The sequence below is a fragment of the Protomyctophum bolini genome (assembly GCF_963924005.1).
Source record: "Protomyctophum bolini genome assembly, chromosome: 18".
In the NCBI taxonomy this organism is placed as follows: Eukaryota; Metazoa; Chordata; class Actinopteri; order Myctophiformes; family Myctophidae; genus Protomyctophum; species Protomyctophum bolini.
The window spans coordinates 940262-1012350 of record NC_137879.1 but is presented as its reverse complement, the minus strand read 5'-3'; the positions used below and the strand labels follow the sequence as shown (position 1 = coordinate 1012350).

At 45.7% G+C, this 72089-nt stretch overlaps 3 protein-coding genes across 3 annotated transcripts in view; all 3 read left to right on the top strand.

Moving 5' to 3' along the window:
• The window catches only part of afap1l2 (actin filament associated protein 1-like 2), a 39252-nt gene extending 22501 nt beyond the window's left edge, over positions 1–16751 (top strand). The window contains exons 7-19 of the mRNA XM_080789276.1: positions 3684–3866; positions 4885–4968; positions 5478–5550; positions 6661–6753; positions 7684–7901; positions 7997–8142; positions 8827–8941; positions 10588–11146; positions 12557–12805; positions 13092–13265; positions 13732–13922; positions 15388–15549; positions 16414–16751. Of these exons, the coding sequence (XP_080645402.1) occupies positions 3684–3866; positions 4885–4968; positions 5478–5550; positions 6661–6753; positions 7684–7901; positions 7997–8142; positions 8827–8941; positions 10588–11146; positions 12557–12805; positions 13092–13265; positions 13732–13922; positions 15388–15549; positions 16414–16440 (2274 nt within the window). The 3' untranslated portion in view covers positions 16441–16751. The remainder of the gene's footprint in view (positions 1–3683; positions 3867–4884; positions 4969–5477; positions 5551–6660; positions 6754–7683; positions 7902–7996; positions 8143–8826; positions 8942–10587; positions 11147–12556; positions 12806–13091; positions 13266–13731; positions 13923–15387; positions 15550–16413) is intronic.
• Positions 16752–27268: 10517 nt separating this feature from the next.
• LOC308333080 (uncharacterized protein) lies at positions 27269–63062 on the top strand (the record flags this gene model as incomplete). The annotated part of the gene is made up of 22 exons (XM_080789275.1): positions 27269–27336; positions 28253–28323; positions 28506–28619; positions 31238–31960; positions 33692–34360; positions 35898–36016; positions 38175–39054; positions 39758–40192; positions 42203–42690; positions 43944–43986; positions 46447–46476; positions 46664–46713; positions 49612–49837; positions 52947–53203; positions 54180–54305; positions 55436–55571; positions 56425–56496; positions 57064–57182; positions 57989–58067; positions 58552–58593; positions 59555–59809; positions 63010–63062. The coding sequence occupies 22 exons, from the start codon at positions 27269–27271 to the stop codon at positions 63027–63029; spliced, it is 5022 nt and encodes a 1673-aa protein (XP_080645401.1). The 3' UTR covers positions 63030–63062.
• Positions 63063–66917: 3855 nt separating this feature from the next.
• Positions 66918–72089, top strand: part of noc3l (NOC3-like DNA replication regulator) — a 33374-nt gene continuing 28202 nt past the window's right edge. The window contains exons 1-2 of the mRNA XM_080789030.1: positions 66918–67058; positions 70610–70811. Of these exons, the coding sequence (XP_080645156.1) occupies positions 67050–67058; positions 70610–70811 (211 nt within the window). The 5' untranslated portion in view covers positions 66918–67049. The remainder of the gene's footprint in view (positions 67059–70609; positions 70812–72089) is intronic.

Genomic DNA, 72089 nt, shown 5'->3' with positions numbered 1-72089 from the left:
GTACACCACTTCTGCTCGTCTGCGACTGGGACTGCTTGTCTAATTAATTGCCAAAAACAGGAAATGGAAATAACTTAAGTCCATGTTTGTGATGTCCAGAAATCCATCCGTTACCATTGTGAGGTCATACAACCTTTCCGAATTAGCATAATTAGCATACGTTATGCAAAAACGAGGTGCAAATCTGCAAATTGCTGCATTTTTTTTTTAACGTTTAGTGAACTTTGAGTGTATGTTTACAACTCCAGGGATTATCATCATCCTATGAATAAATAACACAACCCCAGGGCTTAAAGACGGATTTCCGTCCTGAGGATTTCATAGCGGTCTTTTATGAGATCAGCGCAGATTCGCAATATATCTTTTTTTAGCGGGCGTATGTGTATAGTGAGAAAATGCTATTTGTCTAGGGGAGAGAGAGAGAGAGAGAGAGAGAGAGAGAGAGAGAGAGAGAGAGAGAGAGAGAGAGAGAGAGAGAGAGAGAGACTAAATACGTTCATATTTCCCTCTACCCAGAACAGTCACTGCAGTCAGAGGGTTTCTTTTAAATCGGCTTAGAGCAGTGATACTGTGGACGATTCAGTTACACTTCATACCAATTATACTGTGTGGGGCTGACCTGAGATCAGATTCATACGAGGTTTCCACTGGACGCACACTGGTTCTGATTAACACCATTCTGACCTGAGATCAGATTCTAAAAATGTCAGTCGTTCTTCGATTTTTCAAAAATAGCAGACCTATAAGCTCGTAGCGCGCCACTCGGTGGCGCGCTATGAGCTTGTAGATCTGCTATTTTTCAATAGCTAAAGCATAACATGATGCTAACACCAGAATGGGTTCCCGTTCAGAATGGGTTAAGTGATAACCACTTTCAACATGCCATTATAGGCAAAAGCTCTCTAAATCTTTCACATTTTCCAAACATCTACAAGCTTGTAGGTCAACTATTTTCGCTATTTGTTGCACAACAAAGTATATATATAGTGCTTAAGTGGCATTCTGGACTAGACCTGTCTGTCTGGCCTGACCTTCTGACCTTTCAGCTACAGGACTGTGTCACAGTCATTACCAGGTGATTGAGAGATTATTTATTCTTTACTTACTCTGTAGAAACATACTATTTTAACTACTGATGCACCCAATATTAGGCCGCGGAAAATGTTTGGCAGAAAATGGCTAAAAATGCATTTTCTGCCTATTCGGTTTCGGCTCTAAATATATCAGATATATCACCGAATACTAGTGTATGCAATTAATGCATCCAAAAGGGCTGAATAAATGTTTTATGGACCCATAATAGTGATTATTATTTAAGTTAAGTTTTGCCATAACCATTTATTTTGCCATAAATCAGGTAGCTTTAAGGTACGGCCATGACAGCAATGGTAGGAAAAAAAGATGTATAATATTAATCCTATTCGGATATTCGGTTTTCGGCCAAACGTTTCCTATATTGGGTTTGGGCCAAGAATGTCCCGTTCGGCGCGTCCCTAGTTGAAACCATTACGTTTCCACTGTCAGCGGACCAACTCCATGCAGATACCACGGCCTAATTCAGCCCTGTGTTCTGTCATGTCCAGAGTCTCAACTCTCTCTCTCTCCCTAACCCTAACCCATGTCCAGAGTCTCAACTCTCTCTCTGTGTCTCTCTCCCTAACCCTAAACCATGTCCAGAGTCTCAACTCTCTCTCTCTCCCTAACCCTAACCCATGTCCAGAGTCTCAACTCTCTCTCTGTGTCTCTCTCCCTAACCCTAACCCATGTCCAGAGTCTCAACTCTCTCTCTGTGTCTCTCTCCCTAACCCTAAACCATGTCCAGAGTCTCAACTCTCTCTCTGTGTCTCTCTCCCTAACCCTAAACCATGTCCAGAGTCTCAACTCTCTCTCTCTCCCTAACCCTAACCCATGTCCAGAGTCTCAACTCTCTCTCTGTGTCTCTCTCCCTAACCCTAACCCATGTCCAGAGTCTCAACTCTCTCTCTGTGTCTCTCTCCCTAACCCTAACCCATGTCCAGAGTCTCAACTCTCTCTCTGTGTCTCTCTCCCTAACCCTAAACCATGTCCAGAGTCTCAACTCTCTCTCTCTCCCTAACCCTAAACCATGTCCAGAGTCTCAACTCTCTCTCTCTCCCTAACCCTAACCCATGTCCAGAGTCTCAACTCTCTCTCTCTCCCTAACCCTAAACCATGTCCAGAGTCTCAACTCTCTCTCTCTCCCTAACCCTAAACCATGTCCAGAGTCTCAACTCTCTCTCTCTCCCTAACCCTAACCCATGTCCAGAGTCTCAACTCTCTCTCTCTCCCTAACCCTAACCCATGTCCAGAGTCTCAACTCTCTCTCTCTCCCTAACCCTAACCCATGTCCAGAGTCTCAACTCTCTCTCTCTGTGTCTCTCTCCCTAACCCTAACCCATGTCCAGAGTCTCAACTCTCTCTCTCTCCCTAACCCTAACCCATGTCCAGAGTCTCAACTCTCTCTCTCTCCCTAACCCTAACCCATGTCCAGAGTCTCAACTCTCTCTCTCTCCCTAACCCTAACCCATGTCCAGAGTCTCAACTCTCTCTCTCTGTGTCTCTCTCCCTAACCCTAACCCATGTCCAGAGTCTCAACTCTCTCTCTCTCCCTAACCCTAACCCATGTCCAGAGTCTCAACTCTCTCTCTCTGTGTCTCTCTCTCTGTGTCTCTCTCTCTAACCCTAACCCATGTCCAGAGTCTCAACTCTCTCTCTCTCTCTAACCCTAACCCATGTCCAGAGTCTCAACTCTCTCTCTCTCCCTAACCCTAACCCATGTCCAGAGTCTCAACTCTCGCTCTCTGTGTCTCTCTCTCTAACCCTAACCCATGTCCAGAGTCTCAACTCTCGCTCTCTGTGTCTCTCTCTCTAACCCTAACCCATGTCCAGAGTCTCAACTCTCTCTCTCTCTCTCTAACCCTAACCCATGTCCAGAGTCTCAACACAACCGTCTATTATGATATTTTATAGGGTAGGGCCTTTCTGTGTGGAGTTTGCATGTTCTCCCCGTGTCCCCTAGGGTAGGTACCCTCACATGTTCTCCCCTGTGTCCCCTAGGGTAGGTACCCTCACATGTTCTCCCCTGTGTCCCCTATAGGGTAGGTACCCTCACAAAAACATGCCGTAATCCTGGTCTCTAAAAAACTACCTCCCCCTGGCCAGCCGGGGCGCCCGATGGAGGGGAAAGGAACTGGTCGGAATAACGTGTCCCTTCCACGCGCTACGTCCGGCCGGGGAAATTCCCCTCTGTCAGGTGAAAAGAAGCAGCTTGGACTCCTCATGCATAGAAGGAGGCATGAGGTCAGTCCGCTGCCCCCCCAGGTTGGCAGAGGAAGTGTAGCGCCCAGGATTACATTAGATAATTGGCACTGGGTGAAAAAAGAAAACTGGGTTACAAAATCGTGGGATAAAATTTAAAATATTATGATATTTTACAGCGCTGTGTGCCTCCGTACATTGATATATGCTTTATATTGATCTATATTTTCGCAGGGACTTATACCCCCCAATCCAAACCCTTGATGCTGAGTGCCTAGCAGGGAGTATAATGACCCGGCCGGGGATCGAACCGCCGACCTCCCAGTCTCAGGGCGGACCCTCTAACCACAAGGCCACTGAGCCACTGAGCTGTCTCATGTGCTAACGCTGTGATGATCTCTCCTCAGTGCTATAAGAGCAGTAAGGAACAGCTCCCCCTGCTGGACGTCAGCCTGCAGGGCTGCAGCGTGGTCTACAAGGACAAACAGCCCACCAGGAGGAAGGAGCACAAGCTGAAGGTCTTCCCTCTGGGAGGAGAGGCCATCGTCCTGGGGCTGCAGAGCAGGGAGCAGGCTGAGGAGTGGCTCAGGGTAAGACCTGGATCTGGACCTGGGGCTGGGGCTGCAGAGCAGGGAGCAGGCTGAGGAGTGGCTCAGGGTAAGACCTGGACATGGACCTGGGGCTGCAGAGCAGGGAGCAGGCCGAGGAGTGGCTCAGGGTAAGACCTGGACCTGGGGCTGCAGAGCAGGGAGCAGGCCGAGGAGTGGCTCAGGGTAAGACCTGGACCTGGACCTGGGGCTGCAGAGCAGGGAGCAGGCTGAGGAGTGGCTCAGGGTAAGACCTGGACCTGGACCTGGACCTGGACCTGGACCTGGACCTGGACCTGGGGCTGCAGAGCAGGGAGCAGGCTGAGGAGTGGCTCAGGGTAAGACCTGGACCTGGACCTAGACCTGGGGCTGCAGAGCAGGGAGCAGGCCAGTGTTGTTTTGGTCGACTACCTTTTTTCACTGACGAAAACTAAACTAAACAGCTAAAAACTATGTGGCTCGCTCTGGTGGCGCAAAGCGTAGCTACTTTTGTGAATTCAATAGTTTTATTAGGTTAATATTGCTATATGTTTGTAGAAACGTTTTAGAAAAGCACTAAGCCACTGGAGGCCCGTCAGCTTACCGGGTATTTTACACTGGCTGGGAGGTAGAAGACCCTCGGCTGTGCCTCGGGTCTGCCTACGCCCCCAGCTGTTGTAAAATACCTAACCTGAGACCTCTCGTGGCTTATTGCTTAATTTTACACCTGGCTGCATGCTGAAAATAGCAGATCTACAAGATCTACGAGCTTCTAACATTTTGAAGGTTGTGTGTCTTTGCACTGCCCCTGGCGATGTTCTTCACAACGTGTGTATGTGTGTGTGGTGCGTGTCTTGTGTGCGTGCACGTGTGCGTGCGTTGCGTGTGCGTGCATGTGTGCGTGCGTGCGTGCGTGCGTGTGTGCGTGCGTGCGTGCGTGTGTGTGTGCGTGTCTTGTGTGTGTGCGTGTCTTGTGTGTGTGTGTGTGTGTGCGTGCGTGCGTGTGTGTGTGTGTGTGTGCGTGCGTGCTCCTCTCCTCCAGGTCATTCAGGACATCAGTCCTCGGCCGGCAGAGAGCGGTGACCCCCACGTGACCTCTGACTCTCCTAGACTCATCTGCACCAAGGTTAGAGATTACTGTAATATTTAACAGATTACTGTAATATAGACTGGTCTGTACCACGGTACATTCACTGTAATATACAGTATATAGCATAGGAAATTGATTGCTAAAACTCCAATTGACTCCCGTTGACTCCCATTGACTCCCGTTGACTCCCATTGACTCCCGTTAACTCCCATTGACTCCCATTGACTCCTATGAATCCCATTGACTCCTGTTGACTCCCATTGACTCCTGTTGACTCCCATTGACTCCCATTGACTCCCGTTGACTCCCATTGACGAGCGGCGAGCCTTTCTTTCCGATCGCTGAACGGGGAAGTGAACGGCAGCGCGCGCGCTCCAACAGCAAGGAGTATACATTTCAGAAGGAGAGGCCAACATCGGAATATATTTTCTCTCGTTTGACATCAATGAAAAAGCGCCAGGACGGAATTAGCTCTGACGTTCCCAGACGTCGTACGGACGGAATGTGTTTGAATAATAACAACAATACACCATTATTGTGTCCAGCAGGGGGAGCTCAGTGCCTCAGAGAGCGGCAGCAGCACAGACAGCCACGCAGACACTCCTGACGCCAAAGATGGTGAGATGACACTTTTTATTTTTATTCATTCATTCATGTGTGTTTTTATCCATTCTGTATCGATTTGAGGGGCTTTGAGGGTCTGTGTAAACACAAACGCTGAAGACAAGATTCAAGATCCAATCATTTATTTGCCATGTCAATTTACAATTTACAATTCATGCATTTATCAGACGCTCTTAATCCAGAGCGATTTACATTAATCCACAGCGAAGAGTATAACCCTCTATAATCCCTCTTTAATCCACAGTGAAGTGTATAACCCTCTATAATCCCTCTTTAATCCACCAGTGAAGAGTATAACCCTCTATAATCCCTCTTTAATCCACCAGTGAAGTGTATAACCCTCTATAATCCCTCTTTAATCCACCAGTGAAGTGTATAACCCTCTATAATCCCTCTTTAATCCACCAGCGAAGTGTATAACCCTCTATAATCCCTCTTTAATCCACCAGCGAAGAGTATAACCCTCTATAATCCCTCTTTAATCCACCAGTGAAGTGTATAACCCTCTATAATCCCTCTTTAATCCACCAGTGAAGTGTATAACCCTCTATAATCCCTCTTTAATCCACCAGTGAAGAGTATAACCCTCTATAATCCCTCTTTAATCCACCAGTGAAGTGTATAACCCTCTATAATCCCTCTTTAATCCACCAGTGAAGTGTATAACCCTCTATAATCCCTCTTTAATCCACCAGTGAAGAGTATAACCCTCTATAATCCCTCTTTAATCCACCAGCGAAGTGTATAACCCTCTATAATCCCTCTTTAATCCACCAGTGAAGTGTATAACCCTCTATAATCCCTCTTTAATCCACAGTGAAGTGTATAACCCTCTATAATCCCTCTTTAATCCACCAGTGAAGTGTATAACCCTCTATAATCCCTCTTTAATCCACCAGTGAAGTGTATAACCCTCTATAATCCCTCTTTAATCCACCAGTGAAGTGTATAACCCTCTATAATCCCTCTTTAATCCACCAGTGAAGAGTATAACCCTCTATAATCCCTCTTTAATCCACCAGTGAAGTGTATAACCCTCTATAATCCCTCTTTAATCCACCAGTGAAGTGTATAACCCTCTATAATCCCTCTTTAATCCACCAGTAAAGAAGAAGTATGGCGCCGGGCTGAAGTTCAGCAACCTGATGAACATTGGCAAGAAGAAACCCTCGTCTATGGAGAGCCCCGAGACCTCAGGTAACCACGGTGTGTGTGCGAGTGTGTGTGTGTGTGTGTGTGTGTATGTCTGGAAGAGGCATTCCTTACCAAGGTGCTTTAAGTACCAGCGTCTTAAGGATGCTATTATACAGCTTGGCTACAGATGTAAACTGCTTGTGTTCATATTTGGAAACCTCGGTAATGTCCACAAATCAGCCGTGAGGGGCCTGCAGATTGACTGTAATGTCCATAAATCAGTGGTGAGGGGCCTGCAGATTGACTGTAATGTCCATAAATCAGTGGTGAGGGGCCTGCAGATTGACTGTAATGTCCATAAATCAGCCGTGAGGGGCCTGCAGATTGACTGTAATGTCCATAAATCAGTGGTGAGGGGCCTGCAGATTGACTGTAATGTCCATAAATCAGTGGTGAGGGGCCTGCAGATTGACTGTAATGTCCATAAATCAGTGGTGAGGGGCCTGCAGATTGACTGTAATGTCCATAAATCAGCCGTGAGGGGCCTGCAGATTGACTGTAATGTCCATAAATCAGTGGTGAGGGGCCTGCAGATTGACTGTAATGTCCATAAATCAGTGGTGAGGGGCCTGCAGCAGATTGCAGGCATGCCCCAATAAGCCGAGAGCTGATCAGGCATCGGCAAAAAATCTGTTCAGTGTCTGCGATAATTGGCAGTCGACATTATATGGAGAAGGCGATGCTTCCTGTACCCGTGATCTGTTTCCTGAAGCACTTCTTGTAGAGTTTTCTCAAGTTTCTTGTAAAATGTGAATACAAATAAAGATGGTGTGTGTGTGTGTGTGTGTGTGTGTGTGTGTGTGTGTGTGTGTGTGTGTGTGTGTGTGTGTGTGTGTGTGTGTGTGTGTGTGTGTGTGTGTGTGTGTGTGTGTGTGTGTGTGTGTGTGTGTGTGTGTGTGTGTGTGTGTGTGCGTGCGTGCGTGCCCCCTGCAGGCTACCTCAGGGTGAGGTCAGAGGTCAAGGGGGCGTGGACGGCGCGCTGGTGTCAGATCAGAGACGGACAGCTGTGGTTCTACCAGGACAAGGGGCGGAGCAAGGTCAGCCAACCGGCCCTCCCATTGGAGGGCTGCAGCGTCCTCCCGGACCCCAGCCCCGAACACCTGTACTCCTTCAGCATCAGCCTCTACGGCACGCAGCTAGCCGCGCTGGAGGTGAGAACTACAGCGCTGTAGTCCTTTAGCATCAGCGGTGCGTTCCTCTCCTCTCCTCTCCTCTCCAGTCTAAGTGAATGCCTCTCCTCCCCCAGGCCAGGTCTTCAGTGGAGCTGGGCCATTGGCTGGGTCTCCTGCTGTCCCAGACAGGGACCAGGACGGACCCCGAGGAGTTAACCTACGACTACGTCAACTCTGAGCGGATCTGCAGCATCGTGACGGCCGCCAAGACCTCCTTATAGTGAGACCACCCCGGGGGGGGGGCGGGGGGGGTTTAATAATAATACAACTTTATTTGTATAGCACCTTTCATGACATGAAATGCAGCTCAAAGTGCTTTACAGATAAATGGAGAATAAAAGAAAAGCAAAGGCAACAACATTAAGAACAAGCAGTAATGCAATACAGTGAAGACATGAATAACAAAAATAAAAAATAAAAGATCAATTAAAAGCAATGTTGTAGAAGTGGGTCTTGAGCTGAGCTTTAAAAATGTCTACAGAGGCTGCCTGACGAAGGTACAGTGGGAGTTTGTTCCATGCCGACGGCCCGTAGAAGCAAAAAGCTGCTTCCCCGTATTTTTTAGTTGTCATTTTTTTTGGCAAAGCGAGCAGGCCAGCAGTGGAAGACCTTAGGGGGCGGTTTGGGACATATTTAGGCAGGCAGTCATGTAGGTAGGAAGGTGCGAGACCATTGAGAGCTTTATAGACAAGTAAAATAATTTTAAAATCAATCCTAACACATTTACACTCTTGTTTATTATTAAAACATTAGTGACACTTCCTCTAGCGCTTGTTTTTGTGTGTGTGTGTGTGTGTGCGCGCGCGCGCGCGCGGTGCGTGCGTGCGTGCGTGCGTGCGTGCGTGCGTGCGTGCGTGTGTGCGTGTGTGCGTGTGTGCGTGTGTGTGTGCGTGTGTGCGTGCAGCCTCATGCAGAGGAGGTTCTCGGAGCCCAACGCCTACATGGACAACCTCCCGTCTCTCCACCAATCAGCTGACGAGCTGTACGACGATGTGGCGTCTATAGCGGCTGACCCTGAGGTACCTCTGACCTCTGACCCTGAGGTTAGATCTTTCAGGAGTTAACAGGCTGGGAGCGTCGCTCCGCAGGCTGGGAGCGTCGCTCCGCAGGCTGGGAGCGTCGCTCCGCAGGCTGGGAGCATCGCTCCACAGGCTGGGAGCATCGCTCCACAGGCTGGGAGCACCGCTCCACAGGCTGGGAGCACCGCTCCACAGGCTGGGAGCATCGCTCCACAGGCTGGGAGCGTCGCTCCGCAGGCTGGGAGCGTCGCTCCGCAGGCTGGGAGCGTCGCTCCACAGGCTGGGAGCGTCGCTCCGCAGGCTGGGAGCGTCGCTCCGCAGGCTGGGAGCATCGCTCCACAGGCTGGGAGCGTCGCTCCACAGGCTGGGAGCATCGCTCCACAGGCTGGGAGCGCACCGCTCCACAGGCTGGGAGCATCGCTCCACAGGCTGGGAGCGTTGCTCCACAGGCTGGGAGCGTCGCTCCACAGGCTGGGAGCACCGCTCCACAGGTTTAGGTGTAGTTTTACTGAGGTTAAGGTTAGGGTTAGGTTTAGGTATAGTTTTACTGAGGTTAGGGTTAGGTTTAGGTGTAGGCTGTCAATCACAGCGACTGGCCAGTCACAGCGCACCATTTGGCTGGGGGGGGGGCGTTTCCAAGAACCCGAATCCGAGGAAGATACCATTTAGCTTATATCATCATAGCACTATCCAAGATGGCGTCTGTGTCACCTTGAAATGGGCTCTGAAGCTGCACATCGCTGGGCGCTCTGATTTAATGGTTCCACATGACAGGGTTTAAAGAGGTCCTGTAAACAAACCGATTGTATTAGACACTTCCAATCTGATCCTGACCCCAAAGAATGGAAATGGAATCGGCCCTGATCAATCATTCTGTATGAAGTGATGCTTCATAAATACAGTGTTGATTGATTCATTGATTGATTGATTGATTGATTGACCCACCCTGCCTGCTCTCTTTTCGCACCCCTGCCCTCAGGTAAGAGACTCCGGTCTCTAAAGTGCAACACCTCCCGCTTCTAGAACAGCACTTACCAGACAGTGGCCTTGTGGTTAGAGTGTCCGCCCTGAGACCGGGAGGTCGGGGTTCGATCCCCGGCCGGGTCATTATACCAAAGACTGTAAAAATGGGACCCAATGCCTCTCCCTGCTTGACACTCAGCATCAAAGGGTTGGATTGGGGGGTCAAATCTACTAATCAAATGATTCCCGAGCGCGGCGCACGGCTGCAGCTCAACCGCTCCAAGAGAGAAGGGTTGAATGCGGAGAACACATTTCATTGAACGGTATAACGTGTGTGACAAATCCTACGACTTTGACTTTGACTTTATCCCGAGGCTGTTCGCCTCTTGAACGCTGGCCCTCTTTTCACTCGCACTTTACAGCGTGAAGCTGCTTCGTAAAACGATGAACTGTGATGAATTTGCTATTTATTTATTCAACATGAATTGTTGAACGTTTTGCATTCTTCTTATTTATTGGTCCCCCTCATATGATGTCTGTACTTTTGTATCGTGTTTCCGTCTGATTATGTGATGTGAATATGTGTATGTATCGTATGTATGTTTTTAGTGCACTGAAACAAATTCCAATCGACTCTGTTGACATGGCAATAAAGTCTTGAATCTTGAATCATGTGGTCCTAGCAGGATCCAGAGGAGGAGGAGTCAGACGGTGAAGACCATGAGCTGGGGGACATCGTCTTGTCCTCTGTGGACATCAAAGAGGACATCGTCTTGTCCTCTGTGGACATCAAAGAGGACATTGTGTCCGCTGTCGACATCAAAGAGGACATTGTGTCCGCTGTCGACATCAAAGAGGACATTGTGTCCTCTGTGGACATCAAAGAGGACATTGTGTCCTCTGTGGACATCAAAGAGGACATCGTCTCCGCTGTGGACATCAAAGAGGACATCGTCTCCACTGTGGACATCAAAGAGAAGTTCGGGGACACTGTGGACACCAAGGGGGAGGTCGGGGACACGTCCTCCTCTGTAGAGGCCAAACAGGAGGTCGGGGACATCATCTGGTCCACCGTGGACACCAGGCAGGACCTCAGGGACAGCAGGCTCTACCTGGAGCTCCTCCCCCTCTCCGTCCCCGTCCCCCTCCCCCTCCCCGTCCCCGTGCGCTCCTTCCTCCACCCGCCCCCCTCCTCCCCCCCCCCCCACAGAGAAGGAGGAGCACCCTGGTCCCATGAGAGAGGTAAGACCCCCCCCCCCTCCTCCTCCCCCTAAGTACCACAAGCTGACTTCAGGTCGGTAAGGCCAGGTAATAATAATAATAATAATAATAATTGAATAAGTGTGGAAAACATCAGTGGTTTGTGATCAGATTGACTGCTTAATGAACAGTAAAGACATCAGGATTTGGTTAACAACACAATCAGTGCCGGAAGTGCATCAAAATAGAAGCTCCACTCTGAAAGCCATGAACCGGAAACACTTTCTTAAAAAAGTTGACTTTACAAAGTGACCTCACAATCCCCGATAATCTTAATTTATTTATATACGCTCCAAATCTAGACTATGAATAGGCCTTAAATCCACAGCATTAGTTTCCATGGTAACTATAGTGTGGCATTGCTTTCATGAAACCGAATCAAGCCTCAACATATCCAGGTTAACTGGCAAGCTTAATCTGGCAAGATTAACCATCTTTCATGAAACCGGTTTAATCGCTGATCCAGAATATATTAACCCATTCTGAACGGGAACCCATTTTGGTGATAGCATCATGGTATGCTTTAGCTATTGAAAAATAGCAGATCTACAAGCTCGTAGCGCGCCACTCGGTGGCGCGCTACGAGCTTGTAGATCTGCTGTTTTTCGAAAAATCGAAGAACGACTGACATTTTTATAGAATCTGATCTCAGGTCAGAATGGGGTTAATCAGACCAGTGTGTGTCCAGTGGAAACCTTGTATGAATCTGATCTCAGGTCAGAATGGGGTTAATCAGACCAGTGTGTGTCCAGTGGAAACCTCGTATGAATCTGATCTCGGGTCAAAATGGGTTAATCTCTAATCCATGTTTTGTGAAACGGGCCCAGATTGCATCATGTTAGAGCAGCACCCGCGGCAGACATGGAACGATGCGGCGTCGTCACACAACCCGACATAAGTTCACAACATCCTGAAAATGCTGGCGTGAATTGTTTATTATATCATCATTTGTCAATAAATGCTAGCGCTGTGAGTGTTCAACATGTGTCAATGCAACCCTCCCCGCTCCACACCAAGCTCTGGGTCTCGGGGGTAAACGGTACAGCCTGAGCTAACGTGTGAAGTTTCTGCTCTATAGGGGTGGGTCGCGGCTGAGATTTTTTGCGCACGCCCTGATTGGATCTCACCGATCTGTCCGTCAGCCCTGGCCACTCCTCTCCCACCTAGTGCAGCGCTACGTCACATCATTTGGAGCGACGCCCACCCGGAAGCGTTGACTCCCACTTCTAGACCAAAGGCAGCCAAATGCGTTCCTCCAGGCTTTCAATTTTTCGCGCAGACAAAATGAAAGCCTGGGTATCGAGGCTATATACATAGTAGTAACTAAATGAACACACGTAATGCTAAATAATAATATATAATACAGTTATAAAACGCTAAAATACATTCCAGGAGAGGAGTTCCTTGCCGTGTTGTTGCGTTCGCGTCGTATAATAATTATCCCGCTCCTCCAGGTGGACTCCATGACGCAGCCATCTGAGACTCCGCCCACTGTGAACGGTACCGCCCCGACTCCTCCCCCTCCCGGCCCGGAGCCCCAGAGGAGGACCACCACCACCACCGCCGGCCCCCCCGGGTCTCCCCGGAACCCCCGGGGGCGGACCACCAGCAGCGGGGACAAGACCAAGGCCCGGTCCCTAGGTGAGATGAAACACAGGCAGAGCACAGCACAGTTGTTACTTTATGTGTGTATGAAGACATGAAACACAGACAGAGCACAGCACAGTTGTTCCTTTATGTGTGTATGAAGCCATGAAACACAGGCAGAGCACAGGACAGTTGTTCTTTATGTGTGTATGAAGACATGAAACACAGGCAGAGCACAGAACAGTTGTTACTTTATGTGTGTATGAAGCCTCAAACAAGATGTCTGTCCCACATTGTGACGACGTTCATCAGTGTTCGTTGCGTGTTCACCTGCCCACAGGCGGTCCCGGGACCAGCGAGGTGAAGCTGGGTCAGAGCCGGACCGAGGCGGACATGAGGCTCTACACGGAGCAGAGACGGCGTCTGGAGGGAGACCGAGAGCAGCTGAGGAGCAGCCTGGCCCTTCTGAAGAGAGAGAGGAGGGAGAGGAGGGAGCAGATACACACCTGTACAGGTGAGGAGGGGAGGGGAGGGGGCAGATACACACCTGTACAGGTGAGGAGGGGAGGGGAGGTACAGGGGAGGGGAGAGGAGGGGAGGGGAGGGGGCAGATACACACCTGTACAGGTGAGGAGGGGAGGGGAGGGGAGGGACAGGTGAGGAGGGGAGGTGAGGTGAGGGGAGGAGAGACACACCTGTACAGGTAATCGAAATACTGGACTGGACTGGACTCGGGGGTCCTCGGGGGGGTCCCTGGAACAGCAACGCGCCCGAAAAATCGTTAAAATGTGCCTCAAATCTTTCCGAAAATTGTCATAATTTAGAAAACTTTTTTTTTTTAATATTATTTCGACGTCAGGCTTGAATGGGTTAATTGTGGCATTAAAATCACTATTATATCAGGGGGCAAAAGAAAAAAGAAAATCAAGATATTTCAGTGAATGAAGTTATTTTTTTGCCCCCCCCCCCCCCCCCGCCAGACCCCGCCCTCCAGGCGTCTCTGGAGGCCGCCCTGAGGCAGAAGGAGGGGGCGTGTCGGGAGGCGGAGCGTCGGCGAGTGGAGGTGGAGCTACAGCTGATGGAGGTGAAGGAGAGCCTGAGGAAGGCGGAGGCGGGACCCTTCACCCTGGGCACCCCATTGGACAGCTCCCTGCTGGACACACCCCCTCAGGTCAGTGAAACACTGGACACAGCATGCGCACCACCTCGGGTCAGTGAAACACTGGACACAGCATGCGCACCACCTCGGGTCAGTGAAACACTGGACACAGGATGCGCACCACCTCGGGTCAGTGAAACACTGGACACAGGATGCGCACCACCTCGGGTCAGTGAAACACTGGACACAGGATGCGCATCAGTGTGAAAAGAGGACTTAAAGGACCACTTTTCAACATATCTTCATTATAATAGGTCCTCACTAATAATCATAAACAAATGGCACGATTTTTTTCTACTCACTCTGTGTCTCATAGGACGGCTGTGGGCAGTTTAGAAACTGTCTTCCAGTGACATCATCATTAGGCAGATTTTTTTTTAAACAAGATTCTTTTTACAAAAATGTTTAGATTTTCATTATCGTGAGAACGATGGCTTCCATTTTCGCATTGCAACTTTTCAGGACTAGAAAGCCTGCTGTTTCTATTAGCTTGTATTCCCCATCGATGATCGATGGAAGACGGTTTCTTGAACTGCCCACAGCCCTCCTATGAGACACAGACCGAGTAGAAATAGATTGCACCATTTTATCATGATTATTAGTGAGGACCTATTATATGAAGATAGGTTGAAAAGTGGTGAAGTGGTCCTTTAACGGGCAATTATGGACACTGTATTTTGCCCGTAAACCTCAGGTTTTGCAGCACGTACAGTCAATGTACGGTAATGTACAGGTGTGACGGTACAACTCGGGAGTTTACCGGAGTTTGTTGGAAAGTTTCCTGGAATAAACACCTCCGTATTCCATGCTTTTTGCACATGATTACTACTGTAGGTTTATACCTGATACCGTGATTACTACTGTAGGTTTATACCTGATACCGTGATTGCTACTGTAGGTTTATACCTGATACCATGATTACTACTGTAGGTTTATACCTGATACCATGATTACTACTGTAGGTTTATACCTGATACCATGATTACTACTGTAGGTTTATACCTGATACCATGAGTACTACTGTAGGTTTATACCTGATACCGTGATTACTACTGTAGGTTTATACCTGATACCGTGATTGCTACTGTAGGTTTATACCTGATACCATGATTACTACTGTAGGTTTATACCTGATACCGTGATTGCTACTGTAGGTTTATACCTGCAGGATAAACCACAGTGTGTTAGACGGTTTTTTGAGTGGTGCAACCACTCCAAAGAACAGCAATGTCCGTCCTAACCTATGTGACTTTGTTTAGAGTACCAGCAGGGGAAAAAGTGGTGCTGTTGTGCCAGAAACAGAGAGAGAGAGAGATCATGTTGCACTGTTGCCTGCTAATTAGAGAGAGAGAGAGAGAGAGAGAGAGAGAGACGACCTGTGAGGTCGTCAAGGCTAGTTTAACCTTTGACCTGTAAGGTGGTCGAGGCCAGTTTATTCATTGATCACCTAATTGGTTTCTTTGTGATTTATCCTCAGTCTAAAGCACCGTGCCTGGCCCCGCCACCTCCATGCCAGCCGTCCAATAGCAGCAGCCCCGGTGGAGACTCCGCCTCTCCGGTCAACTCTGCCTCCGCCCTCAAGAACAGACCCGCCTCCGTCATGAGCTCCAGCACCGGCAACGTGCTGCAGAAAGCTAAGGTCATTAGCATGTCATTAATATAACACGATGAGCTCATTACCATATAATTAGCATCCTAAATATATTCATCCTAAACCTTCATATATATAAATATATTCATATATATATATAAATATATATTATATATATATAAATATATTCATATACATGAATATATTCATCCTAAACCTTTTCTTTATATAAATATATTCCCGAAGGCGGGGTTGGCGAAAGGGCCTTTCTGTGTGGAGTTTGCATGTTCTCCCCTGTGTCCCCTAGGGTAGGTACCCTCACAAAAACATGCAGTAATCCTGGTCTCTAAACTGCCTCCCCCTGGCCAGCCGGGGCGCCTGATGGAGGGGAAAGGAACTGGTTGGAATAACGTGTTCCTTCCACGCGCTACGTCCAACCAGGGAAACTCTCCCCTGTCAGGTGTAAAGGAGCAACTTGGACACTCAGGCATGAAGGGAGCATGAGTTAAGTCCGTTGCTCTCCCCAGGTTGGCGGAGGGTGTGTAGAGCCCAGGATCACAGTAGATGATTGACACAGGGGTGAAAAATGGGTTACAAAATCGTGGGATAAAAAATATTAAAAAAAAATATATATATATTCATATATATATATATATATTCATATACAAATATATTCATATATATATAAATATATTTCATCCTAAACCTTTTCTTTATATAAATATATTCATATATATATATATATATATATATATTCATATACAAATATATTCATATATATATAAATATATTTCATCCTAAACCTTTTCTTTATATAAATATATATATATATATATATATATATATATATATTCATATATAAATATATTCATATATATATAAATATATTTCATCCTAAACCTTTTCTTTCAGGAGTGGGAGAAGAAATCCACCTCCTAGAAGAACACCATGGATTCCTGTTTGACCTTCATGTGACCTCTGAGGTCAAAGTGTTTGACCTTCAGACCTCAGGGGTCAAAGTGTTTGACCTTCATGTGACCTCTGAGGTCAAAGTGTTTTTTTTTCTCTCATCAACTGTGACTTGCTTTGTATACAAGGAGGGGGCGGGGTTTATGAGCAGCCCAACCAATCAGCAGCCTTCCTGAGAATGCCAAGAGCCAATCAGAAAGAGACAGACTGTATGCCAAACTTATTTTTTTATTGTTTTGTTTTTATAATAATTATTTTATTTCAAAGACCTCATATATCTATTGAGAATATGAACGTGTTCCCCCCCCCCCCCCCCCCCCCGGGCCCATGGGGGTCCCTGGATCCCCCCCGGCCCCCCAAGGGCCCATGGGGGTCCCTGATGGCCCCTGGGGGTCCCTGGATCCCCCCCGGCCCCCCCAAGGGCCCCTGGGGGTCCCTGGATCCCCCCCGGCCCCCCAAGGGCCCCTGGGGGTCCCTGGATCCCCCCGGGCCCCCAAGGGCCCATGGGGGTCCCTGGATCCCCCCCGGCCCCCAAGGGCCCCTGGGGGTCCCTGGATCCCCCCGGGCCCCCAAGGGCCCATGGGGGTCCCTGGATCCCCCCCGGCCCCCAAGGGCCCATGGGGGTCCCTGGATCCCCCCCGGCCCCCCAAGGGCCCATGGGGGTCCCTGGATCCCCCCCGGCCCCCAAGGGCCCATGGGGGTCCCTGGATCCCCCCCGGCCCCCCAAGGGCCCATGGGGGTCCCTGGACCACACATTGAGAACCACTGCTGTATGCCACTATATCCCACGATTTCGTAACCCATCTTTCACCCCGATGCCAATTCATTATTTTCTTGCCATCTACGTTTATTTACGTAGCTAGGCTATCGGGACTTATCTATGCTAGCTACGCTTATATACGTAGCTAGGCTATCGGGACCTATCTATGCTAGCTACGCTTATAAGCGTAGACAACCGTTTAATCCATATATGAATGTGCCGTCCGTCTGTTTACCTTTTTAGCATTGCCCCGGCTAGTTAGAGCCCGCCTCCTTCACCAGCAGCGATGCTCCGTTGAGCCTCTGTTATGACCCGAGATTCAAAGGTTAGAGAACTGTCCACGGTGAGCCGCCGCGCACCCGGCCATCCTAAATCATTCGTGAGTTTGTATCGCATCGCTAGCTCCGTAGACCCTGGGGCAGTACCAGCATGCTAACTACATGTGAGGGGAGAACATATGAGGGTACCTACCCTAGGGGGACACGGGGAGAACATGTGAGGGTACCTACCCTAGGGGACACGGGGAGAACATGTGAGGGTACCTGCCCTAGGGGACACGAGGAGAACATGTGAGGGTACCTACCCTATAGGGGACACAGGGAGAACATGTGAGGGTACCTACCCTAGGGGACACGGGGAGAACATGTGAGGGTACCTACCCTAGGGGACACGGGGAGAACATGTGAGGGTACCTACCCTAGGGGGACACGGGTAGAACATGTGAGGGTACCTACCCTAGGGGACACGGGGAGAACATGTGAGAGTACCTACCCTAGGGGACACGGGGAGAACATGTGAGGGTACCTACCCTAGGGGGACACGGGGAGAACATGTGAGGGTACCTACCCTAGGGGACACGGGGAGAACATGTGAGAGTACCTACCCTAGGGGACACGGGGAGAACATGTGAGGGGACCTACCCTAGGGGACACGGGGAGAACATGTGAGGGTACCTACCCTATAGGGGACACGGGGAGAACATGTGAGAGTACCTACCCTAGGGCACACGGGGAGAACATGTGAGGGTACCTACCCTAGGGGACACGGGGAGAACATGTGAGAGTACCTACCCTAGGGGACACGGGGAGAACATGTGAGGGGACCTACCCTAGGGGACACGGGGAGAACATGTGAGGGCCTTAAAGAGCTACTTAGTCGACTGCTATTGTTGTTATCATCATCATTATTATTATTATTATTATTATTATTACAGCACATACATTAACCACTTCAGCCTTTTATACATTTCGGCCGTTTGAAAATAGCAGATCTACAAGCTCACAATGTGTCTCTCACACACACTGTCAGTGTGTAGATCGGCCATTTCCAAAAGATTTGTATACATTTGAATACTTGTAAAAAAAAAGAAATATGTATAAATAAATATGTAATATGTGCCACCCTTTAAAGCAGAGTTTGGGACCAGCGCTGTTCTTAACATAATGTGCTCGTTGTGTGATATTACATTGCAGTGTTCTTACCGTAATGTGCTCGTTGTGTGATATTACATTTGTTATTGTTTTATTGAGACGGTACGGTGAGTTTGATAACTTATTGTTTTATTGAGACGGTATGGTGAGTTTGATAACTTATTGTTTTCTTGAGACGGTACGATGAGTTTGATAACTTATTGTTTTATTGAGACGGTATGATGAGTTTGATAACTTATTGTTTTCTTGAGACGGTACGATGAGTTTGATAACTTATTGTTTTTTTGAGACGGTACGGTGAGTTTGATAACTTACGAGACATGCAAGGTTTTCCACGGCTGGATCACGCAAAAAAAAAAAAAAAAAAAGTCTCGCTTGCCTTTGTCGGTCGCCAAGGACTATTAAATGAGGACAGGAAGCGAACTCCATGTTGTTCCTGGAAGGACAGAAGACCGTACGGTGGACTCCATGTTGCTCCTGGAAGGACAGAAGACCGTACGGTGGACTCCATGTTGCTGAAGGACAGAAGACCGTACGGTGGACTCCATGTTGCTGAAGGACAGAAGACCGTACGGTGGACTCCATGTTGCTGAAGGACAGAAGACCGTATGGTGGACTCCATGTTGCTGAAGGACAGAAGACCGTACGGTGGACTCCATGTTGCTGAAGGACAGAAGACCGTAAGGTGGACTCCATGTTGCTCCTGGAAGGACAGAAGACCGTACGGTGGACTCCATGTTGCTGAAGGACAGAAGACCGTACGGTGGACTCCATGTTGCTGAAGGACAGAAGACCGTACGGTGGACTCCATGTTGCTCCTGGAAGGACAGAAGACCGTACGGTGGACTCCATGTTGCTGAAGGACAGAAGACCGTACGGTGGACTCCATGTTGCTGAAGGACAGAAGACCGTACGGTGGACTCCATGTTGCTGAAGGACAGAAGACCGTACGGTGGACTCCATGTTGCTGAAGGACAGAAGACCGTACGGTGGACTCCATGTTGCTGAAGGACAGAAGACCGTACGGTGGACTCCATGTTGCTGAAGGACAGAAGACCGTACGATGGACTCCATGTTGCTGAAGGACAGAAGACCGTACGGTGGACTCCATGTTGCTGAAGGACAGAAGACCGTACGGTGGACTCCATGTTGCTGAAGGACAGAAGACCGTACGGTGGACTCCATGTTGCTGAAGGACAGAAGACCGTACGGTGGACTCCATGTTGCTGAAGGACAGAAGACCGTACGGTGGACTCCATGTTGCTGAAGGACAGAAGACCTTACGGTGGACTCCATGTTGCTCCTGGAAGGACAGAAGACCGTACGGTGGACTCCATGTTGCTGAAGGACAGAAGACCGTACGGTGGACTCCATGTTGCTGAAGGACAGAAGACCGTACGGTGGACTCCATGTTGCTCCTGGAAGGACAGAAGACCGTACGGTGGACTCCATGTTGCTCCTGGAAGGACAGAAGACCGTACGGTGGACTCCATGTTGCTCCTGGAAGGACAGAAGACCGTACGGTGGACTCCATGTTGCTGAAGGACAGAAGACCGTACGGTGGACTCCATGTTGCTGAAGGACAGAAGACCGTAAGGTGGACTCCATGTTGCTGAAGGACAGAAGACCGTACGGTGGACTCCATGTTGCTGAAGGACAGAAGACCGTACGGTGGACTCCATGTTGCTCCTCAATGTGAAATTGAGACCAAGGAAGCTGAACGTGGAAGTGTTGGCTGCATATAGCCCATTGTTAACCCATTCAGGACCGGAACCGGTGTTTTAAGCATCATGTTATACTTTCGCCATTGACAAATAGCAGATCTACAAGCTCGTAGCGCTGCACCGAGTGCCACGTTATGAGCTTGTAGATCTGCTATCTTTTGAAAAATCTCTGAAAATGTGTTGCAAATCTTTGAATATGTATTTTCTTTCAGAGCGAACGTTTTTAACTCAAATCTTTGCTTAAGTTCTGGGGGGTCCCCGGAACAACATATTTTCGGATGGGGGTCGGCAGCCAAATGCAGATCATTCTGGGGGTCCTTGACATGAAAATGTTTGAGCTCCACTGACATAGAAACATGGGGTTTTTCACCCTGTGAGAACCACTGACATAGAAACATGGGGTTTTTCACCCTGTGAGAACCACTGACATAGAAACATGGGGTTTTTCACAAAACTGTCAGGATTTAGAAGACATTTTGCAGAATCAACTTCAGATTGACTGACTGACTGACTGGCTGGCTGGCTATCTGAATGACTGGCTGGCTGGCTGACTGACTGACTGACTGACTGACTGACTATAAAACTGTCAGGATTTAGAAGAAATTTTGCAGAATCAACCGCTGACTGGCTGGCTGACTGACTGACTGACTGGCTGGCTGACTGGCTGGCTGGCTATCTGAATGACTGACTGACTGGCTGGCTGGCTGGCTGAATGACTGACTGACTGACTGGCTAGATAAATGGTTACAGCACGTTGCAAACAATCTATAATTTATTATCTTTTATTTACTTTTAACATTTCATTTACATACAGTTACTAAATTCAACCAATATAAAAATTACATCTCCTAACTAAACAACCCCGGCCCTTCCTAGTACAAAGAAACTATCAAATGAATGAAAATGAAAATGAACAAACATAAATAAATAACATGACTATTATCATCTGTGCTACAAACATAAATAAATAACATGACTATTAACATCTGTGCTACAAACATAAATAAATAACAGGAATGACAGGTACGATGGTAACAATCTTCGTTATGCTTCAATTAGCCCTCTCCTGTTCACGTCCCATATCTGGGATGTATGTAGTCCATTGCTCTCTCCTGTTCACGTCCCATATCTGGGATGTAATCCATTGCCCGACCCCAGATCTTCTGAAAGTGACATACTTTTATTTTCACATGATTTCTTTCAGGGTGCAATAGGATAGGAGCTTTGCAAACAATCTGACTCTTAGTCAGCGGTCTTTGTCGCCCCCATGTGGACACAAGGAATAAGTACAAGAGATTGATTGAATTTTTAACAGCACATTTCAAGCACAACTCAATACAAAGACTGTTAACTGTGAGTGGACGACCCCATAAAGCAGTGCTTCCCAAACTTTGTCATGTCAAGGACCCCCATTTAAAGGCATTTCTATCTCTGTATTTGCCTCTGAGATTTAGTGGAGTAGAAGTAGAAATATAAAAGTACTGAAGCAAAGTAAAAAAATAAATAAAACACAACAAAAACTCAAAATTGTACTTAAACTTAATTAAGTGGTGCATTTGAACCAGAACGGTATCGTTCTTTATAGAGTCTATTTGTACGTCTCTAAATGTTTTGATTAATTGAACAATTGGTTCAGAAAAACAGAAAAGCCCAGCAAAAAAATTTTCGACACTGAGGCTGTGGTCTGAACTCGGAACATTCGCTGCTCGTTTAAATAAAATAAAAACATACCTCAATTCAACTAACGTTTAGAACGCTATTTTGTTCCGATCCATACAGGAATTAGAAGGTTAATACTTTATGCATTTGAGTGTGTATTTTATGTTTACTAACAGACTAAAGTGAGCTGCTTCCTCCTTTCTTAAGGAGGAAGCACTGTGGCCGTCTGTGCACATAACCGAGCCGAGGAAGCCACTGAGACAGACGCGCCGACCACCTTTAGTTTGGCCAACTTAGCGGATTTGAGGCTGAGAAAAATGAGGGTTTTATTTCTGGCGCTTGTCAACACGATCGATTTGTCCCCAATTCACCAGAAAAAGTAGCTAGATTTTCACTAATTCAGTCGCTATGGGGGGTCTGGAAAGAAGCTAAATATGGCGACAAATCCTCTAAGTTGGCAACTCTCTCTCTCTCTCTCTCTCTCTCTCTCTCTCTCTCTCCGCCCTGCTCAGCTGAGTATAACTTCAACTGACCAGGAAGAGAAACCCTGTATTATTATCATCAGCTAAGCTTGTGTTGGATTTAATAGAACTCATTATGAGACACTGTGAGTTGGACTACAACAGGTTCATTTAATAGAACATAGTTCAGTGTGTTGGAGCTACAATAAGTCATAGTTCGGTAACTTCGGTTACAGTCCTGGAACTTTGGAATATTTTTTACACCGTCGCAATCGAAGAGCGACAGACAGGAGGAGGAGGATGACAGGTAATATATAGATTCAATGGTGTTACATTGTTCATTAGAACTGTAGGCTATTATGACTGGACGTTAATGCGAATCTATTGTAACAATGTCTTCATTAACCACGTGGACCCTAGCTGTGGTATACAGCTGGACATTGTGTATTAAGATCAAAGCTATGGTTGTTGTGAACTTGTGGCTGGTGATCACTGCTGACTCTGAGTCTCGCGAGCCGTGTGTGTTTTCAGTCCCGCAGTGACAGGTTGACACTTCACAGGCTGCAGCTTATTGTTATTGTTTGTATCCTTGTTGTTCCAAACTTCTAGTAGGTATAATAACGTTGATGTGCATTGTTATGTTACGCCGTTGTGTGTGTGTGTGTGTGTGTGTGTGTGTGTGTGTGTGTGCGTGTGTGTGTGTGTGTGACGTGTGTGTTCGGCACAAACAAGGGACTAAATTATTTTCGCTCCTATGCCACCAAAATGTGGAACGCGCTACCAACAGTCATTAAGACATGCGAATCATCCCTTGACTCCTTCAAAACCGCTCTCAAAGGGCCCCTACGGACGGCTGCAATTCGAAACTGGCCCCCATGAAATATGAATCCCCCCCACCCCTTTTCCCCCTCACTGTATGTTTCTTTTCCCTTTTTGGCACTCCTACAACTAGCAATGTCCGTCATGAGCAGATTATGTGACTTATTAGTACCAGTAGGGGGCGCCAGAAACAGAGAGAGATATAGTGATGTGTCTGCTAATGAGAGAGCGAGAGAGAGGGAGAGAGAGAGGGGGGGGGAGGGGGGGGGGTGAGAGGGAGGGGGAGAGAGAGAGAGATAGAGGGGGGGGGGGGGGGGGGAGGGGGGAGGAGAGAGAGAGATAGAGGGGGGGGGGGAGGGGGAGAGAGAGAGAGAGAGGGGGGGGGGGGGGGGGGGATTGCAACCACTCAGTTCACACGGGTGTGGTTTTTAAGTGGTGCAAACCACTTCCTTAAAAGGTGTGTGTGTGTGTGTGTGTGTGTGTGTGTGTGTGTGTGTGTGTGTGTGTGTGTGTGTGTGTGTGTGTGTGTGTGTGTGTGTGTGTGTGTGTGTGTGTGTGTGTGTGTGTGGGTATGAGCACAAAAACAGCATGGTTGTTTTTCACCACCTGTGAAAACCTAACACACACGCACATATTAACTGTATATATGGTGAATTTCGGGGTGTGCCAGTACAGTACAGTACAGTACAGTACAGTACAGTACAGTACAGTACAGATTTTACGGGGGCCAGTTTAGAATTGCAGACGTCCGTATAGGGGGCCCCTTTGAGTCACATGTCTTAATGACTGTTGGTAGGGCGTTCCACATTTTGGTGGCATATAATAATAATAAAACTTTATTAATATAGCACCTTTCATGACATGAAATGCAGCTCAAAGTGCTTTACAGAACAATGGAGAAGGGAAAAAAGCAAGGCATGAACATTAAAAAACAAGCAGTAATGCAATACAGTGAGGACATGAATAACAAAAAAATTAATATCATATAGGACGTCGATATTTATTACTGTAGAATTAGTCCCCATGTGGGACAATAAAGATTAGAATTCCTAAAATGAAGCAGTGAATTAATATTCCTAAAATGAATCAGTGAATTAATATTCATAAGATGAAGCAGTGAATTCATATTCATATTCGTGTATAGTGTTTTTGTTTGTACTTTGTTAATTGAGAACGCGCCGGGCCGCAGACGGTGTGCGATGGGCTCAATTCTCCTACTCAGCCCTACAGGCTTAAAGGGACACTTCACCCTTTTTTACAAAATATATGTTAAAGGACAACTTAGTTTTTTGTTTTGTTTGTTTTAGGTTGTTATTAGATAAAGTAAAAGATGAGAAAGATTTGTTTTTCATTTGCTGCTTGCTTCTTTTTTAGGGATTTTTAGCTGTTTTTCACAGGGGGGCGGGGGCTTTCGAGCATGGGGCTAAATATGTTTGTTTAATTCTTTTTTTGTTTATTATTTACTATAGTCCTATAGATCACAAGAAATTACATCTCCTGATCTACTGAATGTGAAGGTAGCCTACTGGGGGGAAGCCACACTGTGTGTCATAGGCTCAATATGTCAGTTTGACACATTCAGTAGATCCTGTGATCTTTTGTGCCAAGGGCCCCTGAGAGCCAAGGGCCCCTGAGAGCCAAGGGCCCCTGGGAGCCAAGGGCCCCTGAGAGCCAAGGGCCCCTGAGAGCCAAGGGACCCTGAGAGCCAAGGGCCCCTGGGAGCCAAGGGCCCCTGAGAGCCAAGGGCCCCTGAGAGCCAAGGCCCCTGAGAGCCAAAGGGCCCCTGAGAGCCAAGGGCCCCTGAGAGCCAAGGGCCCCTGAGAGCCAAGGGCCCCTGGGAGCCAAGGGCCCCTGAGAGCCAAGGCCCCTGAGAGCCAAATGGCCCCTGAGAGCCAAGGGCCCTGAGAGCCAAGGGCCCTGAGAGGCAAGGCCCCTGAGAGCCAAGGGCCCCTGAGAGGCAAGGCCCCTGAGAGCCAAGGGCCCCTGAGAGGCAAGGCCCCTGAGAGCCAAGGGCCCCTGAGAGCCAAGGGCCCCTGAGAGGCAAGGCCCCTGAGAGCCAAGGGCCCCTGGGAGCCAAGGGCCCCTGAGAGCCAAGGGCCCCTGAGAGCCAAGGGCCCCTGAGAGCCAAGGGCCCCTGGCCCAATGGTTAATTTGTCCCTGATTACATGTGACATCTGACAGAGCATCGTTTGGGGAATCCATTCCTTACAGCTCATGAATGATTGACACTTTCCTTTTGATTGACAGGAATGACCTGACGGAGGAGGAGTGACTTTTCCTTCAACACTTTAAGAAGGTAAGACTCTGAGTGACAGCTGTCAATCATTACTGATGTCATTATAAACACTGAGTGACAGCTGTCAATCATAAATGGGTTAAATCACACAAATACTGGTTTAATCTCATCTGTGATCTGTATCAATATTATGTTTAATTAATTCATAATACTGGTTTAATCTCATCTGTGATCTGTATCAATATTATGTTTAATTAACTCATAATACTGGTTTAATCTCACCTGTGATCTGTATCAATATTATGTTTAATTAACTCATAATACTGGTTTAATCTCACCTGTGATCTGTATCAATATTATGTTTAATTAACTCATAATACTGGTTTAATATCATCTGTGATCTGTACCAATATTATGTTTAATTAACTCATAATACTGGTTTAATCTCATCTGTGATCTGTATCAATATTATGTTTAATTAACTAATAATACTGGTTTAATCTCATCTGTGATCTGTACCAATATTATGTTTAATTAACTAATAATACTGGTTTAATCTCATCTGTGATCTGTACCAATATTATGTTTAATTAACTAATAATACTGGTTTAATCTCATCTGTGATCTGTATCAATATTATGTTTAATTAACTCATAATACTGGTTTAATCTCATCTGTGATCTGTATCAATATTATTTAATGAACACATTCTGAACTGAGATCAGATTCTAAAAATGTCTTCTACATCCTGACAGTTTTCTGAAAAAGCCATGTTTCTATGTCAGTCGTTCTTCGATTTTTCTGAAATAGCAGATCTACAAGCTCGTATCGCGCCACTCGGTGGCACGCTATGAGCTTGTAGATCTGCTATTTTTCAATAGCTAAAGCATGACATAATGCTAACACCAAAAGGGGTTCCTAACTAATAATACTGGTTTAATATCATCTGTGATCTGTATCAATATTATGTTTAATTAACTAATAATACTGGTTTAATCTCATCTGTGATCTGTATCAATATTATGTTTAATTAACTCATAATACTGGTTTAATTTCATCTATGATCTGTACCAATATTATGTTTAATTAACTCATAATACTGGTTTATTCTCATCTACACTGTAAATCCCTGAAACATGTGACACGTTTAAAACATAAACACCAGTGTGTAATAATAAAATGCCAAATGTTTATTAATGGTCATAAAATACAGTAGAACACGAGTTCACTCAAACGCCTCATGAGAACACCTACTGTAGTGTTCAAATTCTAAACACCTATAATATGACTGACTTTGATTGTAAAAACGAAACACGTTTATGTGTTTAAAAAGTGTTACTGGCGATTAAAAATGTTGTTCTGTTTATAATCTAAACACTGTGACACGTTTAAAAAGTGTTACAAATAAGTGTTTATAACCAAAACGCTTGGGTTTAGTATGTTGTTTAATACAATTACTGTAGATAGGACTTTTCTATTTGGATGAATGGGCTGTCTATGGGAAGTTGCACCTAGGTAGCACCTTGCTGGCAAGATGGCAGCCGTGTGCATATCGTCAATAGCTGTGTGGGTCACACGATGGACGCCATGAGCATACAGGCGCCATTCCTATTTCCTATGTTAGGCCCAAACCACACCAATGGGTTGAGATGCATTTAAATTTCACCTGCTTGGATGCAGCTCAAAGTGAACTTTACTCAGGCATCTAAATGGAAGTGGATGTGTTGGATGTGTTGGATGTGCTGGATGTGCTGGATGTGTTGGATGTGTTGGATGTGTTGGATGCAGCTCCTTCCTAGCTCGTGTTATTACAGAAAAAAACGGGCGATAATAAATGGCCCAAACTCTGTCTGTATTGTAGTGCAGATGCCATTGCGATTACCTCTTTCTGTCAGGAGAGGGAGACAAAGGACATAAAACTTGGTTTTGAATGCGAGGGTGATCAGTATCACTAACCTTTTACTTGTTGTTTGTTTTCAAAGCTTGTAATACAGCGTTTTAGTGTTAAATTGATTGATTGATTGAATACTTTATTAGGCAGAAATATAAACAGTACAGAGTACAGTCAATCACTTAGTCTAAAAGGATAGCAAATGTATAAAATAAAAATAATCACCAAAGTATTAGTATACTAAAACAGACATACAGGTTGAAATAAATAACCAAAGTATACTAAAACAGACATACAGGTTGAAATAAATAACCAAAGTATACTAAAACAGACATACAGGTTGGAGGGGGGGGGGGTGAAGGAAGAGGAGGGGGGCAGTCACTTGACTAAGGGAGGAGCTCGTGCTAATGATCGTTTTTATCGGATTAAATATCTATCAATGACGAATATTCGGCTATTTGGATACTTTTAGGTATTCAAACTAAACACTAAACATCAGTATTGGTGAATGCCCTTATGCCCTAGATTAAGTCTAGCAGGCACGTGTGTGTGTGTGTGTGTGTGTGTGTGTGTGTGTGTGTGTGTGTGTGTGTGTGTGTGTGATCTGTCTCTCTCTGCGTTGTGTTGAATGGACAGACGGACTCAGAACTCTCTTTGGAAACCACGTTTTATTCTGACAAAGAATAATCACAGACACGTCTCCACGTTAGTTCTCAGTAGTGCATAGACTCCTCTCTAAACAGAGTTAAACAAACACTGTGTAAATCAATTTGCAAACTACAATTCTTATTATGTTATACAGAGAAGTCAACAAAGACACCCACCTCGTACAGAAGGAAGAGGTGGAGGTGTGGCAGGACATTTATACAGGGGGCAAAAGGGGGTTGACTTAAAGGGGCTGTGACCTCTAATGCACTATGTATTGTACTGTATATGTATGTGTATGTACTGTATTCCTCTACACATGAACCATGGAGAATTAAGTCAGGTAGAATTATTATATGTCATCATATTTAGTGTAATTATATAATACTGTTACATGTGTGTGGTTCCAGACGAGTGGGAGAGTCGCTTCACGTTCCACCCTCTGTCGGACCTGCCCCCCCCTGACCCCTACGTCTCCGCTCAGAAGACCTACCCCAGCAAGATGGCCAACAGCGACGGACGAGGTACGCACGCACGGCACACGCACGGCACACGCACGGCACGCGCACGGCACACGCACGGCACACGCACGGCACACGCACGGCACACGCACGGCACACGCACGGCGCACGGCACACGCACGGCACACGCACGGCACACACACGGCACACGCACGGCGCACGCACGGCACACACACGGCACACGCACGGCGCACGCACGGCACACACACGGCACACGCACGGCGCACGGCACACGCACGGCACACGCACGGCACACGCACGGCACACGCACGGCACACGCACGGCACACGCACGGCACACACACGGCACACGCACGGCGCACGGCACACGCACGGCACAAGCACGGCACACGGCACACGCACGGCACACGCACGGCGCACGGCACACGCACGGCACACGCACGGCGCACGGCACACGCACGGCACACGCACGGCGCACGGCACACGCACGGCACACGCACGGCACACGCACGGCACACACACGGCACACGCACGGCACACGCACGCACAGCACACGCACGGCACACGGCACACGCACGGCACAAGCACGGCACACGCACGGCACACGCACGGCACACACACGGCACACGCACGGCGCACGGCACACGCACGGCACACGCACGGCACACGCACGGCACACGCACGGCACACGCACGGCACACACACGGCACGCGCACGGCACACGCACGGCACACGCACGGCACATGCACGGCACACGCACGGCACACGCACGCACGGCACACGCACGGCACACGCACGGCACACGCACGGCACACGCACGGCACACGCACGGCACACGCACGGCACACGCACGGCACACGCACGGCACACGCACGGCACACGCACGGCACACGCACGGCACACGCACGGCACACGCACGCACGCACACGCACGGCACACGCACGGCACACGCACGGCACACGCACGGCACATGCACGGCACACGCACGGCACACGCACGCACACGCACGGCGCACGGCACACGCACGGCACACTCACGGCACACTCACGGCACACGCACGGCACGCACGGCACACGCACGGCACACGCACGGCACACGCACGGCACACGCACGGCACACGCACGGCACACGCACGCACGCACACGGACACACGAATACACGGCACACGCACAGACACACGGCACACGCACGGACGCACGCCATTGTTGATTTTGTGTCTTTTTATTTTCACAAGTCATGTTTAGTGTGTAGTTGCTGAATATTAATTTAGCGTGTAGTTGCATACCCTACCTGCCAGTTAGGATATGCATACAGTACTGTAGGCTAATCTGCCTGTAGGCTACAGAACACAGAACCTGCCGAGGCGGACAGAACTATAGTGTCTGTCTACAGAACACAGAACCTGCCGAGGCGGTCAGAACTATAGTGTCTGTCTACAGAACACAGAACCTGCCGAGGCGGACAGAACTATAGTGTCTGTCTACAGAACACAGAACCTGCCGAGGCGGTCAGAACTATAGTGTCTGTCTACAGAACACAGAACCTGCCGAGGCGGACAGAACTAGTGTCTGTCTACAGAACACAGAACCTGCCGAGGCGGTCAGAACTATAGTGTCTGTCTACAGAACACAGAACCTGCCGAGGCGGACAGAACTATAGTGTCTGTCTACAGAACACAGAACCTGCCGAGGCGGACAGAACTAGTGTCTGTCTACAGAACACAGAACCTGCCGAGGCGGTCAGAACTATAGTGTCTGTCTACAGAACACAGAACCTGCCGAGGCGGACAGAACTATAGTGTCTGTCTACAGAACACAGAACCTGCCGAGGCAGACAGAACTAGTGTCTGTCTACATCCACCGCAGCGCACATGTCCTGAATTTAGTTCCGCAGGATGTTGTCCACGACATCAAAGGGTGTCAGGATGTCATGGTATTTGTTCGTGACATAATAATAACACTGATCAGAAACTCACCAAAGCGACTATAGCCTGGTTTAAGGAGTACCAGATGACTCAGTGCGATCATGGAATTTAAACAAGCTCTTCTGTTTATAATCTAAACACTGTGACACGTTTAAAAAGTGTTACAAAGAAGTGCTTAGAACCTAAAGGCTTGGGTTTAGTGTGTATGATCTGTATCAATACTATGTTTAATTAACTAATAATACTGGTTTAATCTCACCTGTGATCTGTATCAATATTATATTTAATTAACAGTTTTCTGAAAAGCTATGTTTCTATGTCAGTCGTTCTTCGATTTTTCAAAAATAGCAGACCTACAAGCTACGAGCTTGTAGGTCTGCTGTTTTTCAATAGCTAAAGCATGACATGATGCTAACACCAAAAGGGGTTCCCGCCCAAAATGGGTTAACTCATAATACTGGTTTAATCTCATCTATGATCTGTATCAATATTATGTTTAATTAACTCATAATACTGGTTTAATCTCATCTGTGATCTGTATCAATATTATGTTTAATTAACTCATAATACTGGTTTAATCTCATCTGTGATCTGTACCAATATTATGTTCAATTAACTCATAATACTGGTTTAATCTCATCTGTGATCTGTATCAATATTATGTTTAATTAACTCATAATACTGGTTTAATCTCATCTGTGATCTGTATCAATATTATGTTTATTTTTTCCAACCAGGGAAGAACCGCGACCCGTCAGAACTGAACATTGTTCTGATCGGGGGAAGAAGGCCAGATAAACTCAGTGGAAAGAGTTCAGTAGGAAACATCATCCTGGGCAGAGAGGCTTTTAGAACAAACACATTAACATCTCAGAGTGTCATGAGACAAGAGTTAGTGTCAGGGAGACAGGTCAGTGTGGTCGACACTCCAGGATGGCAGTCTAATCAGCCCCTAGATCTGACCCCAAAACTCACCCAGTTAGAAATCAAACGGAGTGTGAGTCTGTGTCCTCCAGGACCACATGCCTTTGTCCTAGTGGTCAGATTGGACCTCCCATATACAGGAACAGGGATGTCAGCAGAGGAACATGTGAGATTCCTCCTCAGTGACACAGTGTGGAAACGCACTATTGTGGTGTTCACTGTAGCTGATAAAAACAACATGAGACCTGATCTCATTAGATCTAACTCTGATTTAAGATATCTCACAGAGAAATGTGAAGGTCGCTTCCATGTCCTTGACATCAGTGACAGAGGAGATAGTGGTCAGGTCACAGAGCTGCTGCAGAAGGTAGATCAGATTGTGCAGAGTAATGGTGGTCACTATGAGACAGAAGAACACGTCTCAGAGGAACTGAAGGAGAAGGAGAGAAGTATCCGAAGAAGAGCAGAACAAAGGAGGAAAGACGCCCAGAAACAACCAACTGAACCTCCTCTGGGCCGCGGCTCGTCAGAAAGAGGTAAAAACACTGGATGAATTAATTAATTCATAACTGGCACTTAAACCCATTTAGGCCTGACATCAAAATAAATAAAATGTCTTCTAAATCATGACAGTTTTCTGAAAAACCCATGTTTTTACAGTATACCAGTGGCTTTCATACTATTAAGTACCCGAAATGATCTGTAATTGGCCGCCGACTCCAATCTGAAAATAGCCCCCCCCCCCCCCCACCCCAGAAGCAAATATATGAGTTAAAAACATTCGCTCTGAAAGAATATTCAAAGATTTGCGACACATTTCCAAAACTTTTCAAAAATAGCAGACCTACAAGCTCTTAGCGTGCCACTCTGTGCCGCGCTACGAGCTTGTAGATCTGCTATTTTCCAATAGCTAAAGCATAAAATAATGCTTAACCCATTTAGACCTGATTTTAAAACATTCACTTTGAAAAAATATATATTCAAAGATTTGCGCCACATTTTTACGATTTTTCAAAAATAGCAGACCTACAAGCTCATAGCGCGCCACTCGGTGGCGCGCTATGAGCTTGTAGATCTGCTATTTTTCAATAGCTAAAGCATGACATGATGCTTAGTTAAAACACCAAAAGGGGTTCCCGCCCAGAATGGGTTAAAACACCAAAAGGGGTTCCCGCCCAGAATGGGTTAAAACACCAAAAGGAGTTCCCGCCCAGAATGGGTTAAAACACCAAAAGGAGTTCCCGCCCAGAATGTGTTAAAGGCCATATGGTTGAGCGGAGTTCCTCAGGGCTCTAAACTGGGCAGGAACCCCTTTTGGTGTTAGCATTACGTTATGCTTTAGCTATTGAAAAACAGCAGACCTACAAGCTCGTAGCGCGCCACCGAGTGGCGCGCTACGAGCTTGTAGATCTGCTATTTTTGAAAAATCAAAGAACGACTGACATAGAAACAGGTCAAAATGGGTTAAGTGGTTAAAATAAGAAAAGTTCACCGAAACAGTTGATCTACAAGCTCACAACGCATCACAGTGTGAGGTGTTGTGAGCTTGTAGATCTGCTCTGTTCACTATTTGTCATAATTATAATAATGTGTATATAGGGCTTATACCCACATCCCCATTCTGGGGAAATAGCTGATCTACAAGCTCACAACGTGTCGCGTAGCATCGTGTTGTGAGCTTGTAGATCAGCTATTGTAGGCTAATATATTTAGTGTAGAGTGAAAACATGTAGACGCCTAGTACACTTCCCTGGGGGACTCCACTCAGCTAAGTATAGGGTTGACCTTGTATGTCCAAAACCCTTCCTTTTAGTTAGTATTCTTAAAACGTCTAAAATTTGTAAAAAATAATAATATATATATATATAGCAGATCTACAAGCTCATAACGCAACGCATTGCAATGTGATGTGATCTTGTAGATCATTATTTTCACTATTCTTTTTATTATTATTTATTTTTAAATAGGGACACCTGGGTCAGCGTGTTTAAATATTAACATGAAATACAATAAAATTGTAGATCTTCTATTTTCACTACTTTAGCGTGACACTCCTGTATTGTATTATGAGGCAGGTCGTTAATTTACAGTATTACAGTATTTTGTTATAATGACAAATAGAGAAAACAGCAGATCTACAAGCTCACAGTGTGTCACGTTGAGAAGCAATATGAGCTTGTAGATCGGCTATTGTAGCGTTTTTAAACTAAAACCAAAACGTTGAAGATGTTAAACAAAGTGAAAGTAAACAATGTTTTCTCTGACAGGACGGACCGACCTCAGGATTGTGGTGTTGGGAAGGCAGTTCTCTGGGAAGAGTTCAGCAGGAAACACCATTCTGACAGGAAGTGGTTTTAAAGCAGGTCAGAGGTCAGCGCAGTGTGAGGTGAGACAGGGCAGCGTAGCAGGGAGACAGGTGACAGTGGTGGACTCACCAGGCTGGTGGTACAACCATCCACTACAGGACACCTCAGAGATGGGCAAACTGGAGATCCAGGACAGTGTGTGTCACTGTCCTCCTGGACCACATGCTGTTCTTCTGGCCGTTCCTCTTCGTGAAGCATTCACCAAAGAAATGAGAGTAGCCGTAGAGGAACACATGAGCCTTCTGCCACAGAACCTCTGGAGTCACGCTATAGCCCTGTTCACCTATGGAGACCGTCTGGGAGAACGAAGCATTGAGCAGCACATTGAGGCTGAAGGAGAAGACCTCCGCTGGCTTCTTGACCGATGTGGGAACAGGTACCATGTCTTCAACAACCAGAAGAGAGATGACAGTCAGGTCACACAGCTTCTGGAGAAGATAGATGAGATGTTGTCAGGAAACACAGGTGGACACTGTGAAGTTGAGAAGATGTCAGCGAGGAAGAGGAACATGGAGGAACGTGTCCAGACACTGACCAGGAAACTGACCGCCCTGAAAGCTCTCTGTGAAGGTGAGCTGTCTGTCTGTCTGTCTGTCTGTCTGTCTGTCTGTCTGTCTGTCTGTCTGTCTGTCTGTCTGTCTGTCTGTCTGTCTGTCTGTCTGTCTGTCTGTAATTTTGGACTTACAACTACCACAATATGTAAGTGTTGTACAATACATTTACATGTTATTGTACTTACAGGGGTCCTTGAGGGTTAGGGTTAAGGGGTAAGGACCCCCAGGGGTCCTTGAGGGTTAGGGTTAAGGGCTAAGGACCCCCAGGGGTCCTTGAGGGTTAGGGTTAACCCATTCTGACCTGAGATCAGATTCATACGAGGTTTCCACTGGACACACACTGGTCTTGATTAACCCATTCTGACCCGAGATCAGATTCTAAAAATGTCAGTCGTTCTTCGATTTGTCAAAAATAGCAGACCTACAAGCTCGTAGCGCGCCACTCGGTGGCGCGCTATGAGCTTGTAGATCTGCTATTTTTCAATAGCTAAAGCATAACGTGATGCTAAACACCAAAATGGGTTCCCGTTCAGAATGGGTTAAGGGCTAAGGACCCCCAGGGGTCCTTGAGGGGTTTCCAGGGGGTCCCACTGCAACATGTTCCATAATGTTATATGTTGGTTAGTCATAAATAGCAGATCTACAAGCTTGCAGTGCATCACTTCACTTAGAAAATATTTGAAATATATTAGCTTTTTTAACAGAAATCTTCTCTTTTGGGGGTCCCTGACACACAGAACACTCTCACATGGGGGTCCCTGACACAGAACACTCACATGGGGGTCCCTGACACAGAACACTCTCACACGGGGGTCCCTGACACAGAACACTCTCACACGGGGGTCCCTGACACACAGAACACTCACCTGGGGGTCCCTGACACACAGAACACTCACATGGGGGTCCCTGACACACAGAACACTCACCTGGGGGTCCCTGACACACAGAACACTCTCACATGGGGGTCCCTGACACACAGAACACTCTCACATGGGGGTCCCTGACACACAGAACACTCTCACATGGTGGTCCCTGACACACAGAACACTCTCACATGGGGGTCCCTGACACAGAACACTCTCACATGGGGGTCCCTGACACACAGAACACTCTCACATGGGGGTCCCTGACACAGAACACTCTCACATGGGGGTCCCTGACACACAGAACACTCTCACATGGGGGTCCCTGACACACAGAACACTCACCTGGGGGTCCCTGACACACAGAACACTCTCACATGGGGGTCCCTGACACACAGAACACTCTCACATGGGGGTCCCTGACACACAGAACACTCTCACATGGGGGTCCCTGACACACAGAACACTCTCACATGGGGGTCCCTGACACACAGAACACTCTCACATGGGGGTCCCTGACACAGAACACTCTCACATGGGGGTCCCTGACACAAAATAGTTTGAGAAACACTGCTTTACGCCTGTGTGTGTGTGTGTGTGTGTGTGTGTGTGTGTGTGTGTGTGTGTGTGTGTGTGTGTGTGTGTGTGTGTGTGTGTGTGTGTGTGTGTGTGTGTGTGTGTGTGTGTCAGGAGAACATCAGAGTCTATCAGATGTCAGGGTGGTGTTGGCTGGAGGGAAGCAGGCTGACAGGAACAGAGCTGGAAACAAGATTCTGCAGGATGATGTGTTTACAGTAACTCCATGGAAGGTGAGTAATAATTATGATCTGAATGAGATGTTATAATGAATGATCTCACAGTAAACAGTGAAGACCTTAAATATGCATGTTTTATGATGATAATGTGAAAGTATCTGCTGTCATCAGTGGTGTAACGGTGATTTTTCATTTCGGTACCACGGTCACGCACACGCACGCAGTGGCGTGCACAGACACTTTGAGGGGCAGCTGCTCAAGTGAAACAAAAGGGCACCTTATCTGGCCCGTGGAACCACCAGCTGCAGCGAGCTGCCGCCTGACTTAATAGTATGATAGATAAGAATTGATATGCGCGCTGGAAGGTATTTATACCAGGGGGGGCTGAAGGGTGGGGGGGGAATTGCGCGATATTTCGGGTCTTATTCGGGTATAATTGGCCTAATAATGACTTATTTAGGACCTAGCACCGCCGCATCATGTACACAACTACACACACACACACACACACACACACACACACACACACACACACACACACACACACACACACACACACACCATCTATCTCTCTGGAAGAAGCTGAATATGAACGGTGCGGCCGCACCGAGAGTTCCAAAGCACCCAACACACCCAAGTCCTGCACAGCGCACAAGAAATAACACACACACACACACACACACACACACACACACACACACACACACACACACACACAGAGCCGTATCCAGTACTTCACAGATGGAAGGGTCCAATTGCTACCGGCCCACATGCACGGGCGAAGAAAATTGGGTATTTCCAATTATAATGTCGTTATTTTCGGGTCAAAAACGGGTCAGCACAGCAGAAATAGCGAGAGATAGAGAGTGAGAGAGACGCGTCTCTCTATCGCGCGTTAAAGAGAGAGAGAGGGGGGGGGGGGTGGGGGTCTCATTAGCATCAAGCTAAGCGTACGTTCGTTCCATATAAATGACACATCGCTCATGGGGCTCCAGGCAGCGACCTGGGTGGTTTTATTTATTGTCACCTGGCTGGCTGCTTGTGGTCACGACCGTGCAGCCTTTTGGACCGGGTCCGTCATTCGTGAGAATGTAAGAAGTCAGAAGCCATTCCTGCGAAATTCTGCCCTTTCAAGTTTCAACTTCTTCCCTTCGGAGGGAGGGGCACTATGCCTCCCGTGTGGGTGGGTGTGGGTGTGTGTGTGTGTGTGCGTGTGTGTGGACACTGGACAGTCACACACACATACAACGTCATGACAAATTTATAAATAAATATATTATAAGCTTTTAATCCAGAATTGATCGATGTCACCATGGGCCACATACTATACACGTACAAATAATACAAAACAAGAAAAAAAGGTGTACCAAATGGACTTGACAAAAGGGCATGTTGGTCCAGAGAGGGCCACTAGGGGGTGCTCAAGCACCGCCTAGCGTCTACGTGTGCACGCCCCTGCACGCACGCACGTGCACTCAAACACATACATGCACGTGCACTCGCACGCCTACATGTGTGCTTAGCATGTGCACAGAACTGCTGATACCCTAAGCCTATATTGTTTCTAGTGTATGAGACACACACACACACACACACACACACACACGCCCGCGCACGCACGCACACACACACACACACACACGCACGCACACACACACACACACTGAGTCATGTGCTGTGCTGTGTTGCTTACATTACGTCTCATAGCAACAGCAACATGTTTAGATCTTGCAGATCTAAAAGCTCACAACGTGCTGCATGTCAACGTGTTTTGAGCTTGTAGATCTGCTAAAGCTGTAGCCAAAGTATAAAATAGGGCTTAAGGCCAAGACAAGTCTTGGAATAATAATAATAATAATAATAATAATATAGTCACAATACCAAACATAGAAGTCCACATTATGCAGAAATTAACATTTCACAATCATATTATTGGATTGTAATTCATATTATTATTATGATGTATTCATGACTTTAATGTTATAATCAATAACACATTAATGTATTCATCACTTTAATGTTATAATCAATAACACATTAATGTATTCCTCACTTTAATGTTATAATCAATAACACATTAGTGTATTCATCATTTTTAGGTTACTGATCATGGTATGCGGGGGTGGATAGATTAAACTATAAATGTATATCATAATTGATCAGTTATTATTATTATTATTATGACTAACATACAGTTAACCTCATATTCCAGGAGTTTAAAACCCAGCCTAAACTGACAGAATGTGTCAGAGAACAGAGACGAGTTGCTGACAGAAAAGTGAGTGTGGTGATGTGTCCAGACTGGTCGACTACACCTCCATCCCAGAAGACCAAAGACGTCCTTCTACACGGTGTGACTCTGTGTTCTCCTGGACCCCACGCTGTCCTGGTGATGGTCGATGTGAAGTCCAGATTCTGTGAAGCTGACAGGAGATCAGTGGAGGAACACATGGAGCTGCTGGGGCACACAGTCTGGAGACACGCTCTGGTTCTGTTCATGTTTGGATGGTGGCTGGGAGGGAGACGTGTTGAGGAGTACATCGAGGCTGAAGGAGAACCTCTGAGGAGGATCCTGGAGAAATGTGGCTACAGGTACCATGTTCTACATGGTGTCAAGTGGGACATTTCAGAGGTAACACAGCTGATGGAGAAAACAGAAGACATGGTGGCGAGGAACGGAGGACACTTTGAAACTTCAGGACACTTCAAGGTGGGACGAGAAGAAGAATGGAAGAAGAGAGAAGGAGCGATGAGAGAGAGGATGCTGAGGTTCGTGGTGACGGAGCCAGAAGATCCAACCCATGAGACAAGACCGAAGACACTGTTTGAAAGACTGACAAGAAAGAAGACATTAACAGTAGAAGAATGGAACCGACGAGAAGATGATTGGAAGAAGAGAGAAGGAGCGACGAGAGAGAGGATGGGAGAGAGGATGCTGAGGTTCGTGGCGACGGAGCCAGAAGATCCAACCCTGCCAGAAGAATGGAAGAAGAGAGAGCAGGAGATGAGCGAGAGGATGCTGAGGTTCGTGATGACGGAGCCAGAAGATGCAACCCCGTCGGCTGGTAGTAGATGGACCAGCATGGAAGATAGTGAGTATCAGTCAGTAGAATGGATCTGCTAACAGACGTCTGGAGATGTCTGGAGGAAACCTCACAACTCCATTTGTGAGGTTTTTGTCTGCTGTAACAGCTAACTCCACCACCTCTCCCCCTCTAAAACTGTCTGCTAAAGCAGCTAACTCCACCACCTCTCCCCCTCTAAAACTGTCTGTTAAAACAGCTAACTCCTCCACCTCTCCCCCTCTCAAACTGTCTGCTATAAAGCAGCTAACTCCATCACCTCTCCCCCTCTCAAACTGTCTGCTAAGGCATCTAACTCCACCCCCTCTCCCCCTCTAAAACTGTCTGTTAAAACAGCTAACTCCTCCACCTATCTCCTTCTCAAACTGTCTGCTATAAAGCAGCTAACTCCACCACCTCTCCCCCTCTCAAATTGTCTGCTAAAGCAGCTAACTCCATCCACCTCTCTCCTTCTAAAACTGTCTGCCAAGCCAGCTAACTCCACCACCTCTCCCCCTCTCAAACTGTCTGCTATAAAGCAGCTAACTCCACCACCTCTCCCCCTCTCAAACTGTCTGCTAAAGCAGCTAACTCCATCCACCTCTCTCCTTCTAAAACTGTCTGCTAAAGCAGCTAACTCCACCACCTCTCCCCCTCTAAAACTGTCTGCTAAAGCAGCTTAGTTGTAGTTTTATGTTCTTGTATTTTCATCATTGTAAATGTCTCGTTGCAGCGCCATCTGAGACAGGAAGTTTACACGGCTGGTCACCTGACAAGATTTCATCCTCGCGTCGTGGATCAATAGCGCCCTCTTCAGGACACGGCAGCTGGTTCACTGACGAGGCTTCGTCCTCACGTCGTGGATCAATAGCGCCCTCTTCAGGATACGGCAGCTGGTTCACTGACGAGGCTTCGTCCTCGCGTCCTGGATCAATAGCGCCCTCTTCAGGATACGACAGCATGAGCCAGGCCTCTGACAGAGTTTCATTAATGAAGAAGATGTTTCAGAGACGGAAAGGAAAGCAAAGATTGACCGAAGAAGACTGGAGAACACGAGAAGATCAATGGAGGTGGAGAGAGCAGGAGATGATTGACATGATGGTGGCGTCTGTGGTGATGGAGCCAGAGGATCCAAGAAGAACCAGCATGGACCTCAGTCCTCCAAGCAGTGAGTATCAATATCATTTGATCTACTAACCTCGTCCCACTACTAATCGAGGACCTCCCTCTAGGGGAGACGCCCGAGAGGCATCCTAACCAGATGCCTTAAGGACCTCCCTAGGGAGACGCCCGAGAGGCATCCTAACCAGATGCCTTGAGGACCTCCCTAGGGAGACGCCCGAGAGGCATCCTAACCAGATGCCTTAAGGACCTCCCTAGGGAGACGCCCGAGAGGCATCCTAACCAGATGCCTTGAGGACCTCCCTAGGGAGACGCCCGAGAGGCATCCTAACCAGATGCCTTTAGGACCTCCCTAGGGAGACGCCCGAGAGGCATCCTAACCAGATGCCCCGAGGACCTCCCTATAGGGAGACGCCCGAGAGGCATACTAACCAGATGCCTTTAGGACCTCCCTAGGGAGACGCCCGAGAGGCATCCTAACCAGATGCCCCGAGGACCTCCCTATAGGGAGACGCCCGAGAGGCATCCTAACCAGATGCCCCGAGGACCTCCCTAGGGAGACGCCCGAGAGGCATCCTAACCAGATGCCTTGAGGACCTCCCTAGGGAGACGCCCGAGAGGCATCCTAACCAGATGCCCCGAGGACCTCCCTATAGGGAGACGCCCGAGAGGCATCCTAACCAGATGCCTTGAGGACCTCCCTAGGGAGACGCCCGAGAGGCATCCTAACCAGATGCCTCGAGGACCTCCCTATAGGGAGACGCCCGAGAGGCATCCTAACCAGATGCTTTGAGGACCTCCCTAGGGAGACGCCCCAGAGGCATCCTAACCAGATGCCTCGAGGACCTCCCTATAGGGAGACGCCCGAGAGGCATCCTAACCAGATGCTTTGAGGACCTCCCTAGGGAGACGCCCCAGAGGCATCCTAACCAGATGCCTCGAGGACCTCCCTATAGGGAGACGCCCGAGAGGCATCCTAACCAGATGCTTTGAGGACCTCCCTAGGGAGACGCCCCAGAGGCATCCTAACCAGATGCCTCGAGGACCTCCCTAGGGAGACGCCCCAGAGGCATCCTAACCAGATGAACCACCCTAAGCTGCTCCTTTCCAGGCGAAGGAGCGGCGACTCTACTCCGAGTCTCCCTCGCGTGACTGAACTTCTCGCCCTATCTCTGATGAATTGAACATGGTGGACCCTGTTGTAACTTGTATGAATGTACCCGTTCTGCAAACTGATAAAAACACTCAATCAATGTCCATTCCAGTAGCGAAGGTATATTTTCACTGATGCGCCTTATTCAAGTTAAATGACCAACAGGAAGTTAGCTGAGTTGAGCTACCAGACGTTAGCTCACGCATAAGCAATCCTATCGCGGGACGATCGCGGATTTGTGGATCACCCGAGGCATGATTTTATCTTTAACCGCGTTCAGAATCGGACGTAAATAAAGCTTGTTTTGAATCTGGGATTGAGATAAAAGTCTATCGCTAAACTGATGTGTTAAGACCTGAGGCCCATTCTACAAATGCCTTCTATATATAATTTCCTTCGTCTGCCAAGGACCCCCAACATCATATATATTTGGCAGTGGACCCCCATAAGACCTCTTTTTGTGCCAGCTAGGGACCCCCATCAGACCTTCTTTTTGTGCCAGCTAGGGACCCCCATCAGACCTTCTTTTTGTGCCAGCTAGGGACCCCCATAAGACCTCTTTTTGTGCCAGCTAGGGACCCCCATCAGACCTTCTTATTGTGCCAGCTAGGGACCCCCATCAGACCTTTATGTGCCAGCTAGGGACCCCCATCAGACCTTCTTTTTGTTCCAGCTAGGGACCCCCATCAGACCTTTTTGTGCCAGCTAGGGACCCCGCAAGAGATGATTAGTACAAAATAAATAAAACAAAATCGTTAATATTAAAAAATCACTTTTTTTAAATAGCAGATGTTGTTGTCCAGCAGGGGGAGTGGTTCTACCAGGCTACAGATGTACAGCTTGCAGAGTAAATCCAGTGATTGGTGGAACGCCATGTAAACGTCTTGCTGTCTTGTGTTCCAGTGATTGGTGGAACGCCATCTGAGGCAGGAATGTCACCTGCCAACAAGGTTTCCGATTGGCTGAAGATACATCCTGGAACAATAGCGTCCTCTTCAGGAGCTGATGTCACGACTGAAGCTCCTCCCCAGCCAATAGTGTCCTCTTCAGGAGCTGATGTCACGACTGTAGCTCCTCCTCAGCCAATCGCGTCCCCTTCAGGAGCTGATGTCACGACTGTAGCTCCTCCCCAGCCAATAGCGTCCCCTTCAGGAGCTGATGTCACGACTGTAGCTCCTCCCCAGCCAATAGCGTCCTCTTCAGGAGCTGATGTCACGACTGTAGCTCCTCCTCAGCCAATCGCGTCCTCTTCAGGAGCTGATGTCACGACTGTAGCTCCTCCTCAGCCAATAGCGTCCTCTTCAGGAGCTGATGTCACGACTGAAGCTCCTCCCCAGCCAATCGCGTCCTCTTCAGGAGCTGATGTCACGACTGTAGCTCCTCCCCAGCCGGTGAGAGATGAGGATTTACTTTGACATCAGTCACACACATTACCATACATAATGATTATTATAATAATAATAATTATTACATTTATCACATTACCATACATATGATTATTATTATAATAATTATTACATTTATCACATTACCATACATATGATTATTATTATAATTATTACATTTATCACATTACCATACATATGATTATTATTATAATAATTATTATTACATTTATCACATTACCATACATATGATTATTATAATAATTATTATTACATTTATCACATTACCATACATATGATTATTATTATAATAATAATTATTATTATTACATTTATCACATTACCTTATAATTATTATTATAATAATTATAATAATTATTACATTTATCACATTACCATACATATGATTATTATAATAATAATTATTATTACATTTATCACATTACCATACATATGATTATTATTATAATAATTATTATTATTATTACATTTATCACATTACCTTATAATTATTATTATAATAATTATAATAATTATTACATTTATCACATTACCATACATATGATTATTATTATAATAATTATATCTTGTCTATTATTATTATTATTACTTACTTACTTACTAAGTAATAGTTTCGCCCGGTTCGTATGCACCGTCCCAGCCAACCCGCCACTTTTGATGCGTATGCACCGTCCCAGCAAACTGTGCCTGATTTTCTGGGACCAGATTACATGGTGTGTGTATATGTATAACTAGCTCTCAATGATGACGTAAGAAATATGTGGATTAAAGGACCCAATGCCAGAGTGTAATTGGTTTTCGATGGTGACGTAATGACGATATGTTTTAGTGTTGGGAAGATTAAAGGTAATGCTCCTGTGTATACATGTATGTAATCTGACACCACTGCCGTATCAGGTACAATTTACAAGTGGCGGGACGGCTGGGACGGTGCGTACGGCGCAAAGTAACCACAGTATACCGCTAATCAATTTACAAATTACATATAGTATATGTAATTGGTTGACAGTTTGTAGCCGTCGAAAGTACTTGTGCGCTCTGCTTGCGCACTAGTTGGCCATTTATGGCCTACTAGTGTGCAACAAGCAAGTATGCACTCGACAGAGTGCAGTTCTAGTTATTATTATTATTATTATTATTATTATTATTATTATTATTATTATTGTTGTTGTTGTTATATTTAGACTGGCTGAATCTGACTGAAAATTCTCTTTTATGATTTGCCTCTTCATTCTCAGGGTGTAAACATGTCTTCAGAGCAAGAGGAGGAGGAAGATTCTGGTAAGAGAAGAGACATATTAACACCCTGAGCGACGAGATCGAAAATCTTAAGTTTCAGCCACATCCGGGATAACATCCGGTCCGTCGCTAAATGTTCTGATTTAATGGATTAAATTACCCTGGGCGTTCGGGGTGTTTTTTTACACTGAGCCTGTGTCTGTGGTCCACTAACTGTCCTCTGTGTTTTATACTGACTGTATCCTCCTGTGTGTCTGTGGTCCACTAACTGTCCTCTGTGTTTTATACTGACTGTATCCTCCTGTGTGTCTGTGGTCCACTAACTGTCCTCTGTGTTGATACTGACTGTAGCCTCCTGTGTGTCTGTGGTCCACTAACTGTCCTCTGTGTTTTATACTGACTGTATCCTCCTGTGTGTCTGTGGTCCACTAACTGTCCTCTGTGTTTTATACTGACTGTATCCTCCTGTGTGTCTGTGGTCCACTAACTGTCCTCTGTGTTTTATACTGACTGTATCCTCCTGTGTGTCTGTGGTCCATTAACTGTCCTCTGTGTTTTATACTGACTGTATCCTCCTGTGTGTCTGTGGTCCATTAACTGTCCTCTGTGTTTTATACTGACTGTATCCTCCTGTGTGTCTGTGGTCCACTAACTGTCCTCTGTCCTCTCTAGAACTAGAAGATGCATCTCAAGGGCCTTTCCTTTAAATAACATTTAATTACATATGAGTTCAGCGATAAGGGGTGTTGGTTAAGATAAGGGGTAACAGGTGTTGGTGTGAAGAATACAACGTGATTAAGATAAGGGGTAACAGGTGTTGGTGCTAAGAATACAACGTGATTAAGATAAGGGGTAACAGGTGTTGGTGTGAAGAATACAACGTGATTAAGATAAGGGGTAACAGGTGTTGGTGTGAAGAATACAACGTGATTAAGATAAGGGGTAACAGTTGTTGGTGCTAAGAATACAACGTGATTAAGATAAGGGGTAACAGGTGTTGGTGTGAAGAATACAACGTGATTAAGATAAGGGGTAACAGGTGTTGGTGCTAAGAATACAACGTGATTAAGATAAGGGGTAACAGGTGTTGGTGCTAAGAATACAACGTGATTAAGATAAGGGGTAACAGGTGTTGGTGTGAAGAATACAACGTGATTAAGATAAGGGGTAACAGGTGTTGGTGTGAAGAATACAACGTGATTAAGATAAGGGGTAACAGGTGTTGGTGCTAAGAATACAACGTGATTAAGATAAGGGGTAACAGGTGTTGGTGTGAAGAATACAACGTGATTAAGATAAGGGGTAACAGGTGTTGGTGCTAAGAATACAACGTGATTAAGATAAGGGGTAACAGGTGTTGGTGCTAAGAATACAACGTGATTAAGATAAGGGGTAACAGGTGTTGGTGCTAAGAATACAACGTGATTAAGATAAGGGGTAACAGGTGTTGGTGTGAAGAATACAACGTGATTAAGATAAGGGGTAACAGGTGTTGGTGCTAAGAATACAACGTGATTAAGATAAGGGGTAACAGGTGTTGGTGTGAAGAATACAACGTGATTAAGATAAGGGGTAACAGGTGTTGGTGTGAAGAATACAACGTGATTAAGATAAGGGGTAACAGGTGTTGGTGTGAAGAATACAACGTGATTAAGATAAGGGGTAACAGGTGTTGGTGTGAAGAATACAACGTGATTAAGATAAGGGGTAACAGGTGTTGGTGTGAAGAATACAACGTGATTAAGATAAGGGGTAACAGGTGTTGGTGTGAAGAATACAACGTGATTAAGATAAGGGGTAACAGGTGTTGGTGCTAAGAATACAACGTGATTAAGATAAGGGGTAACAGGTGTTGGTGCTAAGAATACAACGTGATTAAGATAAGGGGTAACAGGTGTTGGTGCTAAGAATACAACGTGATTAAGATAAGGGGTAACAGGTGTTGGTGCTAAGAATACAACGTGATTAAGATAAGGGGTAACAGGTGTTGGTGTGAAGAATACAACGTGATTAAGATAAGGGGTAACAGGTGTTGGTGCTAAGAATACAACGTGATTAAGATAAGGGGTAACAGGTGTTGGTGTGAAGAATACAACGTGATTAAGATAAGGGGTAACAGGTGTTGGTGCTAAGAATACAACGTGATTAAGATAAGGGGTAACAGGTGTTGGTGTGAAGAATACAACGTGATTAAGATAAGGGGTAACAGGTGTTGGTGCTAAGAATACAACGTGATTAAGATAAGGGGTAACAGGTGTTGGTGTGAAGAATACAACGTGATTAAGATAAGGGGTAACAGGTGTTGGTGTGAAGAATACAACGTGATTAAGATAAGGGGTAACAGGTGTTGGTGTGAAGAATACAACGTGATTAAGATAAGGGGTAACAGGTGTTGGTGTGAAGAATACAACGTGATTAAGATAAGGGGTAACAGGTGTTGGTGTGAAGAATACAACGTGATTAAGACAACTAAACTTTTCCTCTTTAATGTCGTTCCTGCAGAGCTGAAGAAGACCGATCTGGATGACGATGGTACTGATATATTAGAGACTTTAACCAATCAATCAATCAATCAATCAATCAATCAATAATGTAATGTCATGAACTGTTGTCCTGTGTGTCTCCAGATGACTTGTGTAAATATAGTGTAACTGTTGTCCTGTGTGTCTCCAGATGACTTGTGTAAATATAGTGTAACTGTTGTCCTGTGTGTCTCCAGATGACTTGTACTCCAGATCATGCTGTGAAAAATGCCACCACGTCGAGCAGGTCAGAATCTGAATGTCTTTATTGTTGTTCATTGTACGAAACAAACACGGAATGGAGTAGCAATCCAGCTCAGTGCATGTAACACCCATAGACTCAGTGCATTTAACACCCATAGACTCAGTGCATTTAACACCCATAGACTCAGTGCATGTAACACCCATAGACTCAGTGCATTTAACACCCATAGACTCAGTGCATGTAACACCCATAGACTCAGTGCATGTAACACCCATAGACCCCAGCTCAGTGCATGTAACACCCATAGACTCAGTGCATGTAACACCCATAGACTCAGTGCATTTAACACCCATAGACTCAGTGCATGTAACACCCATAGACTCAGTGCATGTAACACCCATAGACCCCAGCTCAGTGCATGTAACACCCATAGACTCAGTGCATGTAACACCCATAGACTCAGTGCATGTAACACCCATAGACTCAGTGCATGTAACACCCATAGACTCAGTGCATTTAACACCCATAGACTCAGTGCATTTAACACCCATAGACTCAGTGCATGTAACACCCATAGACTCAGTGCATGTAACACCCATAGACCCAGTGCATTTAACACCCATAGACCCAGTGCATTTAACACCCATAGACTCAGTGCATGTAACACCCATAGACTCAGTGCATGTAACACCCATAGACTCAGTGCATGTAACACCCATAGACTCAGTGCATGTAACACCCATAGACTCAGTGCATGTAACACCCATAGACCCAGTGCATTTAACACCCATAGACCCAGTGCATTTAACACCCATAGACCCAGTGCATTTAACACCCATAGACTCAGTGCATGTAACACCCATAGACTCAGTGCATTTAACACCCATAGACTCAGTGCATGTAACACCCATAGACTCAGTGCATTTAACACCCATAGACTCAGTGCATGTAACACCCATAGACTCAGTGCATTTAACACCCATAGACTCAGTGCATGTAACACCCATAGACTCAGTGCATTTAACACCCATAGACTCAGTGCATGTAACACCCATAGACTCAGTGCATTTAACACCCATAGACTCAGTGCATTAACACCCATAGACTCAGTTCATTTAACACCCATAGACTCAGTGCATTTAACACCCATAGACTCAGTGCATTTAACACCCATAGACTCAGTGCATTTAACACCCATAGACTCAGTGCATGTAACACCCATAGACCAGTGCATTTAACACCCATAGACTCAGTGCATGTAACACCCATAGACTCAGTGCATTTAACACCCATAGACTCAGTGCATGGAACACCCATAGACTCAGTGCATGTAACACCCATAGACTCAGTGCATTTAACACCCATAGACTCAGTGCATTTAACACCCATAGACTCAGTGCATGTAACACCCATAGACTCAGTGCATTTAACACCCATAGACTCAGTGCATGTAACACCCATAGACTCAGTGCATTTAACACCCATAGACTCAGTGCATGTAACACCCATAGACTCAGTGCATTTAACACCCATAGACTCAGTGCATGTAACACCCATAGACTCAGTGCATTTAACACCCATAGACTCAGTGCATTTAACACCCATAGACTCAGTTCATTTAACACCCATAGACTCAGTGCATTTAACACCCATAGACTCAGTGCATTTAACACCCATAGACTCAGTGCATTTAACACCCATAGACTCAGTGCATGTAACACCCATAGACTCAGTGCATGTAACACCCATAGACTCAGTGCATGTAACACCCATAGACTCAGTGCATGTAACACCCATAGACTCAGTGCATGGAACACCCATAGACTCAGTGCATGTAACACCCATAGACTCAGTGCATTTAACACCCATAGACTCAGTGCATTTAACACCCATAGACTCAGTGCATGTAACACCCATAGACTCAGTGCATTTAACACCCATAGACTCAGTGCATTTAACACCCATAGACTCAGTGCATGTAACACCCATAGACTCAGTGCATTTAACACCATAGACTCAGTGCATTCAACACCCATAGACACTTTTCATTGTGCGTATACAGTATGGACAGCATGCATGGGTGTTGGTGATCCTTAATGGTGTTTTATTATATAGATATTCCACTGCCGGATGATTCATGATAAGTACTTTTTAATGCATGAAGGGCCTTTCAAACGGGCCGTGATGAACACACGCGTTGTCAGGTCTGTTGAGGAGCGGCGCCACAACGCAAGCGTGACGAAAAAAGAGCTTAACAGAATCCAGGTCTGGTGAGTCGGGGGGGGGGGCAGCACGCAACAAATTAACGGGACCGCGCTCACGTAAATACGCTTGCGTTGTCGCGCCGCGACTTCTCCGCGCAAATACGCAGGTCTCACTGAAAAAGGAACTATAGGCTGTGTTTTATCGCTCCCCGTTTGAATGCTTTTTGTTCTTGTTTAATGTTAAATCCCTCTCGATTAAGAGCGTCTGCTAAATGCCTAAATTGTATTTGTAATTTCCCTCCCTCCCTCCCTCCCTCCCTCCCTCCCTGCCTTCCTGTCTGCCTGCCTGTCCGCCTGTCCAGAGCTACGGCAGTGAGATGCTCATCCCTCGGAAACTGTCCAGAGGACGCCTGCAGTGAGTCTGAAGTCACTTTGACGTCATCTGTTGATCTGCTTTCATACTGGAGACTAGTACACTGTAGAGAACCCCCACTGCCACTAGAGGCCGCTATCCTCCCGCGTCATATTCTTTCCATTGAAAATCACTTTGACTCTGAATCTGCTTATTCATTATATTCGTATTACTTATACGACTGTGTGTGTGTGTGTGTGTGTGTGTGTGTGTGTGTGTGTGTGTGTGTGTGTGTGTGTGTGTGTGTGTGTGTGTGTGTGTGTGTGTGTGTGTGTGTGTGTGTGTGTGTGTGCGTGTGCGCGCGTGTGTGCGTGCGCTCCTTAGGGCTCAGCTGGAAGGACCGGGCACATACGAGTGTGTGTTGACAGGCTTGATATTCGAGGCGTTGGAGCGAGTTCTGGTGTCTACTCCATCCTCTCCTGGTCCAAGTTCAACGCCTTGGTCCAGAACCCCTGGAGGGTTGCTGGGCCCATATTCAACATACAGACCGTGGACAAGGATCCTTCTGCCCTCAAGTCCATCCAGCTCCCCCACCCCCTGTGCCTGGCTGGTGAGAACATGTATTATATACTGTACACCCCCCCCCCCCACCCCCTGTGCCTGGCTGGTGAGAACATGTATTATATACTGTACCCCCCCCACCCCCTGTGCCTGGCTGGTGAGAACATGTATTATATACTGTACCCCCCCCCCCCACCCCCTGTGCCTGGCTGGTGAGAACATGTATTATATACTGTACCCCCCCCCCCCACTCCCTGTGCCTGGCTGGTGAGAACATGTATTATATACTGTACCCCCCCCCCCCCCACCCCCCTGTGCCTGGCTGGTGAGAACATGTATTATATACTGTACACCCCCCCCCCCCCACCCCCTGTGCCTGGCTAGTGAGAACATGTATTAGTGACTGTACACCCCCCCCCCCCCCCCCACTCCCTGTGCCTGGCTGGTGAGAACATGTATTATATACTGTACCCCCCCCCCCCACCCCCTGTGCCTGGCTGGTGAGAACATGTATTATATACTGTACACCCCCCCCCCCCCCCACCCCCTGTGCCTGGCTGGTGAGAACATGTATTATATACTGTACCCCCCCCCCCCCCCCCACCCCCTGTGCCTGGCTGGTGAGAACATGTATTATATACTGTACACCCCCCCCCCCCCCACCCCCTGTGCCTGGCTGGTGAGAACATGTATTATATACTGTACACCCCCCCCCCCCACCCCCTGTGCCTGGCTGGTGAGAACATGTATTATATACTGTACACCCCCCCCCCCCCACTCCCTGTGCCTGGCTGGTGAGAACATGTATTATATACTGTACACCCCCCCCCCCCCACCCCCTGTGCCTGGCTGGTGAGAACATGTATTATATACTGTACACCCCCCCCCCCACTCCCTGTGCCTGGCTGGTGAGAACATGTATTATATACTGTACCCCCCCCCCCCCCCCCCACCCCCTGTGTCTGGCTGGTGAGAACATGTATTATATACTGTACCCCCCCCCCACCCCCTGTGCCTGGCTGGTGAGAACATGTATTATATACTGTACACCCCCCCCCCCACTCCCTGTGCCTGGCTGGTGAGAACATGTATTATATACTGTACCCCCCCCCCCCCACTCCCTGTGCCTGGCTGGTGAGAACATGTATTATATACTGTACCCCCCCCCCCCCCACTCCCTGTGCCTGGCTGGTGAGAACATGTATTATATACTGTACCCCCCCCCCCCCACTCCCCTGTGCCTGGCTGGTGAGAACATGTATTATATACTGTACCCCCCCCCCCCCCCCCCCACTCCCTGTGCCTGGCTGGTGAGAACATGTATTATATACTGTACCCCCCCCCCCCACCCCCTGTGCCTGGCTGGTGAGAACATGTATTATATACTGTACACCCCCCCCCCCACCCCCTGTGCCTGGCTGGTGAGAACATGTATTAGTGACTGTACAACTAAACATCTTCCTTGGACAAACCACTTAAGTGATATTTCTGTTACACTATTCTTTAGACTTGTTTGTCCTCCGTTCATTCATTCATGATTTCTTGTCTCTATAAAACTGTCCCTCCATCCATTCCTCCTCCTCACTGTCCTCACTATAAAACTGTCCCTCCATCCATTCCTCCTCCTCCTCACTGTCCTCACTATAAAACTGTCCCTCCATCCATTCCTCCTCCTCCTCACTGTCCTCACTATAAAACTGTCCCTCCATCCATTCCTCCTCCTCCTCACTGTCCTCACTATACAACTGTCCCTCCATCCATTCCTCCTCCTCACTGTCCTCACTATAAAACTGTCCCTCCATCCATTCCTCCTCCTCACTGTCCTCACTATAAAACTGTCCCTCCATCCATTCCTCCTCCTCACTGTCCTCACTATAAAACTGTCCCTCCATCCATTCCTCCTCCTCACTGTCCTCACTATAAAACTGTCCCTCCATCCATTCCTCCTCCTCACTGTCCTCACTATAAAACTGTCCCTCCATCCATTCCTCCTCCTCCTCACTGTCCTCACTATAAAACTGTCCCTCCATCCATTCCTCCTCCTCCTCACTGTCCTCACTATAAAACTGTCCCTCCATCCATTCCTCCTCCTCCTCACTGTCCTCACTATAAAACTGTCCCTCCATCCATTCCTCCTCCTCCCTCACTGTCCTCACTATAAAACTGTCCCTCCATCCATTCCTCCTCCTCCTCACTGTCCCTCACTATAAAACTGTCCATCCATCCACTCCTCCTCCTCCACTGTCCTCACTATAAAACTGTCCCTCCATCCATCCATTCCTCCTCCTCACTGTCCTCACTATAAAACTGTCCCTCCATCCATCTCCTCCTCCTCACTGTCCTCACTATAAAACTGTCCCTCCATCCATTCCTCCTCCTCCTCACTGTCCTCACTATAAAACTGTCCCTCCATCCATTCCTCCTCCTCCTCACTGTCCTCACTATAAAACTGTCCCTCCATCCATTCCTCCTCCTCACTGTCCTCACTATAAAACTGTCCCTCCATCCATTCCTCCTCCTCCTCACTGTCCTCACTATAAAACTGTCCCTCCATCCATTCCTCCTCCTCACTGTCCTCACTATAAAACTGTCCCTCCATCCATCCATTCCTCCTCCTCACTGTCCTCACTATAAAACTGTCCCTCCATCCATTCCTCCTCCTCACTGTCCTCACTATAAAACTGTCCCTCCATCCATTCCTCCTCCTCCTCACTGTCCTCACTATAAAACTGTCCCTCCATCCATTCCTCCTCCTCACTGTCCTCACTATAAAACTGTCCCTCCATCCATTCCTCCTCCTCCTCCTCACTGTCCTCACTATAAAACTGTCCCTCCATCCATTCCTCCTCCTCCTCACTGTCCTCACTATAAACCTGTCCCTCCATCCATTCCTCCTCCTCACTGTCCTCACTATAAAACTGTCCCTCCATCCATTCCTCCTCCTCCTCACTGTCCTCACTATAAAACTGTCCCTCCATCCATTCCTCCTCCTCACTGTCCTCACTATAAAACTGTCCCTCCATCCATTCCTCCTCCTCCTCCTCACTATCCTCACTATAAAACTGTCCCTCCATCCATCCATTCCTCCTCCTCCTCACTGTCCTCACTATAAAACTGTCCCTCCATCCATTCCTCCTCCTCACTGTCCTCACCTGCAGGCCAGCAGAAAGAGAAGGTGTTTGGTGTCCTGCACGTCACCGGAAAGCAGCCCGTCGTTGAGACGGTCCAGTCCTCGGGTAGCCATGTGAAGTGGTCGGTGTCCTCGCTGTCCCCTGTGGGCGTCATGGCCCGCGGCACGGAGCAGGACCAACACCACGGATCGGTGCTGCTCTACGAGGATCTGGGCCGCGGCCACAACGTCCACACTCACACCCTCCGCGTCTACCTCGCCCCCAGCTCCTGCTCATGGCTCCAGGTAAGTGAAAGTACCAATACTGACTATTCTGACCCCTCTGTTCCTGCCTACATGTAGGCTAGTAGGATGCTAGGCTACTTGGCTACCAGTCTGTATAGTTCCATCTTCCTGCCTACATGTAGGATGCTAGGCTACTTTACGGCGGTCACCTCTCCACCGGAGCGGTGGTCGCCTCGTTCAACATCTTAGTTGATGCTCGTACAAACGATTTTTTAAAAATCTGATGTACTTCCACTTTGGTTCTTTGTATCTTCTCCCAGAGGGCAGCAGTACAAACTCACCATTTAAAACTTGGGTAAACATCACTGACCATTTTTTGAGCCTGTTTTACTGTAGCCTGCTCATAAATAGACTGCAGAGAGGGGAGTTGTCTTACCCCTATGATCTTCCCTGCAGTCTGCACCAATCTGAACAGTTTGGACCTCAGTTGCACTGAGAGGTTACCGAACCAAACTGTGATGCCAAACCTTGACCAGGCTTTCCAAGACTGCTCGATAGAACACTAACATACATCTTTGGTCAACACCATGAACCCTGAGACGTCGGAGGAAGTGCAGTCTTAGTTTACTTACTTACTACAGAGACTGTCAACATAATAATAATAATAAAAATATCTCAAACTTATATAGCGCTTTTCTGAGTACCCAAAGACGCTTTACATGGGGGGGCTTTACAGAGGTAACAACAAATTAAAACAACTTTAATAGAAAAAGGAAAAATAACACTAAAAGCTAAAGAACATTAAAAGACATTGAAAGGGGTTAGCTAATACATGTGTATTCCAAGTTAGTGAGTTGTCAATACAGATCCCCAAGTATTTATATGAGGTGTGTGTGTGTGTGTGTGTGTGTGTGTGTGTGTGTGTGTGTGTGTGTGTGTGTGTGTGTGTGTGTGTGTGTGTGTGTGTGTGTGTGTGTGTGTGTGTGTGTGTGTGTGTGTGTGTGTGTGTGTGTGTGTGTGTGCGTGTGGCATACAGGACATCAAGAGGGAGTTGGAGTCGGAGAGAGGATATTTCTCTAGAGTTTACAAGAATACCAACTGCCGGCTGGTACCGGGGACGTACCAGCTCCTGAGTGAACCAGGAGGGGAGATTAACCCTGAGGTGAGTCTGTCTTGATGCTCCTTCAGCTCATCATTATGCACGGGAGATGTTTTATTGGTGCAGTTTGGCATAGAACATGTGAACACATTGCATGTACATTAACACATTTAGTACCGGAACTGCATCAAAATAAAGGCACTGCTTGCGCCGGAGTAATCGCCAGAGTAGTGATCGCTTCCATTTTGAAAGCCATGAACCGGAAATACTTTCTTAAAAAAGTTGACTGACAAAGTGCCATCACAATCTCCGATCGTCTTAATATATTTATATATGCTACAAAAAGAGTTCATATTTTGCGGGAGAGACGGATGAGGAGCAGAAACGCAGCGCCAGCATATCGATCCATTCATCACCACGGAGAGCGCCCTGGATGAGGAGATACGAGTCATTCTTTCGGCCGCGCTAACATGGGAGTCAATGACAAGCTAATAGTTTCACAGAGCGTTAGCATACGGCAAGCGAAAAGCGAAATGCCAAAAAAAAAAAAAGTAATTATTCTGAATATTATTATCTCGCCCCGCGTCGTTTGGACGTCGCTAGGACGTCCACAGAGGTCTAAGGCACCTCTCGGTTCCAATCCTTATGACGTTTCAGGACGTATTATGTACAAAATGTGTTAAGCATCATGTTGTCCTTTAGCTGTTAGGTGCCGCGCTACGAGCTTGTAGATCTGCTATTTTCGAAAGATCTGAAAATACTTTCAGATGGTTTATCCCTGTGAGAACCACTGATATAGAAACATGAGGTTTTAACCCTGTGAGAACCACTGATATAGAAACATGAGGTTTTAACCCTGTGAGAACCACTGATATAGAAACATGAGGTTTAACCCTGTGAGAACCACTGATATAGAAACATGAGGTTTTAACCCTGTGAGAACCACTGATATAGAAACATGAGGTTTAACCCTGTGAGAACCACTGATATAGAAACATGAGGTTTAACCCTGTGAGAACCACTGATATAGAAACATGAGGTTTAACCCTGTGAGAACCACTGATATAGAAACATGAGGTTTAACCCTGTGAGAACCACTGATATAGAAACATGAGGGTTTAACCCTGTGAGAACCACTGACATAGAAACATGAGGTTTAACCCTGTGAATGTATGATCATGGTGTCCGTGCAGGACCTGCCCTTCACGCTGGACGAGACGATGTTCAATGGCTACTTTGAGGCCTGCTTCACGCAGCCTCTTCCCTTCAAACTCATCGTCACTGAGAGAGGCGCCGACCACAAGAGCTGGTCCGCCAACATTCAGCAAGGTAAAGAAGGATGTTTTATTTTTCATGATGATATTGAATCTTGTTGTTGAATCGTTCACATCATCCATCGTCCATGAAGCGCCTGAATGGAAACAAGACCGCAAGGGCTTTTTCCCCTCTTTTTTATTTTTCTTGCTATTCCTTTTGGGCTGAGTGTTAATGTACCCCCCCCCCCCCCCCCCCTCTGCTTGTGATCTACTGGTAGATCGTTACATACTATAAGACTTTGTGATCTACTGGTAGATCGCGATCTGTATACCTTCTGGGCACCCCTGGTCTCCTTGAATGTCACTGTTTGTGTCTGAATGATGTCATTGTCAGTGTTTGTGTCTGAATGATGTCACTGTCAGTGTTTGTGTCTGAATGATGTCATTGTCAGTGTTTGTGTCTGAATGATGTCACTGTCAGTGTTTGTGTCTGAATTATGTCACTGTCAGTGTTTGTGTCTGAATGATGTCATTGTCAGTGTTTGTGTCTGAATGATGTCACTGTCAGTGTTTATGTCTGAATGATGTCATTGTCAGTGTTTATGTCTGAATGATGTCACTGTCAGTGTTTATGTCTGAATGATGTCATTGTCAGTGTTTGTGTCTGAATGATGTCACTGTCAGTGTTTGTGTCTGAATGATGTCACTGTCAGTGTTTATGTCTGAATGATGTCATTGTCAGTGTTTGTGTCTGAATGATGTCACTGTCAGTGTTTATGTCTGAATGATGTCATTGTCAGTGTTTATGTCTGAATGATGTCACTGTCAGTGTTTATGTCTGAATGATGTCATTGTCAGTGTTTATGTCTGAATGATGTCATTGTCAGTGTCTGAATGATGTCACCCATCTTTTGTTCTGCTGTCAGGTGACCTGGAGAACAAGCCAAGCATTTTTCAAAGACTGCTTGATTGGATTCTGTGGAGAAAAAGCAATGCATGTAAGTACAGGATTCATTACGGTTACTTTGATACGTGTGATATCAGAAGAACGGACAGTTTAATGTAACTTGTCTGTAGGTCAGACTACAGTGTAATGTAACTGTATTGTTGTCTGTAGGTCAGACTACAGTGTAATGTAACTGTATTGTTGTCTGTAGGTGAGACTACAGTGTAATGTAACTGTAATGTTGTCTGTAGGTGAGACTACAGTGTAATGTAACTGTATTGTTGTCTGTAGGTCAGACTACAGTGTAATGTAACTGTATTGTTGTCTGTAGGCCAGACTACAGTGTAATGTAACTGTATTGTTGTCTGTAGGTCAGACTACAGTGTAACGTAACTGTATTGTTGTCTGTAGGTCAGACTACAGTGTAATGTAACTGTATTGTTGTCTGTAGGCCAGACTACAGTGTAATGTAACTGTATTGTTGTCTGTAGGCCAGACTACAGTGTAATGTAACTGTATTGTTGTCTGTAGGCCAGACTACAGTGTAATGTAACTATATGTATTGTTGTCTGTAGGCCAGACTACAGTGTAATGTAACTATATGTATTGTTGTCTGTAGGCCAGACTACAGTGTCTCTTCAAGAACATCAGATTCCTCATCCTCAGTCAGAACCAATCACAGAGGCGGATTCACGTCATGTTGAACCAATCACAGAGGCTGACTCGCGTCATGTTCGGGTAAATATGAGTGTCGGCATGCCAGAAGTAACGGAGCTGATTGAAGATGATAATAATCATAATAATAATATTAATAATAATAGAAGATCATGTTGATTGGACTTTTAGACTCAAGAGAAGACGGGTCATGTCAGAGACAGATACTGTACATCGAAACATCCAATCAATTTAAAATCAAACTTTACTGTGAATTAAAAGGGCTTAAAGTTTAAAGGACCACTTCACCACTTTTCAACCTATCTTCATATAATAGGGTCCTCACTAATAATCATGAAAAAATGGCGCAATGTTTTTCTACTCGGTCTGTGTCTCATGTAGGAGGGGCTGTGGGCAGTTCAGAAACCGTCCTCCAGTGACATCATTGATGGGGAATACAAGCTAATAGAAACTGCTGGCTTTCTAGTCCTGAAAAGTTGCAATGCGAAAATGGAAGCCATCGTTCTCACGATAATGAACATCTAAACATAACAGTGTCCAGTGAAACATCAGTAATGTGTTCATGTATCTCTGCCTCCATACAGAGTGAAGTGTCCAGTGAAACATCAGTAATGTGTTCATGTATCTCTGCCTCCATACAGAGTGAAGTGTCCAGTGAAACATCAGTAATGTGTTCATGTATCTCTGCCTCCATACAGAGTGAAGTGTCCAGTGAAACATCAGTAATGTGTTCATGTATCTCTGCCTCCATACAGAGTGAAGTGTCCAGTGAAACATCAGTAATGTGTTCATGTATCTCTGCCTCCATACAGAGTGAAGTGTCCAGTGAAACATCAGTAATGTGTTCATGTATCTCTGCCTCCATACAGAGTGAAGTGTCCAGTGAAAAAGCAGCAAAGCCGAGCCCCTCTGCTGGATTCACTAATGAAGTTGCAATGCCGGTTGCAGGTTAGTCTCCTTTTTTATAATGTCATTCAAACTATTATTACAGCATTTGTGTTTAGCATACTCAATGTACTGAATTAAGTTGTCAACTGAAGACATTGAATTTAGTCATATTTTCAGATTGTTCCCTGATGTAATGTAGTGAATCAGTTCATTGAACGTTGTGTGTAGTGTGTAGTGTCTAGTGTTGTGCAGCTCGTGGCTTTAGAAGCTGCTGGTTTTCTTCACATGGTGAACATGGAAGTCATTTCTGTTACTGTATATCTTATTCTGTTACTGTATATCTTATTCTGTTACTGTATATCTGTTACTGTATATCTGTTACTGTATATCTGTTACTGTATATCTGTTACTGTATATCTTATTCTGTTACTGTATATCTGTTACTGTATATCTGTTACTGTATATCTGTTACTGTATATCTGTTACTGTATATCTTATTCTGTTACTATATATCTTATCAACTGATTGTACTTTTCTCTCTCAGGTGCATCAGCTGTGAAAGAACCTCCGGTTAGCCAGACAACAGGTAGGACCTTCTGACCTTTATGTTTGACATCTGAAATAAACTAAATGTAAAGTCTTAGAAAGACAAAAACGTGGCCACACACACTCATAGCATAATATAGGATAGGACGCAGAGAATAAAAGACCAATGTTTCTTCAGGGTATGATAGGTGCTACAAAGACTGGTGTGCGTTTAGCATCCTCCTGCACAGCGTTTAGAATCGGTTAGCATCGGTTAGCATTGGTTAGCATCCTCCTGCACAGTGTTTAGCATCGGTTAGCATCGGTTAGCATCCTCCTGCACAGTGTTTAGCATCGGTTAGCATCCTCATGCACAGTGTTTAGCATCGGTTAGCATCCTCATGCACAGTGTTTAGCATCGGTTAGCATCGGTTAGCATCCTCCTGCACAGTGTTTAGCATCGTTTAGCATCCTCCTGCACAGCGTTTAGCATCGGTTAGCATCGTCCTGCATAGCGTTTAGCATCGGTTAGCATCCTCCTACACAGCGTTTAGCATCGGATAGCATCGGTTAGCATCCTCCTGCACAGTGTTTAGCATCGGTTAGCATAGTTTAGCATCCTCCTGCACAGCGTTTAGCATCGGTTAACATCAGTTAGCATCCTCCTGCACAGCGTTTAGCATCGGTTAGCATCGTTTAGCATCGTTTAGCATCCTCCTGCACAGCGTTTAGCATCGGTTAACATCAGTTAGCATCCTCCTGCACAGCGTTTAGCATCGGTTAGCATCGTTTAGCATCCTCCTGCACAGTGTTTAGCATCGGTTAGCATCGTTTAGCATCCTCCTGCACAGCGTTTGACTGAAATAAAACCTAAAACTACAGAACAATCAAATGGACAATGAGATAATTAACGTTTGATGCATTTGTTCTCTCAACCATCAGTGCCTGGAAGTGCTTTGGATTTCTGAGGATAGAAGACAAATATCACAGAGTAATAGTGTGACTTATTTGTATGTTGACAGAGATGAAAATGAACTCCGTGAAGAAGAACCGGACTGCCCTGATCCAGCGCGTCACAGAGGTCCCGAGCATCGTGGATGACCTCTTTGGAAACGGCATCCTGGGAAATGAGGCATGCAGCAACATCAGGGCAGCCAAGACCAGTCAAGAACAAATGAGAATTTTGCTTGAGATTATAAGCAAAAAAGGAAGAAAAGCAACGTCTGCATTTTACGACGCCCTGCAAAAGCACGAACTGTGTCTCCTTGAAGATCTGGGTAAGAACTAACGACTTCACATCCCTCTTTCAGTTCAGTCTTTCTGAGTGCTGTGTGACGGACATGCTTTAAGAACTAACGACTTCACATCCCTCTTTCAGTTCTGTCTTTCTGAGTGCTGTGTGACGGACATGCTTTAAGAACTAACGACTTCACATCCCTCTTTCAGTTCAGTCTTTCTGAGTGCTGTGTGACGGACATGCTTTAACCCATTCTGACCTGAGATCAGATTCATACGATGTTTCCACTGGACAACACACTGGTCTGATTAACCCATTCTGACCTAAGATCAGATTCTAAAAATGTCAGTCGTTCTTCGATTTTTCAAAAATAGCAGACCTACAAGCTCGTAGCGCGCCACTCGGTGGCGCGCTATGAGCTTGTAGATCTGCTATTTTTCAATAGCTAAAGCATAACATGATGCTGGCACCAAAATGGGTTCCCGGTCAGAATGGGTTAAGAACTAACGACTTCACATCCCTCTTTCAGTTCTGTCTTTCTGAGTGCTGTGTGACGGACATGCTTTAAGAACTAACTACTTCACATCCCTCTTTCAGTTCTGTCTTTCTGAGTGCTGTGTGACGGACATGCTTTAAGAACTAACGACTTCACATCCCTCTTTCAGTTCAGTCTTTCTGAGTGCTGTGTGACGGACATGCTTTAAGAACTAACTACTTCACATCCCTCTTTCAGTTCTGTCTTTCTGAGTGCTGTGTGACGGACATGCTTTAAGAACTAACGACTTCACATCCCTCTTTCAGTTCTGTCTTTCTGAGTGCTGTGTGACGGACATGCTTTAAGAACTAACTACTTCACATCCCTCTTTCAGTTCTGTCTTTCTGAGTGCTGTGTGACGGACATGCTTTAAGAACTAACGACTTCACATCCCTCTTTCAGTTCAGTCTTTCTGAGTGCTGTGTGACGGACATGCTTTAAGAACTAACTACTTCACATCCCTCTTTCAGTTCTGTCTTTCTGAGTGCTGTGTGACGGACATGCTTTAAGAACTAACTACTTCACATCCCTCTTTCAGTTCAGTCTTTCTGAGTGCTGTGTGACGGACATGCTTTAAGAACTAACTACTTCACATCCCTCTTTCAGTTCTGTCTTTCTGAGTGCTGTGTGACGGACATGCTTTAAGAACTAACTACTTCACATCCCTCTTTCAGTTCTGTCTTTCTGAGTGCTGTGTGACGGACATGCTTTAAGAACTAACTACTTCACATCCCTCTTTCAGTTCTGTCTTTCTGAGTGCTGTGTGACGGACATGCTTTAAGAACTAACGACTTCACATCCCTCTTTCAGTTCTGTCTTTCTGAGTGCTGTGTGACGGACATGCTTTAAGAACTAACTACTTCACATCCCTCTTTCAGTTCTGTCTTTCTGAGTGCTGTGTGACGGACATGCTTTAAGAACTAACTACTTCACATCCCTCTTTCAGTTCTGTCTTTCTGAGTGCTGTGTGATGGACATGCTTTAAGAACTAACTACTTCACATCCCTCTTTCAGTTCTGTCTTTCTGAGTGCTGTGTGACGGACATGCTTTAAGAACTAACGACTTCACATCCCTCTTTCAGTTCTGTCTTTCTGAGTGCTGTGTGACGGACATGCTTTAAGAACTAACTACTTCACATCCCTCTTTCAGTTCTGTCTTTCTGAGTGCTGTGTGACGGACATGCTTTAAGAACTAACGACTTCACATCCCTCTTTCAGTTCTGTCTTTCTGAGTGCTGTGTGACGGACATGCTTTAAGAACTAACGACTTCACATCCCTCTTTCAGTTCTGTCTTTCTGAGTGCTGTGTGACGGACATGCTTTAAGAACTAACTACTTCACATCCCTCTTTCAGTTCTGTCTTTCTGAGTGCTGTGTGACGGACATGCTTTAACCCATTCTGGGCGGGCACTCCTATTGGTATCTGACCCCCTCAGGCCGGGCACCCATATTTGGGTTCTGTACAGTATGTACAGTATTAAAAAATGTAATTCTTTTGATGCTGCTATATAAATATTTGAAGTTTTTCAGAAACCTTAGGTCAGGATTTAGAGGCGTTTTTAGAATCGGCCTTAGGCCTAAATGGGTTAAGAACTAACTACTTCACATCCCTCTTTCAGTTCTGTCTTTCTGAGTGCTGTGTGACGGACATGCTTTAAGAACTAACTACTTCACATCCCTCTTTCAGTTCTGTCTTTCTGAGTGCTGTGTGACGGACATGCTTTAAGAACTAACGACTTCACATCCCTCTTTCAGTTCTGTCTTTCTGAGTGCTGTGTGACGGACATGCTTTAAGAACTAACGACTTCACATCCCTCTTTCAGTTCTGTCTTTCTGAGTGCTGTGTGACGGACATGCTTTAAGAACTAACGACTTCACATCCCTCTTTCAGTTCTGTCTTTCTGAGTGCTGTGTGACGGACATGCTTTAAGAACTAACGACTTCACATCCCTCTTTCAGTTCTGTCTTTCTGAGTGCTGTGTGACGGACATGCTTTAAGAACTAACTACTTCACATCCCTCTTTCAGTTCTGTCTTTCTGAGTGCTGTGTGACGGACATGCTTTAAGAACTAACGACTTCACATCCCTCTTTCAGTTCTGTCTTTCTGAGTGCTGTGTGACGGACATGCTTTAAGAACTAACGACTTCACATCCCTCTTTCAGTTCTGTCTTTCTGAGTGCTGTGTGACGGACATGCTTTAAGAACTAACGACTTCACATCCCTCTTTCAGTTCTGTCTTTCTGAGTGCTGTGTGACGGACATGCTTTAAGAACTAACTACTTCACATCCCTCTTTCAGTTCTGTCTTTCTGAGTGCTGTGTGACGGACATGCTTTAAGAACTAACTACTTCACATCCCTCTTTCAGTTCTGTCTTTCTGAGTGCTGTGTGACGGACATGCTTTAAGAACTAACTACTTCACATCCCTCTTTCAGTTCTGTCTTTCTGAGTGCTGTGTGACGGACATGCTTTAAGAACTAACTACTTCACATCCCTCTTTCAGTTCTGTCTTTCTGAGTGCTGTGTGACGGACATGCTTTAAGAACTAACGACTTCACATCCCTCTTTCAGTTCTGTCTTTCTGAGTGCTGTGTGACGGACATGCTTTAAGAACTAACTACTTCACATCCCTCTTTCAGTTCTGTCTTTCTGAGTGCTGTGTGACGGACATGCTTTTAATTTTCTGTTTGTTTTTCAAATTCCAGAAGAAGACCAGGGCAAATAATCCTTCCAGAAGAAGACCAGGGCAGATAATCCTGCTGCTTCATCTCCCAGAGAGAGGCTGAATAAATCACAGACAGAGCCATACCTGTTTGACCCCCTGGTTGACCTCCGGCCCCCATGGTTGACCTCCGACCCCTTGCTTGACCTCCTGGCTGAACTGAACTGATAGTGAACTGAACTGATAGTGAACTGAACTGATAGTGAACTGAAAAAAGAGAAATGGAAATGATCCGTTCAGGTTCCATTCCAGCTCTGGACGATGTGTGGGAGTGTCCCTGAGCAAGGCACGGACTGACCTTTAACCCCTAACTGCTCTGTGGGAGTGTCCCTGAGCAAGGCACGGACTGACCTTTAACCCCTAACTGCTCTGTGGGAGTGTCCCTGAGCAAGGCCCGGACTGACCTTTAACCCCTAACTGCTCTGTGGGCAGCGCTCAGGGGGAGCATCCATCCATCATCATCAGTGGACACAGAGGGGCTTTTTAAACCCTCCTGTTCTTATAAACTGACCTTTTAACCGGTCAATAGGTATAGGTTCCATCTCCTGTTCTTATAAACTGACATTTTAACCGGTCAATAGGTCTAGGTTCCATCTCCTGTTCTTATAAACTGACCTTTTAACCGGTCAATAGGTCTAGGTTCCATCTCCTGTTCTTATAAACTGACCTTGTACACACCTTTTAACCGGTTTGATTGATCGATTGAAATATGTAATACCTATTGCATATGCAATGCTACCTGCTCTGAGTCCTAGAGCTCTCTGCTGTCCGTCTGTATTTTGAAGTTTCAGCCGATTTAAACATGAAACGCTGGCTCTGAAGTTTCTGAACCAATCAGAGCGTTGCATCCCTTCAGGCGATGGGACGGTCGCTAGGGATGGTAGCTATGCTACACGCAGCACGCATGGAGTGTTTGTTTACAAGTCAGATGGTCGGCCAGCTGTACCAGTTTACTGATTATGTGGCTTTATTTCTACCCTACAGTGTTTTCAGATACATATTTTAGCGTGATTATTAAAGGGGCATTCCACTCATTTTCAACATTTTACAGTCATTAATATACCTTAAGAGCTGTTGTTACATAATATATATATATAATATATATATAATATACCTTAAAGCTGTTATTATTATATATTAATATACCTTAGAGCTGTTGTGTGGAAATCATTTAGTTTCCTAAAACTGGAGATCTGAAAAAAAATCACCATGTTAATGATTTTTTTCCATACTTACAGTAAAGTATGTTAATAAGCAAGAAACTTGCGCTTCCTCGATAGCGCGAGAAATAATCATAAATGAGAAATAATCATAAATGAGAAATAATAAGAAATGAGAAATGAGAAAAAATAATAAACTTGCGCTTCCTCAATAGCAGCTAACTCCACCACCTCTCCCCCTCTCAAACTGTATATATATTAATAACTCACGTTTTTTTGAGAGAGAGAGAGAGAGAGAGACATTAAGAAGGGTACTGTATACTCTCTCTAATGTGAGATCAGATTCTATAAATGTTCTTCTACATCCTGACAGTTTTCTGAAAAGTCTATGTTTCTATGTCAGTCGTTCTTCGATTTTTGAGTGGCGCGCTACGAGCTTGTAGATCTGCTACTCTTACATTAAATCCTCGCCACGATGAACATGCCAGGGATTCAAACCGACGACGACGACAACAATAACAACAACAACAGCTCATTAGGGGAAACACATGTTACCAACATTAGCCCCTAGACCAACGTGACTCGTTGTGAGCTTGTAGATCTGCTGATTTTTTAGACCAATCTATTTTGAGACCTATATTTTGACTGATATTTATTTTTTGCAACCTTTAGTCATAATATGTGGCCACTTCCACTAAATGTATTAACTTTATGGATCCTGCAGCAAACATGCCTATATCTGTCTCAAATAAATCATCTCGGTTGTAAAATATAATTGTTGTGTAATGTATTTTCCCTGGTAAAAGAACATGTACTTTATTTACGAGTTCTAATGATGTCTAAATGATGAAGCATTGTACTGTACATACTGTATATTACTGGAATATAATGTACTAATGACATTATATACCTCTGTGGTTCTACTGTACCCAGAGAGATATTAATATATACCCTCTGTGGTTCTACTGTACCCAGAGAGATATTAATATATACCTCTGTGGTTCTACTGTACCCAGAGAGATATTAATATATACCTCTGTGGTTCTACTGTACCCAGAGAGATATTAATATATACCCTCTGTGGTTCTACTGTACCCAGAGAGATATTAATATTTCTGTACCAGACCATACTGTGAATAAATCAATATAAGAACTTTTAAAATGGCAGCTGAATTATTCATCACACTCACCTTTTCATTTCATTTTATTATTTTTAGAGAGAGAGAGTCAGAGAGAGAGAGAGAGAGAGAGAGTCAGAGAGAGAGGTGTGGGGGGGGAGACAAGCGGCAAAGGTCGTCATGACTGGGACTCGAACACGCGACACGTCAGGCCAGAGCCTCTATGTGGCCTCATGTTGCGCCTGGACCGCTAGGCCAGTGGACAGCCCTGTAGGCCCCCATATCTGGGTACTATAGTAATCGGTATAGCCTCGTACTAATAGTACTACTAATAAGTATTAGGAGTATTAGTAGGCCTAAGTCACTATACTTCTGGCTATGTTATGTCAAGTGTCATTACATTTAATGTTGACACGGACACTGACTGACTATCTATTATTAGAACATAAAACATGGAACACTGACCAACTATCTATTTATTATTATAACATAAAACATGGAACACTGACCAACTATCTATTTATTATTATAACATAAAACATGGAATACTGACTGACTATCTATCTAGTATTAGAACATAAAACATGGAACACTGACTATCTATCTATTATTAGAACATAAAACATGGAAGACTGACTGACTATCTATCTATTATTAGAACATAAAACATGGAAGACTGACTGACTATCTATCTATTATTAGAACATAAAACATGGAAGACTGACTGACTATCTATCTATTATTAGAACATAAAACATGGAACACTCACCAACTATCTATCTATTATTAGAACATAAAACATGGAACACTGACTATCTATCTATTATTAGAACATATAACATGGAAGACTGACTGACTATCTATCTATTATTAGAACATAAAACATGGAAGACTGACTGACTATCTATTATTAGAACATAAAACATGGAACACTCACCAACTATCTATCTATTATTAGAACATAAAACATGGAAGACTGACTGACTATCTATTTATTATTAGAACATAAAACATGTCACAAAAAGGTTGCATTGCAGAGCCCTGGTTTAACGGGATTCCGATGTAGTTCTCCTCCTGTCCACTTGGCGTCACTGTGCGCCCAAACACTTGATTTTGTCGCTCATGTTCAGGGTTGCCATGTCCGCTTATTATAAGCGACTCTGGGCTTGTTTTACTGGTTGCGTCTTTTTTTGTTTGTTTTTTAATGTTTGTTGTTTAAAGTTTAAACCAGTATTTAATGTTCAAGTCAAAGAACCACAGATGTAAATATGTGGAAACATTTAATGCCAGGGAGGGAGGGGAGAGAGAGAGAGGGAGATAGAGAGAGAGAGAGAGAGAGAGAGATGGACCCTCATACAAGATTTATGTTGTTTAAAAAGGTCTAAATATATATATTCCACGTTTTTAAAATTATCCTGAAAGATATTTTATTTTATTTTTTTAAATAGTGATGCGACGCGTTGTGAGCTTGTAGATCTGCTATTTTCAAGTGTAGCCCATCCATGTATCATTCATTTAATGGGGCGAAGTGCTCGCTTCTTTTCATTTATCTCACCCAACCTGGCAACCCCCCCCCCCCCCCCGGTCATGTTTGTTGTTCCGGGTTGAGGTTCAGGAACAACAGAGACAACACACGTGTGTCCAACACACACACACACACACACACACACACTCTCTGACAGTGTTTACGGTTTACATTAATAATATTATACAAGGTACAACAGTACATCCTCTCTCAGTGAAACATGGCGCCGGTAAGTTATCATTTATTGTTGTGTTGTTGAGAAAGACAGAGATAGCATGTGATGCTAGCTGGCTACATTCTGATCCATCTAACGGTCAGTTTACAGTGTGTAAGGACTAAGGATATGTTGCTGTAGCCCAAACATACATTTAGATTCTCGTAGAGGTCTTTTTCGATTCTGACGAATCTCTAGAGAGATTCGTCAGAATCGAAAAAAAACCTCTACGAGAATCTAAATGTTTGGGCTAATGTTGCGGCGTTCTTTCTGTTTTTGTTTTCGCTTTGCAATGTTTTATTGCAACAATTAAGTACCCACTGATGCTAAAGGACTACATGCGTGTAGTTCTAAGGTATCCGGAGAACTCGGCAGTTGATTGATTGATTTAAATAACACAGTTTGCAGAATTACAGTACATTCCAAGCACAAACTCAATACAAAAGACTGTTAACTGTGAGTGGACGACCCAATTAAGCATTACACTTATTTACAAGAGGGTCCACCATGTTCAATTCATCAAAACATTTAGAGACGTGCAACAAACAAGGGACTAAATTATTTTCGCTCCTATGCCACCAAAATGTGGAACGCCCTACCAACAGTCATTAAGACATGTGAATCCCTTGACTCCTTCAAAACCACTCTCAAAGGGCACCTACGGACGGCTGCAATTCAAAACCTCTGGCCTCTGTAAAATCTGAATCCCCCCCACCGCCCCCCTCTCCTTTTCCCCTCACTGTATATGTATCTTTTCCCTTTTTGCTTCCTATATGATGAATTCCTGTTCTGTTTTTTAACTACATAGAAGTGTCTCTAAATGTTTTGATGAATTGAACAATGTGGACCCTGTTGTAAACAAGTGTAATGCTTAATTGGGTCGTCCACTCACAGTTAACAGTCTCTGTATTGAGTTTGTGCTTGAAATGTACTGTAATTCTACAAACTGTTAATAAATATTTCAATCAATCAATCAATGCAAATAGACACTTCTATATAGCCCAGAACAGGATTTCATCATAAAGGAGGTAAAAAGGGAAAATAAACTTATACAGTGAGTGAGGGGGGGAAAAGGGGTGGGCGGTGGGGGGGGGGGGAATTCAGATTTTAGGGGGGCCAGTTTCGAATTGCAGCCGTCCGTAGGGGCCCTTTGAGTTTACCAACTCGACACTAGATGAAGTAGGAATGCTAAAAAGCACCAAAGTACCGAAAACAATGTAATTAATTAGTAAACAATATCCTGAATTGGTTGGCCTACTTATCATTGCTATTCACATACTCCCCTTTTTTATCATTGAATAGCTGACCATTTAATTTGATCACTTTATTTATTTATTTATTTGACAAAGCTCATTAATCAACATGTCAGTTTTCACATCAATGTAAATGGGCCATACAGAGTTAGCCGAAGCTACATTTCATCTGTAAGTCCCTGCAGGGCAGGCTCTTAAAAAAATGAATGATAAAAAGAAGGACAAAGTGTATAGTGTGCCTGCACACAACACCATGCGTTGATGCCATGTGTGCATTATGTGCAAGCACCCAACACTACTTTGGGAATGAACTGCATTATCTGTGATTTTGACCTCCTACACTGATGAACACAGCATGTTAATGAACTGCAACATCTGTGATTTTGACCTCCTACACTGATGAACACAGCATGTTAATGAACTGCAACATCTGTGATTTTGACCTCCTACACTGATGAACACAGCATGTTAATGAACTGCAACATCTGTGAGTTTGACCTCCTACACTGATGAACACAGCATGTTAATGAACTGCAACATCTGTGATTTTGACCTCCTACACTGATGAACACAGCATGTTAATGAACTGCAACATCTGTGATTTTGACCTCCTACACTGATGAACACAGCATGTTAATGAACTGCAACATCTGTGGGTTTGACATCCGATCCTACACCGATGAACACAGCATGTTAGTGAACTGCAACATCTGTGATTTTGACCTCCTACACTGATGAACACAGCATGTTAATGAACTGCAACATCTGTGGGTTTGACCTCCGATCCTACACTGATGAACACAGCATGTTAATGAACTGCAACATCTGTGGGTTTGACCTCCGATCCTACACTGATGAACACAGCATGTTAGTGAACTGCAACATCTGTGGGTTTGACATCCGATCCTACACCGATGAACACAGCATGTTAATGAACTGCAACATCTGTGAGTTTGACATCCGATCCTACACCGATGAACACAGCATGTTAGTGAACTGCAACATCTGGGAGTTTGACCTCCGATCCTACACTGATGAACACAGCATGTTAATGACCTGCAACATCTGTGGGTTTGACATCCGATCCTACACTGATGAACACAGCATGTTAGTGAACTGCAACATCTGTGGGTTTGACATCCGATCCTACACCGATGAACACAGCATGTTAGTGAACTGCAACATCTGTGGGTTTGACCTCCGATCCTACACTGATGAACACAGCATGTTAATAAACTGCAACATCTGTGGGTTTGACATCCGATCCTACACCGATGAACACAGCATGTTAATAAACTGCAACATCTGTGGGTTTGACATCCGATCCTACACCGATGAACACAGCATGTTAATGAACTGCAACATCTGGGAGTTTGACATCCGATCCTACACCGATGAACACAGCATGTTAATGAACTGCAACATCTGGGAGTTTGACATCCGATCCTACACCGATGAACACAGCATGTTAGTGAACTGCAACATCTGGGAGTTTGACATCCGATCCTACACTGATGAACACAGCATGTTAGTGAACTGCAACATCTGGGAGTTTGACATCCGATCCTACACTGATGAACACAGCATGTTAGTGAACTGCAACATCTGGGAGTTTGACATCCGATCCTACACTGATGAACACAGCATGTTAGTGAACTGCAACATCTGGGAGTTTGACATCCGATCCTACACCGATGAACACAGCATGTTAATGAACTGCAACATCTGGGGGTTTGACATCCGATCCTACACCGATGAACACAGCATGTTAATGACCTGCAACATCTGGGAGTTTGACATCCGATCCTACACCGATGAACACAGCATGTTAGTGAACTGCAACATCTGTGGGTTTGACATCCGATCCTACACCGATGAAAACAGCATGTTAATGAACTGCAACATCTGTGGGTTTGACATCCGATCCTACACCGATGAAAACAGCATGTTAATGAACTGCAACATCTGGGGGTTTGACATCCGATCCTACACCGATGAAAACAGCATGTTAATGAACTGCAACATCTGTGGGTTTGACATCCGATCCTACACCGATGAACACAGCATGTTAAAGGCCCATTCGTAGTCTGGATTGTCGGTGGTGAGGTGACCACCGAACTACAACATGACGTCACTGAGCCCCAGGCTAGCCCCTCTCGGGACCCCCTCGGTCCCTGATCAGTTCGTAAGCACTCGATAGGACATGGCTGTACAGTACATGCGCTTCGTTCACGCCACGCCACTCTGCGCTCCGCTTGAGTGTTAACCTCTCTCTCCCCCCCCCCCCTCCCTCTCTCCCTCCCTCCCTCCCAGCGGTCTAAGAAACGTAAGCCCAGCTTCCGGAAGCTTCTGAAGACCAGTTCAGTGAAGCTGGACAATAAGCTGAAGAACCGACAGTTCAAACAGGTGAACGTCGACAAGAAGCAGCGCAAGGAGCAGCGGAAACTACGCCAGGCGGTCAGAAACATCGCCACCGAGACCCCCAAGCCCCTGGAGGTCTACAAGAAGAGACCAGGTCTGTATAGAACCCCTAGAGGCCCCCTGTAGACCCCCAAGCCCCTGGGGGTCTTTAAGACCATACCTTTGATTCTGTGAAAAAAGTTGTGAATATTTAATTATGATAATTATACTAGACTTATTAGATATGATGATAATTATACTAGACGTATTAGATATGATGATAATTATACTAGACTTATTAGCAGGGCTCCAGACTAACCTTTTCACAGGTAGCACTGGCGCCACCTACCTTTTCAGTCGGTAGCGCCACCACAAATTAGGTACTGTAGCACCAACTGTTTTTTTGTATAGCGCCTCAGTGCTGTATTAATACATGACCTCATCACCAAGGCTAGCAAAGGCTTTCTTGGCTGAAGCATAAATGCCTTAAATTAATTAAAGGACAACTTTAGTTTTTTTTTTCAACCAAGGCTCATGTTTTAGTTTATTAGATAAAGTAAAAGATGAGTGTTAATCTTTTTTCATTCGCTGCTTTCTTTCGTTTTAGGGATTTTAGCTGTTTTTGACAGGGGGGGGCGGGGGCATTCGAACATGGGGCTAAATATGTATTTTTTAACACAGTCTTTTGGCGATTTCTTTTTTTATGGTTTACTATAGTCCTAATAAACGCCAGGAAATTACATCTGGCCACAGAAGATCACAGGATCTACTGAATGTGAAGGTAGCCTACTGGGGGAAGGCTTATACTGTGTGTATAGGCTCAATATGTCAGTTTGTCACATTCAATAGATCCCGTGATCTTTTGTGGCCAGATGTAATTTCCTGGCGTTTATTAGGACTATAGTAAACCATAAAAAAATAAATCACCATATAATTGTGTTAAAGAATACATATTTAGCCCCATGCTCAAATGCCCCCGCCCCCCTGTCAAAAACTGCTAAAATCCCTAAAAAGAAAATGAACACTCACCTTATAGTTTCTCTAATAACAACCTAAAACATGAACCTTGGTTGAAAAAAACTAAAGTTGTCCTTTAAGCAGATAACATGTTATATTTCTCACTCACACACATTCTATTCGAGTTTCTCGAATTCGAATTTCTACTAGGAAATTATTATAATGAATTAACCTATAGTGCATTTTTCCATATATTATCATTTGGCTACTGTATATGAAACAGAAATGAGACACACCCCTTACCTTCTGCATGGGCATGTTCAACCTAATGGCCAATAAGGATATTTAACACCGAGGTGCCCACTAATTCCTGCACCCTTTTGCAATGTGAAATGCCACCGAATTCATAATCCTTGCCCACTTTCCTCCTGTCTTT